The 60,948-nt window shown below is 34.2% G+C and overlaps 2 protein-coding genes across 2 annotated transcripts; both read left to right on the top strand.

Annotated features, from left to right (window-relative positions):
* Window positions 1-56,202: 56,202 nt before the first annotated feature.
* On the top strand, window positions 56,203-57,092 carry LOC131046815 (probable leucine-rich repeat receptor-like protein kinase At1g35710). Its single transcript, XM_057980602.2, has one exon. It carries the CDS (start codon window positions 56,203-56,205, stop codon window positions 57,076-57,078), a length of 876 nt encoding a protein of 291 aa, XP_057836585.2. The 3' UTR covers window positions 57,079-57,092.
* Window positions 57,093-57,567: 475 nt separating this feature from the next.
* LOC131046805 (receptor-like protein EIX2) lies at window positions 57,568-59,082 on the top strand. The gene has a single exon (XM_057980590.2). The coding sequence runs from the start codon at window positions 57,568-57,570 to the stop codon at window positions 59,080-59,082; it is 1,515 nt and encodes a 504-aa protein (XP_057836573.2).
* Window positions 59,083-60,948: the final 1,866 nt, after the last annotated feature.

Consider the following 60,948-nt stretch of genomic DNA (forward strand, 5'->3'; position numbering starts at 1 on the left):
TCTTATTATCTATTCTTTTTAGAAATCTCCCTCTCTGTGAATATTAATTTCTTGAGAATCTCATCAAAAAAAATTTGTTTATCTCAACATAAGGCAAAATTGTTGGATATGATCATTGTGAAATCAAAATTTAAACATTTACCTATCTCTGAGGTAATTTAGTTCTCTGTTGTATTGCTGAAACAAATTTCTCTATTACCTTTCATTTTGTGATTAAATTCTTATTCTTATTTTTTATAATAACATTTATTTATATATATATAGATCCCTCTTAAATTATTAAATAAATTGGAATAAAACCACACACACACACACACACATATATATATTGCATTATTAAATTTATACAAAAAAATGATAATAAATAAATAAAATAAAGTAAGTTGTAAATTTATTTTTGCATGAAATAATTATCAGTCAACGCATAGGGGGAGGTGGAGTTAATGTAACCGTCGGGGAGTGTTACCCTCCACTACCCCTGCAGTCACTATTACGATAGTGGCCACAGGGGGAGTGGAGGGGCCCACGGTGTCCCCTCATGTCTGCGGGCTTGCACCTACAGGTCCGTAGGGGTGATGGGACCCATGGCCCCCACTCCCCATTGACATTTAAAACTAAATTTCAAACTTTTTTTTTTATAATTTAGATTTTTTTTTAATATTAATTCGCAAATTAGAAATTGTTAATATTTTCTTTAATTTAAATTTTAAGTTAGTAAAATTAAACTTAGAAAAATTTATAAATAATTGGGATCATTGTGTAGTAAATTTATAATTGTAAATTAAAGTATATCAAATTTTATAATTGGAATCTCTTAATCCATTTGAGATTTATTGGGTTACTTAGTTGGTAATTTTAGGTTCATTAAAGACAATTAATTCATATTATTATGATTTGATCCAAAATTGTCTAATGTCTAAACTAATTGCTATTTTTGAACAAGTGACTCTATAATTAATTATTCTCGTGGTAGAAATAAAACATTGCTTAATCTTGCATGTAAACTACATTATTCTTGCATCATGTGAATCACTCATACATTATTTGCATTTATTGATGAGCGAGTTACATTTCCATCATCTTCATGCAAGTTACACGTTTTAATTATCAATATGCGAGTTTCATAATTGTCATTATTGTGCAAGTTATATTTCAAGTTTGTAATATTAAATAGTTTAGTTGTAGAGGGATGGTATTTTTATCAAGTAGTACATGAATCCCATAGAAGTAGTTATTTCAATTAATTAAACTTTGCAATGTCTAATTGTGCACATTCATTTCATAAATGTTTCAAGCATGATGCTAATTCAAAAGTTTTCATAGCTTCTTAGTTAGAAAACTAAACAAAGGAAGTCAGAAAACCAAAACCTAGCAGCGTTTGGTATTTACGGTGCCTCTGGGTCACGCTTACGAGTAATGTCATCATGTTGAACTACTGCACTTAACACCTAATAAAGATGCATCAACAATGTCTGTGGCATCGTCTGTATAAAGCGTCGGGGAGTAATAAGGGACACTTGGAAGTTAAAATCCAAGGGGCGGGTAATCCCCCTTGGATCGATAATCTAATAAGATAATCCTTAAATGATTTTACATCCGCTGAGTTAAACCATAGTAAACCCCTTTAGGGTTGATTGAGTGAAACACTTTTATAAATTTGACTTAATCTCGAAAGAGTTATTGACAATTGACAATTGGGACAAGGGTGACACTTATGATAGGTATTAGGATCTAGTTGTTTTAGGCCACAAGCAATAGGCCACCTTGAGCCTTTTTCTTAAGTGCTACCATCGTGGGTAGCAACCACAGAGAAATTATCTGGGACATTGACCCTAGAAAGGATTGCGTACCCACCAAATAGTTTACATTAAACCATAGATTAGAAAATAGAACTACATACTTTACGCCTTGATCCCGTGCCAAAACAAGTATGTTGGCAGTCTAGGGACGGAGTTGCCCCTAGTACTTAGGCGTTCGTGGATGGTGTCTAGGTTTTGGTAAGAAGGATTACAAAGAATCCTAATTTGAAAGATAAGTGTAATAAGAGAAAAAAAAAGTAACTCAATGCATACTCAGAAGGAATCCCATATGGATTCGCTTGACTTCCCAAGGCTTTAAGCCAAATTTCAAGACGGAATTCAATCTTGTATTATGTTATTTTGATTTCTCCTAAGGACGGCGACCTCGGTGCACTCCTATTAGAGGAGTATAGTACTTAGTGAGTAACTCAGGACCCAAATGGTCCTGATGAGTCTAAGTCTCTGACCAGAGCACCTCCTATCCCAATTGGATAAATGCCTACCCCGTATGGGTAGATGCCTATCCCATATTGGATAGATGAAACCTTCTATTCCGTATGGACAAATGCCTAACCCGTATGGTTAGATGCTCATCTCAGATGGATGAATGCCTAATCCAAATGGATGGATGCCCAGAGTATGTGATTGAATCAAACACAAATGATTAAATTAAATATGAAAAAAAAAAAGGTCAAAATTTTGTTGGGTTAAGTATAGTGGGTTATTACAGATACAAGCAAAATGTTATATTATTATGTTATTCTATTCAAGGTTTTGGATTAATTTTGATAATGTTACTAATATTCTTGTCACAGACGGATGTTCAGGGAAAGGCACCTACAGTAGGTGAGAACATCGATACAGAGGTGGACTCACTATTATGCGATGATGACATCGCATATTCCACAAACCCTACTGAAATGATAAGATAGATGCAAAAAATATTAATAAAGAAATTCTTAAATTGTTATTCATAGTCCCTCAAACTTATGAGATACAAGAGAGGGTGAAACAATTGATAAAGAGAGCACAAAACTTGCAAGTAAGTAGTCATGGAATCTATAATTATAACATAAGTTCATTCATGGTTTATATTTAATACTCTTTTATGTCATGAACTAAAATATGTACGTGTTGGTTTTACATGAATTTTGGCATCCTCATGAAGCTAGTGGCCATGATCAAGGTACTCCAAGTAGTTCAAGCAATGACCATGTTTTGTGCGTACACCAACTCATATTTTTATATGTTTGTGTCCTTCCGTTAATGTGTTATTTTTCTTATATTTAATGTATTGTATATTTAATGTATTAATATTTAGGTGTTTTTTATGTTCCTATGCATTCACCACCTCATCCGACCTCATCATCAACACCTATATTGCCGACTGCAATGTCAGCAACACACAAAATGTAGTCATTGAACACTACACCTACCCATGCAATAGGACATGCACCTGGAGATGTAGAGGCCACTAGTGGTGATATTTTAGCAACATTTCTGGGATCTTCCCATATTACTAGTATGGGAGCATTTCCAATCACATTTGCGGTGATCAATGATCTTGTTCCCATAAAGATAGAGAAGGTTCTAGGTACTTTGAAATAATTATTATATATAGTCCAATTGTAATTTACTTATTGATCACTTGTTTTGGACTAATGATCCCATGATTTTTTGGCAAGAGATGATGTTTTTTATAAACATCTAAATGATATTACATTGGAGATCTTAGGGCCCACCATACGTACATGATGGAATGCCCAAAATCAACAATTAAAAGATGAACTCATAAACTGTTTGGTTGTGTTGTTTAGAAATGACACATTCAACAAAACCAAGGTCCTTCAAAAAGTTGTCACATATCTAAAGTATGTGAGGGACCAATATAGGAAACATTTAGAGAAGAACAAAAAGTATGAGCATCCCCCCATGATTCCATAGAGGGAGTGGAAGGACCTGGTTTCAAATGGAAAGGAAAAAGCTAAAAAGAGAAAAGGACATACATCACCAGGTGAAGGAAGGTATGTGATCCTATTAACAATATAATTATGTACTAATTACTCTTTATATTTGAATAATCTAACATATTTCAATTTTTCATAGGCTACCCGACACATTGAGGGCAACTAAGGCAAGACTAGAAAAGCACGAGCAACACAAACTTGGCTCTAGTGGTTATATGAAAGTTGCCACACGAATTGTAAATATCAATAAATGAAATATCACATTAAAATAATAAATTGCAAATAATTTTTTTAATCAAATAATAGAGGAAAAATTCATGATATTAAGCAAAAATGCAAGGCTCTTAATTCAATAGAGCACCCACAGAAGATGACATGAAAATTTCCTTCCAGAAAGGCTATGGAGCCATGACTAAACGCCTAAGAGAATTGAGTAGGCAAACACAAGATTCTGATGCATCCGTTGTTGGCATTCTACACTCTTATGAGAATAGTGATGTTGTCATTGATGGCAACCATCTGGCAACCTTCTAGCACTCATCTGGTAAAGCCACCGATAGTTACCGACATCGGCATAGACCTACATACACCGATAGACACTTCACCGGCTGCGGCAACAATGCATACTGGCACCCCAGCCGACAGGGAATAAACTTTTGCTTATTGTATTTAAATATAATTATCTTTTGTAAAGCTGACATGGCATATTGTAAAAGACTCATATATATATATATGAGATCTTATAGGTCATTTTGTGAAAATAAAAAGTTAGTATGTATGGAGAAAATATATGGATGATATTTTGTAAAAAGAGATATAGTTGACAGTGAAGGTTTTGGTTATATAATGAGCTTAAACCGCTACTGAACTTGACATAGTCAATGCTGATTTGAAGAAGTATACTGTATTGGATTTCATAATCCACTTTTGTAGTCAATGTGACTCTTATTGAGCAGTGAGCTCTAGGAAGTTGGCCTTCCTGCATGTGCAGGCCCCTCATTGTAAGTAATATTTATTCATTGGCCAGTGAGTGAATATTGTGGGTCACAAATCCCACTGAGGTTTTTCCCACACTAGGTTTCCTTGTTAAACATCTTGTGTTATGGTGTGTTTTCTATGTTGTCTTTATTATTCTTGTTTACTGCAATAATTCTTATTTACCGATACACAGTTTTGAGATGCAAAATTATTAATAAGGTTAAATATTCTCCTAACCGGTTAGATACTGATTCACTCCCCCCCCTCTCAGTATCTTTGGGACTGTCATTAATCCTAACAATTGGTATCAGAGCTTGGACCTCTATTTTCAAAAGCCTTGCAGGTTGAGGAAGGTTCTAACACCGATATAGATGGAGAACTTAAGAAAACAATTGGAAGGAGCTCTTGTAGACTATGATGCAGAGAAGTTGAAGAATATCAAACTTGAAGATGATCTAAGGACTACATAGGAATTCATTCAAGGACTTTAGGAAAATCTTACTATAGCTCAAAATAAAAGAGAAAAACTTCATGAGAAGATGCAGAGTGATGATGATGAAAAGGAAACTCTTAATGAACTTGTGAACAAGTTGAGACAAGAAAACACTACTATGAAGAATGGAATGCAAGATATAACTATGAGGTTTTGTAAAGACATTGAAGACATGAATAAGAATGAAGATGACTTGACTAGGAGACTCAATGATGCCGGAAATGAAAATCTAAGACTCAGTCATTGAAAACAGATTTGATTCACATGCAACATGACAAAATTGAACTCATAAGACAAAAGGGAATTCTGGAAAATGAGTTGGCTATTGCAAATCAACACAAAGAGAAATTCAAGAAAATCTCAGAAGAATTTGATGGTATGCTGAAAAGTTAGAAACCTAGTGGAGATACTAATGGACTTGGATTTGAAGTTGAAGAAAGTTCTGGTACTGCAAACAATCAGGATCACAGCAAACAGGTAAGACAACCTAGTGCTTATAAATTTAATGTCAAATGCTTTAACTGTAATAAGTATGGTCATAGAGAAAATCAATGTAGATCTAGAAACAATCAGAACATTAATGCACCCACCAGTCAATGTTCCAAATCCAACAAACTTGGTCATAATTCTGAAAACTGCAGAATGAATGTGAGATGTTATGTTTGCGGAATATTTGGGCAATTATCTAATCAATGCAGAACACAAACCGGCATAGGATATGGAAAGGCTATTTAGAAGAATAATGTGACTTGTTATGCTTGTAACAAGGTTGGACATATTGCAAAATTTTGTAGAAGCAAGACTTCACCGACAAATAAAAAAGACCTAGTTTGAAAGGCAAAGAAAAGGTAGACGAGGTAAAGCAAGAATTTCCAAAACAATGGATTAGAAAGAGAGATCAAAATGTTGATGAGACTATTTTTTCATCGGTAGAATAGAGTATTACTCCACCAGTAGGAGATTCTTCATCCAACTGAGAAGTAACCCTTTGGGGGTATTACAACAAATTTAATATCATGCAAATTACCCTCAGTTGATGGTGAGAAGATAGATTTCTTCTTTACCGGAAGTTGTGTTAAGTTTTGTTGGTGTAAATAAATATTCATTATGGATATTATTACACTTTACTTAAGTTAACTTAGGATAATGCATCTCTTCATAGTTTGGATTTGAGACACTTAGGGAAGTGTACACATAGGGATAGAGCTTGTAGCAGAGATTCCACCTTTTGTGGTCTTATTTTGTTGTTACACTCCACATTCGGTGGGTCATCCACCTCTTGTGGAATATTATATTATTTCTCCTACCTACCCCTAGTAATTCTTACCTACCCTTGTTTCTCATTGAGCCACATGTCATGATTGTGTGCTCATACATCCATATGGGCTTACCTATATAAAAAGACCTATATTCATTGTATTGGCAAATCTAGTTGATCATTTTTCATATTGATGAGAATACAGTTTGTTCTTGTCATTCTTTTGTTTCTATTTTAATACTTTTCATTGTGCCCTTGATCTTGGCAAAATCTCAAATGGTATCAGAGCCATTGGGACTTCATTGATTGGTTTTTGGAGACATCGTGGAAGGCTTCTATTTTTGGATCTAAGGGACTGCATTTTTTGGAGGAATCTTAGAGCGTTTTCGACCTTACCATTGTGTCCGAGAGGCCGTTTCCATAAAAATCGAGTATAAATTTGACCTATTTTGGCAAAAATCAATTTTTGGGTGTGGAGGAAATTTTCTGCCCAATTTGGGCGGTATGGTACGAAATTTTTGGATTTTTATTCTGAAAATTATTTTCCAGTTTGAAATTTTTTTTGAAAAAAAAAAAACATTTTGAAAATTATTTTTGGGATCCGTACCTTCTACCCAGTCAGCAGCGCACAGTTAGCGTCTACCCAGCAACACCCAGTCAGCGCCTAGTCAGCATTTTCTTTGGAAATTTTTAGACCCCTCTCCGTTGAGCAGTTTGGATTTTTGGGTCAACTTTGGAGGCCCATAACTTGCTCAATTTTGCTCTTTTTTGGGTGCAATTTTTTTTTATTTGGGATATTTTTTCATGCTCTTCGCAATGGTGTGGTTATTTTCTAGTTTTGGTGCACACGTGTTTCAGAATTTTTAGATTCTCTTAGATGTATCTGTCCAATCCTCAATTTTGCAACTTCAAAGGCCTTGTTTGAGCTCATACGACCTCCTTTTCAGGTGCCTTTTTTTTTGAAAGTGCATGTTTTTTCATCTACTTTTGTAATCTATGATCAGATATCAGATATTTTAAGTAAAAGTTGTACTTTCAGATATTGGTCTTATTTGGCCTCTTTGGTACTTGTAAATTGCTTGGATCTTAGTTTAGATCTCTTGCATTATTAGTTTGAGTCTCTTTTGGCCTTATTGAGGTATTTGTAAAACTGAAATCAGAAGTCCACTTTGCCATTTTTTGCAAGTGGCCCATTGTACATGCACTAAGTATAAAGTGTCAAATCATCACTTTTGGGGGGGTTCTTTGATTGAGTGAATTTGGGGGGGTGTCTTGTGTGATTGTGCCTTTCTTTCCTTGTGCTCTTTCATTTTTTTTGCAATGAGTTCTCATAAATTTCCACCTTTAACTCCACATAATTATGCATCACGAAAAATTAAAGTATGGAGCAAATTAATGGAAAATGGTCTCATGCATTACATAGATGGAACAATAGTAGCACCACTTGATCCTAAGGCTGATCCTAATGCTCAATTAGAATGGCTCACTAAGAATTGCATGGCTCTTGGAACTTTGCGCAAGTATGTATCAGATGATCTCATCTTTCATATTGAGAAGTGTACTACAATAAAAGATGCTTGTGATATGTTTCAAAAATTGTATGGTCAAGTTGATGAAATCAGAGGTTATAAGATTGACAATGAGCTCACCAACTTGGATCCCAAGAGTTATGATACAATCCAAGATTATGTCACCAAAGAAAATGAGCTAAGAGCAAAGCTTAAGGATTGCGGAATTGACAAAAAGGATGCTCAATTGATATTCAACTTGTTGGACAAGCTTGCACCAAAATATGTAGCATTTGTGTCTAGCTTCCAAACTCTTCGTTTGACAGTGGGGAGTTCCTATGTTATGCCTTCATTTGAAGCTTTCATAGAAATGTTGATATTGGAACAATCTAAGTTGTTGAACATGGGGCTTCTCAAGTCTTCAAAGTCCAAGGATTTGGTGGTTAATCAAGGGAATCAAGGAGGTCAAGGCAAATATTCCAACAACAAGAAGAAGCACTCTATGTCAAAGCCACAACAGGAAAAAGAACAATCATCCTCTCCATCACAAGGCGATTTTTCATCCTCTTCCAAGAAGGGGACACCACCTAAGAAGGATAAACCAACTTGTGCATATTGTAAGAAGTATGGTCATGATGAGCATCGATGCCACACAAAACAAGTTGATGAGTTAACTAATCTTCTTAAGAAAAATAACATCAACTTGCCATCTGCCTACACAAAGAAGGATTCATCTCCTTCCTCTTCCACACATTCTAAGGGAAAAGGGCAAGCATTTGTGGCTACAATAGGTTCTTCACAGCAATGGATACTTGACTCGAGTGCCTCATATCACATGGGTTCTACAAAGGAGCAGTTTTCTTCATTGGAACCATCTAAGGTACCTCACATTTACATAGGTGATGATACACAAGTAGAGGTTGAAGGGAAAGGTTCAGTTGACATGGATGATGGAACTTTTGAGAATGTTCTCTATGTTCCTAACTTGTCTACCAACCTTCTCTCTATCTACCAAAGCACTCACTATGGGAATGGGAAAAAGGTTGAGTTTACACCAGATTCAGTTGTGGTAAAGGAACTTGATGATGATGCCTTGGTAGCAATGGGACAAGTCAATGAAAACTCAAGGCTTTATTCATTCTCCCACTTTGTGCCAAGTTCACCTTCTAGGGCCTTGCTTACTCATTCAAATTCCAAAAGTAAGCTATGGCTTGAGCGGTTTGGTCACCTCGACTACCGCTATCTTCAGCAGCTCAACACTAAAGACATGGTCATAGGTCTACCTCAAATCAGTTTTTCAGAGGGTGTATGTTTAGGGTGTTCCATGGGAAAGCATCTCAAGGAGAAGTTTGATAAGGGGAAAGCTTGGAGAGCTTTGGAAGTTCTTCAACTTGTTCACAGCGATGTAGCAGATCCATTTACAGTGCCTTCATTTAGCAAGGCCCACTATGTCCTCACCTTCATTGATGACTACTCTCGCTTCACTTGGGTCTACTTTCTCATTCATAAGAGTGAAGTATTTGACAGATTTCAGGACTTCAAGACTCATGTGGAGAAGCAATCTGGGAAAGTGGTCAAGATTCTTCGTATAGATAATGGAAGGGAATATGTGAACAAGAGACTTGAGGATTTTTGTACATTTGAGGGGATTGATCTTCAAGATTCTGTAGCATACACTCCACAGTAGAACGGAGTTGCAAAACGCAAGAATAGAACTCTCAAAGAAATGGTCAGTTGTATGATTCATGCACATTCTCTTGATCCCACCTTTTGGGCTGAGGCTATTAGTTGTGCCACACACATACAAAATCAGGTTCCTCACAAAGCCTTGCAAGGTATTACTCCTTTTGAAGCTTGGGCTGGTAGGAAATTGATTGTGAGACATTTCAGAGTCTTTGGGTGTCCAACATGGGCTCGCATACCTCTGCAGAATTGCAAGGCATTGGAACCACATAGTTGACCTTGCATATTTGTTGGATATCCTAAGGGTGTTAGGGCATATAGATTGATGGATCCTGAGACACATGAGGTGTTCATTGAGAGTGTTCACTTTGAGGAAAGCTCTCCTAGCTTAGCCTCTCTACCTCCTCCACCTTACTCCATTGTGGATAGTGATGTTAGACATTCAGATGATGAGACTCCTTCAACTCTGACTCACAAGGTTACACCTCCACAGGGTCCACTTGCCGTTGAGGAGCCTTGTTCTCCACCTCCACCTAGACCTCATTGGGCTCGACAGACACTTGAGTCTGTAGATTCTCTTGTTGGGGATCCTTCAGATACATGGAGAACTCGATCACAACATCAGGATCTTCCACATGCATTCATTGCTACCGCTTCTAATCCACAAAAATTTTGGAGTGGGACCAAGCTATGGAGGAAGAGTATAGTTCCTTGACAAGGAACAACACATGGGATTTAGTCCATCTCCCTAAGGGGAGAAAGATGGTTCGATGTAAGTGGATCTATCAGACCAAGTTTGCAGTGGATGGTAGTGTGGATAAGTACAAGGCTTGACTTGTTGTGAAAGGTTTCTCCCAAGTAGCAGGTGTTGACTATACTGAGACCTTTGCGCCTGTAGCCAAGATGAACTCCATTCGCTTGACACTTGCTATTGATGCAGCTCATGGTTGGGTTGTACATCAGATGGATGTGAAGAGTTCTTTTCTTCATGGTGATCTTGATGAGGAGATTTATATGGAGTAGCCATAGGGTTTCATCCAAGATACTTCCTTGGTTTGCAGACTAAGGAAATCTCTCTATGGCCTTAAGTAGGCCCCCGAGGCTTGGTATGCCAAGATGGATTCCTTTCTTCACTCTGCGGGGTTCACCAAGTGTCATTCTGATCCAAATGTCTACATTTTGCGATAGGATGACTCTCACTTGATATTTGTGCTCTATGTTGATGACTTGATCATTACAGGGAGTACCGCATCCCTCATTAGCAGGGTCAAATCTGCTTTGCATGATAGATTTGCTATGACTGACTTGGGTCTTTTGCACTACTTTTGGTTACAGTTTTCACCCTAGTTTAGGCCCCATTTGTTGGCAGAGCAAGAAGCAACATGCTATTTCTCTCTCTTCGACTGAGGCTGAGTATCGAGGTGCTGTTAATGTAGCAACTGAGCCCATTTGGCTCCAGCAGATTCTCATAGAGTTTGGGTTCACTACTCCACGGTCGACAGTTCTACATTCCGACAATCAGAGTGCTATTGCAATCTCAAAGAACCCGGTCCAGCACCAGTGGAGCAAACACATCGAGATTCATATGCACTATATCCGAGAGCTCATTCAGGAGCAGGTCATTAATTTGTAGTATTGTCCTACAGCGGAGCAGGTTGCTGACATATTCACCAAACCTTTCACTGAGAGTAAGTTCCAGCAGTTGCGAGCTCTCTTGGGGGTGCAGGATGTGTCATTAGGGGGGGTCAGCTAACTTCTCCTTCCTCTCTTATGGGGGGGACTTTTTCTTCTTTGAGGTTTTGTCCATCTTCTTTGAGAGTCTTTTGTACATTCATCTCTCTTTTGGAGGGGAGTTTTTTCCCACTGGGTTTTCTCCTTTTCTCCATTTGTGAGAGATTGCTTGGCATAGTTTTGCTTGCATTTGCATATTGTACATGGGTACCTATCATGGCCTAGTAGTCGAGACCCATCTTGCATTGTTGACTTGAGTCTTCATTCCCCTAAGTTGCACTTAAGGGGGGGTGTTGGTGTAAATAAATATGCATTATGGATATTATTACACTTTACTTAAGTTAACTTAGGATAATGCATCTCTTTGTAGTTTGGATTTGAGACACTTAGGGAAGTGTGCACATAGGGATAGAGCTTGTAGGAGAAATTCCACCTTTTATGGTCTTGTTTTGTTGTTACACTCCACATTCGGTGGGTCATCCACCTCTTGTGAAATATTATATTATTTCTCCTACCTATCCCTAGTATTTCTTACCTACCCTTGTTTCTCATTGAGCCACATGTCATGATTGTGTGCTCATACATCCATATGGCCTTGCCTACATAAGTAGGCCTATATTCATTGTATTGGTGAATCTAGTTGATCATTTTTCATATTGATGAGAATATAGTTTGTTCTTGTCATTCTTTTGTCTCTATTTTAATACTTTTCATTGTGCCCTTGATCTTGGCAAAATCTCACAAGTTTTCACTTAACCAGCGAGCATTTAATGCGGTTGTTGAAATAAATTTCATTATAAATCATCAGTTTTTCCTCATTTTTGATTTACCGACCATTCAAATTAGCAGAGAGCGCAAAATTTGAGTGAAGGCATTTAAGACAAAGGTATGAAGCAATTTCTTTCAAGCATTCAGACATTATCAAGCAGCTTAAGGTATTTTTCCATGGCTTCTTCTTCTGCTCCTGAATTTATTGCAAACCCTACTATCATGGAAAATGTAAAATGCCCTAGGCCCATATTCAAAATTATTCCCGAAGTAGCTAAGTAAGATGATTCCATAGGTGCATTTTCAAAGATTCCTAAAGGTGTAGATTATGCTGAAGACCCTAGGATATATATTCAATGAAACACTGAAGAATTAGGATCTGAAGAATTGTTAAAAATGTTTAGAACCATAATTTGTGATGAAAATGGCACTGTCAAACCTGAGCACAAGATTGTGAAAACTTTAGGTTTTGTGGAAATTTTGAATATCCCTGAATTTCTAGAAGAAGTAGTGAGAATTGTCCTAAGTAGGGCACATGGAGAATTTCTATGGTTGGACTCTGCCTGCAAATTTATCCGACAAGCAATTAGGGCAGTAATAAGTTTACCCTCAATTGACAGCAGATGAAACAAAACAAAGAAGGTTCCTAATAACAAATTCATGACCCTAACCAGAGCAACATCTGATAGTAGATCTTTAAGAGTAAATGGCATCAAAGAAATCAATGTGAGATTCATAAGTATGATACTTGGTTACAAGACTACACATGCAAACAGACTTAATTTAGTTTCTAGTGTTTGCATTAATAGTGCCTATGAAATGGTGAACAACAATGCAAAAATAGATGTGTGTGAATGGCTGAAGGATGAAATCATAGACAATTTGAAAAAGATCAAAGGTGATAAGAAAGGAACATTTCATTTTGGTAATCTCTTAGTATGCCTAACGTTGTATTTCATAAAGGAAATCCCCGGTATAGGACAAAAAGACTTTGGATATGACATACCAGTAGGAAAACAATTATAGGAAGCTTTTACCAGCATGGGTACTGCAAAGGATAGCAACATCACTAAATACTTTAAAAATTTCCAAGCCAAAATGAAAACTAGAGAGAGACTACCACAAAGTGTAGTGGATAAATATGACAAAGAAATCTATTTTGTAATTAAGAAGGATGAGACATGGATGGAAGTTGTACTTCGTAAGACTATATGGGTAACTGAAATGGGCTATAAGGTAGATCTCAACATAATTGAGACTTATGCAAAAGCTTTGCAAGAGAAGCAACAAAAGAAGTTTTTGGTAGTGCTAAAACAATTGAAAGTAATGTGAAAACAATGAAGAAAAGGAAGAAAAGAGAGAAATATATAAGAGATGCATCAAAATAGGTTAAGGAAATCAAATAAAATGTTATGAATATTACTGGTATAACAACTAGTGAGCTGGAAGGACTACAACCGGAGGCACACATTTCACCAGTTGGTACATCTTCTGACAGTGAGATACCAGCTGAGTTCAAAAAAGTTGAAAGGAAGAGAAAACCTTCACCGGTACCCTCTCCTCCACCCAAAAGAACAAGAACCTTAAGGAAGAAACAACAGGCAGTAAGGCAACCGGCTAAGAAACTAAGTCCCAAGAGGAAACAAAAACCAGTTATACCTCCATTGGATAATTTGATGAATGAAATAACTGTTGATGGTAATCTGGCAAATGTGAACAAATTGTATAACACATTCAATGATTCAAAAAAGGAAAGCATTGAAAATAGTATAATTTACATCTGCATATATACAAGAAAGTTTTAATTGAAGTTGTGGATGACTTGCCTAGTGAACTATACATGAGATTAGATGCAAAGATGATTGCAGTAATGGAACTGGACAAGAAACTAAAGGTTGAAAAGCTTCTAGTTGTACATCTGATTAAATCAAAAGAGGAGATTGATGACCTAATTTGTGAAGCTAACATATCAGTTTTTGCTAGTGGTCATGGGCAAGTGAGTTTGATGGCAGGTAGAGTTAATGAGATTGCAGAAGAAACTGCTGATAAATGGGATATCTTTTTTATGGAAAAAGAAAAACAAGAAGAATTGAACAAGCCGAAGAAAACATTCAAAGTATATCAGAAGGATAAAGACAAAGGGAAATGTAAACTTAGTGGAATACCGAACATCAAGATACCTGACAACTTACCACCACCTTTGGAAACTGCACCGGTACATACTGATGATCCACCGGCTACTGATAGTGTAGGTATAACACATAATGACACTAATCCTAAATTTGAAATACTATTCACCATGAATGTGGATACTCATGAAGTGAACATTGTTGTGGACAAGGATAGTACAGAGGCTAAGGATGATATTGCTAACAGTGGAAAAATTGTTGAGCAATCGACAGAGACTGTTGAGGTTGAGATCCAAACCGAGAAAACTAAGAAAAAATTACAAACTGAACAACCATTGGATACTGGGAAGAATACTAAAGGTATAGATACTAACACAGAGAAACCTACTGAGATAGAGATACTGGCAATTGAGCACACAAAAAAATTGATAGAGAAACCTACAGAGGCAAAGCTACACATTGAAGTAATCACTGAGATACCTAAGAAATCAAAAAAACCTTTATTGGTTGAAATGCAAACTTAGACTGATCCACTGGAGGATAATATAAGAAAAATGATTACAAATGTTGGAAGCACATAGGTAATTAAGGCAGTTGGTCAGACATTAGGTAGTTCATTAAGTGAATTTAGGCCTACTAATGTAACTAAGGTACTCCTGGACTCTATCAAGAAGATAATTGACTGTAATGCATTGGCTTACAAAGAAATTGATGACATAATACCAATTCTTAAGTTGATTGCACCGAAATGTAATATAGATCATGTAAAGGATTCTTTAGGTAAGTTGGACACATTATCTAAATTTATTGCTGGAAATGTAATAATGGTTGATAAGGTGAATGAGGACACCTTCAAAGAGAAAGTTTAAAAGGAGAAGGAAAAGTTCTTTGAGGACACAATAAAGAAGTGTATAGAACATATAAATACACTTTTACCGGCAGTAAATACTACAATTTTGGAATATAAAGAGCTATACAGAGAAAACATGTAAACCACATCTTTTGACACAAGACAAGGAGATAGATGACATAGATGATAACTTAAATGGTTCATCCAAACCTATATCAGTTATTGAGTAGGAAATAGCAGGTTTTGAGGAGAAATTGGAGAAGTTTGAGAAAGAAAAGGCAAGGATCAAGGCTACTAGTAGAGAACTTAAATATAAACTTGGTCCTAAATTGGACAATCTTATCTCTCTGAGAAATGAAATCTCTAAGGCATTACTTCAAGGAGAAAGATCACTGGAAGAGCACATGCATCATCTTACTGACACGATCCAATAGACTGAGGCAACCTTAAAAGACAACAAAAGGTTTATGCAAAGTCTTAATTTGGTCTTAGCAGATATCTTTTAGATTGTAACCAACTAGTTACAAACATTGAGGTGAAATTTTTGCACTCGTTTGACAAGTTTTGAGAACCTTTGTCATTGATGTCAAAGGGGGAGTAGTGGACAGAGAAAAATGATTAATAAGGGATCATTTTCTCAGGGGGAGCATATCTTTTTGGTAACTTTTGGGACTTCAGAAGAGATCATCTACTCAGGGGGAGCATATCTTCTTGGTAAGTTTTTGGACTTTAGTTTTGGAACAGTTTTTGGATTTTTCTCATGAGTGTTGCCATCGATGCCAAAGGGGGAAATTTTTGGCATTCTACACTCTTATGAGAATAGTGGTGTTGTCATTGATGGCAACCATCTGGCAACCTTCTGGTAGTTACCGGCACCGGCATAGACATACACCGGCAAACACTTCATTGGCAATGACAACAATGCATACCAGCACCCTAGCCGACAGGGAATAAACTTTTGTTTATTGTATTTAAATATAATTATCTTTTGTAAAGTTGACATGGCATATTGTAAAAGACTCATATATATGTATGAGATCTTATAGGTCATTTTGTGAAAAGAAAAAGGTAGTATGTATGGAGAAAATATATGGATGATATTTTGTAAAAAGAGATAGTTGACAGCAAAGGTTTTGGTTACCGGTACTGAACTTGGCATAGTTGATGTTGATTTGAAGAAGTACATTGTATTGGATTTCATAATCCACTTTTGTAGTCAGTGTGACTCTTATTGAGCAGTGAGCTATAGGTAGTTGGCCTTCCTGCATATGCAGGCCCCTTATTGTAAGTAATATTTATTCATTGGCCAGTAAGTGAATATTGTGGGTCACAAATCCCACTGAGGTTTTTCCCACACTGGGTTTCCTCGTTAAACATCTTATGTTATGGTGTGTTTTCTATGCTGTATTTATTGTTCCTGATTACTACATTAATTCTTATTTACCGATACACTATTTTGAGATGCAAAATTCTTAATAAGGTTAAATATTCTCCTAACCAGTTAGATACTGATTCACCCCCCCCCCCCCCGCCTCTTAGTACCTTTGGGACTGTCATTAATCCTAACATCCGTCACATAGGTAAATAAGATAAATGAAAATTATTTAAAATTGAATTATTGAGCAATAATCTATTCGATGTTAATTTCCAATATAAAGTGACTATATTTGTTTTAAATAAGCAAGCAATGATAACAATACACATGGCATTGGAATGCAACCTGCTAAGGGTGGAACACAACTTGCACATGATGAAGGTTGTGGTGTGCATCCCGGTACTGGAGGTATTCATGTGCAATGCAACTTTTTTAATGTAATTATTAATATAATTAAACATCTTTAATTGAAATTGGTGTAGTAATTAATGTAACCTTTTTTATTTTTACTTTAGAACATGTAGAGTGTGGTGAACAAGTGAAGCATGATTAGGGTAGAAAACATCAGGAACGTGATGTGCCCCCATTAGGTAAACATGACCACTATTAGTCCTTTAAACGAATTTAATTGCAATTGGTGTATTGATTAATGTAACCTTTCGTGTGTGTTTCAGCTCTAGAGGATTTAAAGGGTGTTCAACATGTTGAGGATGAGGCTAGACAAAATGATCAAGAAGATGATGTGGCCCCATCAGGTAAACAGAACCCATGTAATGTTCTTTTAATTAATGAAATACTTGTAACAATAATAAAAAATCTTATGAATTTAACCCATTTCTTTGTTATTGCAGTGGAGCCCCCCTTGCCTAGGCGTCCTTGTCATGAGTACAAAACTGGGCATGCATCAAGATCATGAGAAGATGGTATAATAACTAAAGAGGGGGAAAATGATGAAGAAAATGATGCTCCACTTAGTGTTTACTTAGCTTCAAAAATAAATAAATAAATAAATGATTGTAATCATATTATTTGTTAATGAATGTTGATGAATGTTACATGTTAATGAATGTTAATGAATGTTATGTGATAATGAATGAGTGTTATATTTTATTAATGGATGAAAGAATGAATGAATTATATATGTTAACAGGGAATTTAGAGTGATACTAGCGGGGGGGGAAGGGCCAAATGAGATTCCACCTTCATGTGGTTGGCCCTATTCATTAGAGAATATTAAACTATTCTTGAAACAAAGAGAAGCTCAATCAGGTAACACAATTTTCAATATTTCAGTTTATGCTCCACTGTTAATCTTATTGAATAATATGTATTGAATCTTAATTGTAGGGTCCAATAGAGCCAAATCATATTCCATATTTGCAATGCTTTATATTCCCTGATGGCAATTTTTTTTTTAAAATATAGCCTGTTCGTCAGAATTCTGACAAACATGCCCAACATAGGCCCCAATGAGATTTTGTCACAGATACAACACTCTCATCGGAGCTTCCTTGCATTTGTTGTTGGAATTCTAACAAAAAAGGACACTATGTATCAACAAGAATGTTGTACCTATGATGAAACATTTCATTGCAGGTACACCATTCCCATCGGAGCTTCCTTGCATTGTTCGTCAGAATTCCAACAAAAAAGGGCACTATGCTCTAACAGGAATGTTGTACCTACGATGATAAACCCAGTGTATGGTTCATCGGAAGATTGGAGACTTCATCAGAATTCCAACAAATTACATCACCACATTATGTGTCAACTTCTAATAAAGAATGCATCAAAATTCTAATGAACATTTGTCCATCAAATAACCCCATGAAATTTGAGTGACAAATATCTTTTCATCATTTTGTCGGATATACAAAAAATAATATGTTATAATTACGATGATATTTTGTTGGAATTACGATGATAGCTCATCAAAAAATGACCCCAAATGTGTTAGTGCGAGAGAGGTTTTTTTAGGCAGCAACAACACAACCCCATAGGTTCAAATGGCTCGCCCATAAGTGCCACAGTCTCTAAGTTATGCGACATCAACGTTTGACCATTTTTTCCACTTTGAGTGCTCAAGGGAAAGCATCCCTACGAGGTGGCTCAGAATGATCAGATGTCTTGGAGAGAAAGAAAAGGTCACACCTAGCATAAACCTAACCAATCAGACATGCTTGCACTGACGATTCATTCTCATGATAAGCAGAACAAAAGATGCACCATTTTGCCAAATCTCATTGACAATTTTTGACAGTTTTTAATGCGATAGAAAAAATCTCACCATAAGAAAATAAAATCAAGTTGTCCAAAATTGAGAGAATCTTTTTTAGGCAGAAACAATACAACCCCATACCTGTTTCAAATGGCTTGTCCATAAGTGCCATGGTCTCCGAGTTACGCAACGTGAAAGTTTGACCCTTTTTTCCACTTTGAGCACTCAAGGGAAAGTGTCGCTACGAGGTGGCTCGGAATGATACAACACCTTGGAGAGAAAGACATGGCCACACCTAACATAAAACCGGCCACCCAGATGCACTTGTGCTGACAGTTCATTCCCACAATGAGCTAAATGAAAGATGCACTATTTTGCCACCTCTCACTAACGATTTTTGACAGTTTTTGATGCGACAGAAAAATTCTAACCACAAGAAAATGGAATCAAGTTGGCTGAAACCAAGAGAGGACTTTTTAGGAAGCTACAACATGACCCCATAGGTTTGAATATATCATCCATAAGTATCATGGTCTCCAAGTTATGTGACGTCTAAGTTTGACCATTTTTTCCACTTTGAGCGATCAAGGGAAAGCGTAGCTACGAGGTGGCTTAGAATGATCGCACGTCTTGGGGAGAAAAACAAGGGCACATATAGCATCAAACCAACCACCTAGATGTACTCACACTAATGGTTCATTCCCATGATGAGCAAAATGAAAGATGCACTATTTTGCCACCTCTCACTGATGGTTTTTAATGGTTTTTGATGTGACAAAAAAAAACTCACCACAAGAAAACAGAATCGAGTTGTTCAAAACCAAGAGAGGATTTTTTAGATAGAGACAACACAACCTCATAGGTTTGACTGACTTGTCCATAAGTGCCATGATCTCCGACGTATGTAACATCAAAGTTTGACTATTTTTCCACTTTGAGCACTCAAGGGAAATCGTCGCTACGAGGTGGCTCGAAATGATCAGACATCTTGGGGAGAAAGACAAGGGCATACCTTCCGGATGCACTCGCGCTGACAATTCATTCCCACGATGAGCAAAATGAAAAATGCACTATTTTGCCACCTCTCACTAATGGTTTTTATGGTTTTTGATGTGAAAGTTTCACCACAAGAAAATGGAATCAATTTGTCCAAAACTGAGAGAGAATTTTTTAGACAATGAAAACATGACCCTGTAGGTTCAAACGACTTGTCTATAAGTGCCACAGTCTACGAGTTACATGATATCAAAGTTTGACTATTTTTTCCACTTTGAGTGATCAATGGAAAGCGTTGCTACGAGGTGGCTCAGAATGATCAAACACCTTGGAGAGAGAGACAAGGCAAAACCTAGCATAAATCAGGCCACCTAGATGCACTCGCATTGACGATTTGTTCCCACAACAAGAAGATCGAAAGATACACTATTTTGCCACCTCTCACTAACTGTTTTTTATGCGACAGGAAAAATATCACCACAAGAAAATGGAATCAATTTGTCCAAAACTGAGAGAGGATTTTTTAGGTAGAAACAACACAACCTTGTTGGTTCAAATGACTCAACCATAAGTGCCATGGTCTCCAATGTACGTGACGTCAAAGTTTGACCATTTTTTCCACTTTGAGTGCTCAAGGGAAAGCATTTCTATGAGGTGGCTCAGAAGGATTGGACATCTTGGGGAGAGAGACAAAAGGCACACCTAGCATAAACCCAACCACCTGGATGTACTCACACTGATGGTTCATTCCCACGATGAGTAGAATGAAAGATGCACTATTTTTCCACCTCTCACTAACAGTTTTTTACGGTTTTTGACGAAAGAAGAGATAATTGGTTTGATTTGATGTTAAAATGATTTCTTCAAATAGTTTTTTAGAGGTGATTTGGATTAATAGGTGTGTCTCTTACCCTAAGGCTGACTTGTTATGGAATAAAATTTAAATGAAAACCTTACCTAAGTCGACTCATCCTTAGATAAATTTCAAATCTATTTTGGGCGCTCAAATATTGTCTTAATTGATTCTTGAAATGATGAAATTTGCTCCGTAATATCAACTCCCATAGTTATCTTGTTTGATCTCAACTCATGAAGTAATAAAACTTCTCTCTCCTTGTTCAATACATGAAAACTGCACTTTGAAGCATGAGTTTATGAAATAATAACTTGACTCTAATCTCTTCATGCATGAAGTACTCTCCTTATCTCAAACATATGAAGTAACAATTTCATTCCTCCTTAGAAACCCTTGAAGTGAATGATTTCTCTCCTCTTAGGTCAAACATGAAGTAAAGAATTTCATTTGAAGCTTGCAACTCTTAAAGTTATCAACTTCACTCATAAACATTGATTCATGAAGCAAGAAACTTCTCTCAACTTTTTTGATACCTGAAATATGCATTTCACTCCTAGTTGCTTGAAGCTGAAGTTCACTCCTAAACTCTTAGACTTGAAGTTCTCTCCAAAGGTGAATTCATGAAGTAAAACTTTGAAATCCAAGACATACTTAGAGGTGAGGCAAATTATGAAAGAGCTAAAGATTAATTCATTGCACATTCAAATGTTCAAACTCATGCAACTTACTTTTATCAATCCTCGAAAGGAATCAAGGTAAATTCACTCAATCAAAATACACAATATGAGCATTACCGTTGTCGATACTTGGATACATGGGTATACACAATATGAGCAACCTATTTTAAAAGTATACGCCATATGAGCTACATGTAATGAACAAATTGGACCACATTTCAAGACATATACATAATGAACAAGTTTGATCACATTTCAATAGCAAATAACTAAGTTTCAAGAAAATATCAAAATGAACAATAATCATGTACATATCCAAAAAAATGGCATAGATGGCAAATCAATAATAGTTACAAAAATGTAGCATGTGTCATGTCTATCAAAGTCGATATATACATACACAAATGTTGAATATATAAAAAAAATTGGTCCTTCAATGACCACAACTACAACTATATGTTTCTATCGGTATCTATGACCATGATAGATAATCAAAATCGAGCCTCTTTGAAGCAGTACATGGCTCTGCAGGTGGATGCACAAGGACAATTCAAATATCGAATCAGATATATTTTCTCAATATAACATCAAAATAGCTAATACTAAACTCTAAATTGTTTGAAGTGGAAATCTTGATTACCTCATCTCTATCTTCTGCAATTGGGTTAGGCTGAGCGTCCATGGGAAGTCTTGAAGGGGGTTGTAACTAGTAAAACAACATTAATACAAGCTGATAACATATATGTCAAATAAAACATAATAACTACAAATTAATAGACTAAAAAACTAAAGCATACCAAAGCCTCAGATGGATGTGCTATGGTCGTAGGAGGCAAAGTCACAAATGAATCAGTTATGATCATTTCCTATATACATGGTAAGTGATCCAAAAGGAGTTAACAAGAGGGTTTTAACTCCATTGTGCACTTAGTGAAAAGGAGTTGATCTAAGATAGACATACCTTTTCCCTTTGTCGTATTGGATCCCATATTATATGTGTAGGACTTCTAATGAAATGGAATGGTAGAACATTAGTAGGAAGTTTGGAAGGGGGCTGTAATAGGTTAAAGACAAATATACAAGTTAATAACCCAAAGTTGTTGACAAACTAGATATAACAAATATTTTTAACATGTGTAGAAAAAATGCATGCTGAAGACTTGTATAGTTCTCCTATAACCTTAGCAAGCCTAGTCGAAACTGATGCAGATATTACCATTTCTTGTATGAAAAATGATATCATATGATATAGACATAAAAGGATTTAGTTATTTTGAACAAGAAAGAATGCAATCCAAAGTGAATATGAAGATATCACCTCTTCCCTTTGTTGAAACTTACCAACATCAGGTGGATTCATTAATTTTTTAAACCCCATATATTTTTGTATATAGAACAAATAAATTAAGTGCATTTATCAATATCTATATATACATGTTTAAACATAATACATTTCAACAAATGAATTTAAATTGTACTTAATTACCTCATGTCATTTGGGTGTCCGGTAGGATATCTTTTTCTACCTCAGAGTGCTAGAGGATGGCTTTCTTACACGAGATGTCCTCAAGGCAGGTGGGGTAAACTAAAACAAAAATTTAACATAAGGGAAAATAGCATGTATTTAATATATCACTTAAGTAAAAAATATATAAATCTAAATGGTACCACATAGCTATCGTGGCCAAAGTCAATGGCCGAAAGTGTGATATCATCAAGTTGGGACACCTCAGCCCCTGATAAGCCCTAAAAACACCAATTAATGATACATATATATTAACAAAAGATAATTTAAAACTAATGTATTATTATATTTTTAACAAATTTACAAATCTTTACCTCCGGTGGTGAAACTACTCGTGATCGTGGAGTCGAATGAAAAGTATGTGGTGTACTCCCACCACCTATTGCACCCTACAATGCATTTTATTTATATGTCACTTTAAATTGTCCCAAAAATAAAAATTCATTTCTTTTTATAAGATTTAGTCACTTAATTGATAACATGTCATAATTAGAATTAAACGCACCTGTGTCTAATAGCGAGGGAACAACATATTGATCAAGTTGTCGATGAGGGCCACATCCTCTATAGTGGAAGCATCACATATATTTATGCAATATGTATATGAATGAGATGTCAAACCATCCTCATCTGTGTCAGTATCTACACCGGAACATACACCCTGGCAGGTGGTGCACATATGTTGAATGGGATGGCTCGTGCCAAATGATGCATGAGATGATGTTGATGAAGGAGGTGTTGCTAATGAAGGAGGTACTGCTGATGAAGGAGGTGTCGTAGGTGTCGGTACATCCTCTGCTCTGGCCAACTGTGTGCCATGTTGAACAATGACATCAATCAATGATGCAGCTACTTGAAGAGTCTATAATTCCATAGACTCTTTCAAGGATATGGGGACAGTGAGATGAACCATGGGTTTAGGAGATGTACACCTCCTATGTTTTGGTTATACCACCCTATGGGCCCCAAGCTTATCCTGCACAAAGCCTCTCCCTTTACCCTTAAATTATCAGATGTCAAAGTAATTCAGCTTCTCACCGAGGATAAACTCACAATACAACTTTCTCAAAAAATATAGAGGCACCTCCTAATTGCTACAAGGTGGTTGGTCAAAGACCATATACCACCTATCCCAAAAATATTCTTTCATCCTAGCATGAACACACCAATGTATAGGAAACCAAGTCATATTTAGTTCTAGGTTGTTACTGGTAAGAGCATCGGTGAAACGAGCACATATGTTAGCTTTAAGTATGCCCTTTTTTTCACTTTCTCTTCATGAACCCCATTTTGTAACCTCTCTAGATACCTCGTTTTCATTATTGGCCATTGTTTCTAGCATTGTGGGGAGGGTTGAGTGGTGCTCAAGCCTAGAGTACCTCAACCTATTCACCAATATAGAAATGTGGGCACTATTTTGTGTAAGGCGATTGATTAGATCCTCTTGCATGGCATCTACACGAACTAATGGAGGACATGGATGGTTTCAGGGTGGCGGTGGTTGTTGAGGAGTAGCATTTTGAGGATTTTGTGGTTGTGGAGCAATGTCTTGAGAGTTTTCTTGTTGCTCATGTGCAATGTGTACAGGGTTTTCTTGTGTTTCTTGTGAATGAGGAGGTCTTTGTTGTCTATTTCATTTTTGGGGATTGCTTGAAGAATCTGACATCAAATTAATAAAAACAAAACTTAAATCAATTAAAAAACCCTACTTCAATTAAAATACAAACAAAAATAATTAAACCAATCAAATCTTACATGTTCGACGGGGTGCCATTGTTGAAAATTGCTCTTAATGCTGGAAAAATCCAAAGTGATTCCAAACACGTGCGGGTTCTATGGTTTTTTGACTTCCTTTTGCTACTATTCCATGGGTTTTGGCGTTGAAAATGGCCAAAACCTGTGGGCTACCAAAAATTATAATGTTCCTCAAAACCCGTACAGGTTTTGAGAAACTTTTGAGTTTTTATTAAAAAACATAATGTTCCTCAAAACTCGTATGGGTTTTGAGAAACTTTTTGTTTTTTTATTGTTTTTGGCTAGGCTTGCTGTTACCAAGCCTGACACATTTTTGAATTTTTAGAACCTGCATGGGTTATGAAAAATTTGGTTTGTTTTTTACATGTGGCCACTTTTCTATTCACCATCTTGGTGCACTTACCCTTAAGTGGATTGATTGAAGAGATAACTCAATTGATTGACTAAATGACTCAATTGATTAGCTAGTTGAGTGGATTGATTGAGGAGAAGACTAAATTGATTAGGGAGATGACTAATTTGATTGATTAGTCAGAAAAGGTGATTTGGAGTGAAAAGGGGAGATTGGAGAGTTAACTAATTAGATCAATCAGTTATTATTGGAGTTGAGGAAAAATCAACTCTACAACTCCCAAAGATCACCTGTATGCAAACCTGTCATAGAAGGAGACAAGCAAAAAAGATATGGAGGTCAGAATTTAGAGATCCTAAAAACAAGAGTCATATTGATTGTGCAACAAGAATGCAATTCAATAATTACAGCTGTTATGAAGATACAAAGAGAGAATCCTTATTAGAGGATACTCGAAACCCTAAAGGTGAAAACCCTAAAGAATTATAAGAATCCTAAGTTTAGCTTAAGCGTAGAGTATAATAGACTAATAATTAAATAAATAATTATTAACTAATAAAAGATAACTCTAACACCCCCCCTTAAGATGAACTTAGGGAGTAGCTAAAAAATAACCAAGGACTAAAAACACATGTAAAAAATGCTAGAAAGCAACAATGGGTCCCAACAACTAGGCCTGATTAGGTACCCAAGTACAATAAAAATATCTGTAAAGTGGAGAAAAAGGAGAAAACCTTGTGGGAACAAAAATCCTCTCCATGAAGATATGAAAGCTCAAGTGAAGGACTAAGAAGCCTCCAAAGAAGAGTGTTCTAGAAGATAGGAACAAAAAGAATAGAATGAAGAACACTAAAGCATGAAATAGCTGCAAACATTGTCGAAGAGTAACTGCTGATCTAAAGAACCTCCATTCAAATAGAACATGACCAGGTAGAGAAGATTGTAATGTGCATGAGTGCCCTCTCATGACACCACTCAAATTAGATGGCAAACAAAGACAAACAACTGAACTCGAAGATACAGATGGAATGAAACACCAAAGCCTGAAGAGCCGATCAATGGAACCAAGGAAACATTAGAACAACAGTACAAACCTTCCCATAATGTTGAAAAGGGAGAGGGATGGGTACACTAAAAACAATGGCCAACAAGAACTGCATGACAAAGAACCAAGAACATCGAAGGTGCAAAGAAAGTACATAGCGTCATGGAAGGAACACTCACTTGACACACATCATGAGGCTAATATCATGGAAGGAACGCTCACTTGAAAAAGGTAGATGGCAAACAAGGCAAACATCAACCCCCCCATGACACTTTATAAGTAGTGCATGAACAATAAGGCACAAGATGTGCAAGATCCCAAGTATACAATGCATGATGGCACTTTATCTCAGTGTGTTTGCATAAATAAAATTCTACAATGATCAGAAGAGACAAAAGATTGGAAACAGAAAGAATAGCCAAAGACAAGACATCCTACTTAAAGAAAGAGATCTCAGGACCTGAAACATCCAAGGTATTCACTAGAGTAATGAAAAACAAAAAACTTAATAAAATATATCTGGAGCAGAATCTATAAAGAAAAATCATATGAATGGAAAAAACATAGAACAATCTTTCCAACGATATAAAGTTTTCAAAAGACAGAGTTTGGATGCTCAAGTTATGTCTCCCGGAGTGCAAAAAACAACTTCTGTCTTTGACAGCAAAAACACCATCCAAAAAGAAAAATCAAAAATTCAAACCTCCCGATCTAGATAGAGCTCGGAAAGATCTTTCTGATGATATAAGGTTTGTCAAAAAATGCCTCCATATGACCAAGTTACGACCAAAAGACAAAAAAAACCCTCTTTTAGGGCATAAAGAGGGTTTAAAAAAAAAAAATTGATGAAATTTTTTTGATGCATTTGCAGGTACAGTCATACATATTTTTGTGCCTCAAAAAATGTGCCAATAAAAATCATGGCCCAGATGCCCTTGTCACCGAAATAGGTCGAATTATATATCAAGATTCATGGAATCGGCCTCCTGAATCCAACCATCAGGTCCTTTTGGCACCAAAATGTACCAAAAAATCAGCTACCCCAAGAAATGGAAAAAAAGCAACTGCACAAACTCCCGAATACACAAATCTGAAGAACAAGGCCCAAAATCTCTCATGAAGAGAACAGGGGCATGCAGATGCGGAGCTCTGATACCATATTGGAGTTGAGGAAAAATCAACTCTGTAGCTCCCCAAGATCACCTGCATGTAAACCTGTCATAGAAGGAGAGAAGCAAAAAAGCTATGGAGGCCAGAATTCAGAGATCCAGAAAATAGGAGTCATATTGATTGTGCAACAAGAATGCAATTCAATAATTACAGTTATGAAAATACAAAGAGAAACCTTATAAGAGGATACTCTAAACCCTAAAGGTGAAAACCCTAAAGAATTATAAGATTCCTAAGTTTAGCTTAAGTGTAGAGTATAATAGACTAATAATTAAATGAATAATTATTAGCTAATAAAAGATAACTCTAATAGTTATGATTTTCAACAAGTGCTATAGGATTTTAAATTTGAAATTCAAATTTCATTCTGATTTGGATTTGAATTTTGATTTTTGAATGATGAAATGCACATGAAATTTATTAAAATGCGACAAAATTAAAATTTTGGTGAAATGAGAATTTGGGAGAAATGGAATTAATTGAAATTTGAATTTGTGGATTTGGAAGAATAAGTTAATTAATTAAATAATTTAAATAAAATTATTTGATCATTAGAAATGGAATTGATTAAATAATAAAGATTATTTAATTAAGAAAATAATCATAATTAAATAGATAATATTTAATTAAGAAAATAATTGTAATTAAATAAATAATATTTAATTAATATTTGAGAGAGCATTTAAGTGATTAATGATTAAGGAGGTGGAAATTGAATAATTAGTAAGATGCAAATGATGATTAAATTAATTCAGAAGAATACAAATATTTAGATTAATTAAATAATTAAATAATTATTTAACTAGTAGGATGAATAATTAACAATGATTGGTGAGACATTTTTAGGTGTCTACAGGACCTAGGAAGAAAATTTGAGTAGAAAGATATGAGTGATATTCGATCCATGAATCATAAAATAAAAAATAAAAAACATAAAGAGAAATCATATTTCCAATGGTGAAAATCATTTTCATGGGACGTTGAATAAGAACCATAATGAAAATATAGCAAATAGGTATCATGTGTAAATTGATTGTTTACATACTTTACAATGGGAGCAAGTTGTTTCTTTTTTTTTTTCACTATAATCTATCAAATCCATGTCTCCATGCTATCATCTCCCATTATCAACCCTATGTAACACTCATATTGATAAGTAATTTAATCTTAATAAGGATTGAGGTATGATTTTGCTACATGCTTTAATAAAAAATTGATATAATATATCCTTCTACAAAAAAATCTTTACTTATCTTGTTATCACTTATGTCATACATTGTATCTATCTAGTCAAACATCCTAAACAACATTTACAAAGTAGCATGTTTTCTTATGAAGCATAGTCCTTAGAGTTCAAATCCTTCATAATTAATATCCACTATAAATAATCCTTTAACCCATCCATCTTCCTATCCATTATTGACAATCCCTTAATTTGTTGATCTATTTTTCTATCCACTATCAATAATCCCTTAATCCATCCATCGAGTTCATTAAGCCACTTATCCTAAATCATCCTATCTCACATCCTTGTTGAACTAGACTTGGTGCTCCCTTCTCATTGATTATCATATGAAGACAATACTCCCATTCAAAATCAACACAATTCCATAATCCAATTTAAATTCAATGCAATTCTAAAGCATTTAGTCCACCACAAGAAATCCTTGTCCATAAATATTACAAAAAAAGTCTAGCTAATCATCCCAAGAAGTTCCACATAATATTAAAGTAGTTAATTCATTTCAAGTATTCCTTATCCATGCATTTTTCCAAGAACTTTAGCGAAACATCCTAAAAATCATCCAATAGTTTCAATCACAACATTGTAGTAAAATGTTAATCAACTTCATCGAATCAACCATTATCATCAAGTTACATCAATCCTAATCCTCATGTTGTTCTCGACATATATCATTCCTACATCAAAAAAATGATCCTCGCATTGTTCTTGAGATATATTGTTCCCACATATAAATGTTATCATCATCAACATCAATCCACCATCAATTTTCATCTTGATTAGGGACAACCTGATGTTTTTCTTCCTATCATTTATGCATGCTTTCTTTCTTTTCTTTGTTTTTTATTGGGATGTTTTAGATGAAGAAGAAGATCTTAATCTGCAAGATAATATCTATAAACTAGTTATTGAAGAAATTGAATAAGAAGTAGATGACGAAGATGGAGCTACTTTAGACAACCTTGCTACTACATAAGCATACCAAGCCTGTTCACAATGTGTCTCAAAACCACATAAGCATACTACCTACATCTCTGTCAACCAAGAGTAGCTACAACCCTTTTGAGGAAACATTTCAAAGTGCTAGATCATGTTTCAATGCATCTTCTAGTATAAAGAAGGATTTGATACCAAAGGATAAAGATGACACGATGATGATGAAACAGAAACAATGGCAGAGGCTATCGACCGAATGGCTATGGATTCTTGTAAGGATAAATATGACACAGTGACAATGAAACCAAAATAATGGTGGAGGCTGTCATCCGAATGGCTATGGCTTCTTGCTATTATTCCCTAAAATCAAAGATAAATAAGCATATACTCAAGGATACATAAGCACATGCTAGTCTGATTTCTGATATCTCTAATGGAAGAGAGAGCATACTCGCTATCGTAGATGCTATAGACTCAAAGCACTTAGAACCTACGAACACTCTAGACTATCTAAACATGATCCCCACAATGATTCTGTAAGGGCTTATTTATAGCAGATAAGTGACCAAAATAGATAGTAAAAGGGAATCTGACTTAGTATACTGAGTAAACTGGTTATCAAAAAAGGAGGTATATCGGCCATAAAAAACTGAGATTGACTGTCCTTGTACAAATATTCCCTTTCATCAAAAGTCCTTTAGTCTCTATAGACATTATATTCATCATTACTTGTTGATGATGAGCTAGATGTTGGTGAAGGTAGTGGTGGTGTCACTTCTCCATGATCAAATACTTGTCCCCAGTTTAATGGTTTCTATTTGGCAAAAAATTGAAATTTATGTTGTATGTTCTAGTGTTGGCAATCATTTTCATATATTAATTGTGTAGAAAAGAAGGATTCCCATTTTAGTCTTGTCTTAACAATAATCCTTGTGACAATCTCCCTTATAAGTTTATATTGGGGATCTGGATTTACATGGTCTGGTCCAGCATATGTAGAGAAAGCTAATATTTCTTGTGTTATTGGTGCAGAACAACTAACCAACCATGTAAAAAAGGGTCTTCTGATGAAGTCTAACAATGACAAATATTGGTGTTTTGTTTTAATTCTCGGAATTGAGAATTCTCCATGAGTTTCACTGGTTATAACTGGTTCAAAAATACACCCTAAATGTGATAGTGTGTCTAATCCAGATATTTCTTGTTAGTACCTTTTAGGAGCATGATTCTTTGGACTATCTTATTTATTATCCAAAAATAAACATCAAATTCCTTATTAATTAAGAATCTTGGATTAGAAGGATTAGCTGGATTTTGTATGAATACTCTAGGTACATTTGTGTTGAGATAACCATCGATAACGTTTTCTTTCCCTGGGATATATTGGTCTTGATAATTAAATTGATTTAAATATTCTTTCCATCTAACATATTTGCCTCGACCATCCTTTCTACCATGGTTTTTTTCTTTTAATGTCAGGAATCTGGTGCAATCAGTTCTGATTATGAATTTCTTTAAATGCATCAGTTTCAAGGCAAATTTCTTCAAATTTTTAATGATCCCATAGATCTCGTTATCAGAAGAAATACATTTTCTAACTTCTACTGGGAAAACACCACTAGCATATTCTATAGTAAATTCATTTCCATCCTTAAAAAAACAAAGGTGACCACCCCATGCATATTTTGAAGCATCCAGGTATACAAAATAAATTCTTCAGTTGTCGAAACATGTAATATAGATAGATTTTGGATCTTCTGTTGTATCTTCTTAACTACTTCATCATGGCTTGGTACCCATTGTGGTTTCTTCTTTGTGAGAAGTTGTTGTAATGGTTCTCTATCAAAACCTACACCTAGATAGAAATTATTGACATAATTTAACATTCCTAAAAAACCCTTGCAACTCTTTAGTATTAAGAGGAGGCTAGAATTCAAGGAACTTATTTTTAATATGAGGTTGAACCTCAAGCTTTCCAACATTAATAATCATTCCTAACAATTTACAAGAGTCTGAGCACCATTGAGTTTTAGAAAGGGACAAGACAATCCTTGAATTTAAAGCTAGCTTATAAAAGACTTTTAGCCGAGACTTATGCTCATCAAAGTCTTTACTAAAAATAAGAATATCATCTATATATACACATAAGAAATATTCACAGGCACAAGATTTTTACCCATCCTTTCCCAGAAATAAGAAGGAGCATTCATTAAACCAAGAGGCATCAATGTCCATTCATAATGTCCAAAAGAGAAGCTGAATGCAGTCTTATATTGTTCTTCTTTCTTCACTCTGATCTGGTAGAAACCTGATTTGCAATCAAATTGAGAGAAAACTTTTACATTAGCAACCTTTTCTAAAAAATAATTCTTATCCGGAATTGGATAAGGGAAGCGAATTGTGATTGCATTTAATGGCCTATAATTTATAACCATTCTTTTCTTTTTCCTTCTTTTTTCAAACTCTTTACAAACCATAAATGCATAATAGTTAAAACCATATTGAGAGTGCACAATATACTTCCCTGTTTTGAGTTCTTCGATTGCTTCTTTCATATCTAGATAGTAATGAGCTGGAATTGGTATATTTTTTCCACTTTTGATCTTAGAATTAGGTTTTATTTTGATCTCCATCTTTAGCATCTCCTTGTCCCAAAACTTTTGAGAATCTTCTGAGTAGACATCTTTAATAATAGGAGCTTCAATTCTGGTAGAGGTTCAACTGTCTGGATCCTTCTTATGGCTGGATATTTTTCAGATGCATATATAAGTCTTCGAGTACTTATTTTTTCACCATTCAAAGTAAACATCACACCCTTCTTGGTGAAACCATAAGGTGTATATCTGTCAATAAAATTTCCTGCTAATAGCACATCTATAGGCATCTGTTTCATGGCAAAGAAGTCACATTTACATTTCTTTCCTTCCAATTCTACTACTTATTGATGACTATACTTGTCATATCTGAATTCATTCCTTTGAACATCACAAGCAGTGTATGCAGTTTTCTAAGTCAGTTGCTCCTAATTGTTAAGAACTTGTTCTTTACAAAAGGATATAGATGCTCCAGTATCAATCTAAGCATCATATTGCTTGCCATTTATTATCACACTTATGTACTGAGAAAAGTTTCATGTAAGGAGATGTACTAAATATTGTAGCTCTCATTGTGGCTTGGGTTCTGGTAGGACAGACATAACCATTCGAACATTTACAGGATCTTCTATAAATGGAGGGAATTGTTTATTTTCATCTTCGTATTCTTCTTGGATGCGAGAAATGAATTGATTATGGTTTATACCAGAGTAGGATGTACTAGGGACATCTAATTTTTCTTCAATAATCACAGATGGACAAAATTGAATATCACAGTCAGTCATTCTGAGACATGGTTGTTCTTGAGAGAATTGAGAAATGGCTCATATAATAGGATCCTCAGACATAGATTTTTTATTCAATTTTATTTCTTCTCTTTCAGTATGCAGGGTTGACTGTTGGAATGGTGGCTAGTATGTCATAATAGGAGGCCTTGGCTGATGTTGTTGAAAAGGTAAATTACATCCGTTGTTGCACCCTCTTCTTGATATCCCCTTCTTTTTGCCTGTTTTTTCTAGTTGATCAATACAATGGGGAATTCATTAGGCTCTGCATCTTCTAGTTTCTTTTTAGTTTCTTGTAGTATAGTAGCAAGGTTGTCTAAAGAAGCTTCATCATCTTCATCTACTTCTTCTTTGATTTCTTCAATAACAGGTTCATAGATACTATCTTGTAGATAAAGATCTTCTTCATCATCATCCTTTCTCTCACATGGTTTATACATTGGCTAGACCTGAAACACTTAAATGGTATAAATAACAAGAAGCATCCTATTATAAGAATGGAAGATGGCAACCCATTAGAGGCAATTTCAAGATAGAACATGGTATTGTTTGTCTCTTTCAGTATGCCTACCAACCAAGTACTTCAGAAGAAAAGGAGCCATCTAATGAGTTCAAGCATAGAAATTGCATTTCAAGGTTTTGTGAACACTTGCAGAAAAATGTAGATGATATTTGTACAGATATTTTAGCTCTAAAGAATTCAGTGACAATATTACATAATAATATGCAGAAAATAGGAAACATTGTTGTGGAAAACCATGAAAATCTGAAAAATACAAAAACATCTCTACAACAATTAAAGTTACAGTTTGATCGAATTCTAAACAATTTCGACAAGTCAGGTGATGATATGAAAACTATAATCACTCATGTGCAACATTCTAAGATTATAAATGAAACAATGATCAATATATTTGATGACATAGATCATTCTTTGAATGATTTAATAGTCTCTTTAGATTGGTTGATAAATCAAGAGAAAAAACTAGAAAAAACTACTCTTGTAAATCCAAATCTATTGCAAATTAAGGAAAAAAGAGCCAAAAAATCTACTGATAGATTGATGATGATGATGAGAACAAGTTGCATCATAAATCCTTGGTATTTAGACATAGATCAAGATGAAAATCCTCACCAAACAATAGAAGCTTGGACCAATACATTTCTGATAATAAGAACTATTTCAGAAATTGATCAAGCACCTACTTGTAAATTTGCTACCAATTATTTGTGGGGTATTGTTAGGGATTGCTAGACCAACAAATCTAATGCAAAAAAGGATGCAAAATTCTATCAAAATGTCATAACCCAAGTAGTTGTTGATCCCCAAACAAGGCAAACTGCCCATAGGCAAGAACATCTTGATCCTCTCAAATGCCTAATGGATGAAATGGTTAATGAATTTTGTCCTGAAGCTGTCAACCAGAAAAAAGGAATTATAAAAAGCATGCTACAGATGAAATGTTGTGATCTGAATGATTTCAAAGAATACTCAAATTATTTCAGACAACTTCTATATCAATTAAGGGATGAAAAGAAGATTGACATGGCAAAAACAAAATATCTTGAAGGACTGGCATACAATCTTTCTGATAGAGCGATGGGATATCTTAACCTACGCAATCTTACTCTATAGGATTGTCCTATTACTGATTTGATTCAATTTCCTAAAGATCAAATATTGAAATTTATAGATGATTGTAAATATCAACAGAAATTTACAAAAGTTGAGGCGCAAAGGATTGCCCCTACTTTCATTGATTCCTATGGATGTAACCCCTTTACAAAATCGCAGTGCAAAACATGGATGATAGATTTTTCAAACATTTAAAACAAATTTCACATGCATTTGAGTCTTTTACAAGATTTCTTATTATGATATATGAGATTGAGATTATTAAGGGTAACTAGAAATATCTCTGGGTTCAGAGGGATGAACAGGCCCTAGTCCTCGATGTATTACCACAGACACATGGGCCAAATTGTGGATTACCTATTGTGATAGGATATTTGAACTTCGAATCACTTTCTTCATGAATCCCCCTTTTACAATCACACCACAACCTCTTATATAAAGAGACACCCGAAATGTCCATGCCAACAAAATCTCCGTTTATCTTTTTTTTTATAAAAAACTAAATCTCAACTAGATTATTATTATGGCCTACAAATAGTGCTCCATATTTTCCTACAAGAATTTGACATTTTGAGTGGGTTTTTTTGGGGGGAGGGACTTTGAAGTTTGTCGCGCAGTTAGGTTAAATTTGAGTTGATTATGCACTTTGATCTGTTGTAATGCCTTTTGGGAAGAACTTTCTGTTTCGCCTACTGAATTTGAAATAAATTGTGTGTGGCAGGTTACATTTGAGCTCAGTTGCAAATGAATAATGTATTATGATGGCTATTACTTAAACATTATGCACAAAAATTATTCCTAGATGTTTCTTTTGATCTTCTTCATTGTTTTCATGAAGAATTTGTCATTCTGGATCGTGTATTTTTTTATTTTTTTAATTTGAGGGAACTTAAAAGCAACTGATACACATTAGGTTAACTTTGAGCCACTCTCAATTTGAATTATGTGTTTTAACATAATGTACTACCTTTGTCCTGGGGTCCTAATTTTTAATTTAATAGTTGAGAGATTTATACATCCATGCAAGTTACAACAATTTACAATTTCCTTTTCCCCACATAAATTCTAGTGAAATATTGGGGCTCATTCCTTGCAATTGGATGTGGCTCATCTCTAATACTATGAAATTGTGGCTCCACCTTGGAACTAGATGACAATGACTCCTTTGCTTCAAATTCAACTAAATTTACAATGATGTCATCCAGACCATTGTCTCCTTCTTTTGTTGCACCTTTCTTTACTTGTCTCTTATAATAAACAACCTTGTCTTTTCATTTTGTAAAAATGAGCGTTATCTCATCCAAGTCTATTGTCTCCCAAACACTTATGGCGTCCACATTTGTGCAAAATAAAATGTATTGGATAAAAATAAATTTCTAAGCATCAAGTAGCTAAATAAGATTAAAAAAAAATTGTAACTAAACCATAATTGTAACTTCGAAGCAATAATTGTAAGTTATAAATGAAGACTCCATTTTTTTCTCCTTGGTGCTTGGATAGTTCCCCTCATATAGATACTAGTGAATAAAAGAGTTTTCCCTTACCTGTATTTTTGTAATCCCCCAATAAGTAGATCCATTGCCTCCCTATTAGATGTCTTACTCCTCCACAACCCTTTCAATAATAACTTGGGGTTGAGATAGTACCTTGTTCATGAATGGTTTGGTGGAGTTGATCGTTCCACCTTCAATCCAGTGATCTCCAAAGTGCATTCAACTTTGGTACTATTTCCCTTTAGTAATTTTGGATGGCCTCCTTGGCTTTGTGGTTTTCACTCCCTACACCTACATAATGCTCACCAAAGGTTTTAACACTTGTAAACAAATTCAAGTACAATAAAAAAGAAATACTTAAAAAAAAGAAATTAAAGGATTCAATTTTAAATTTGAAATGAAGTTTGGAGTTACATTGTTGATCTTTATAGCTATTTTAAAAGAAAAGACATCATCAAGAATTGTTTTTATGACCCTTTCTATATTAGCCTTCATCGAATATAATAAATCTAGACATGCTTGACTTAAAAACATTTACTTCAAAGATGTTAACGAACTACACTTGCTTTGCAAGGTGAGTAAATTAGTTGTTGATTGTATCACTCTTGCACAAGCTCTTTCTCATTGGTGTGATCTTCATCAAGCTAAGAAATCAAGGGTGATTGCTGATGTATTTGGTGGGGTTCTGAGCTTCTTTCATCACTATTCTTGCCCAACCAATTTTTCTTATGTTCTCTATGAGAAGGTCAAGAAATGGTTAGCACAATAGGTTGAAAAAGTTATAAATGCTTCTTTTGATGCAATCTCTTTTCCATCACATATTCTATTTCATTACAACTTGCCCCGCATTTTCAATGCCCACCTCTAATACAATCTCCTCCAACATTATTCACATTAATCACTAAGTTGTTTCTGGATTTGATTGTGTGTTTCTTTTTTGCATCAATGTTTCTGATCGCACTATGTGATCACTTTACTTTTGCATCTCTTGACACTCTCATACATCCCGATGATGGATCACAAAGTGTGATTTTAAACATTGATGCAAAAAAGACACACAACCAAATCCATAAATAGCTTGGTGATTAACTAATTGATTGTGGATATCTGATAAAATTAATTATTCATATTTTTTTTGCATTCTTTAGATTATTAGAGGCATCAATGGACCTCAAAAACACCATCTCACCTTTCAAAGATGCTAGAATGTGAACGAGAGTGTAGTGCCTTCCATTTGTCCACCCATTCGAAGGTATGATGCATCCAAATTTGCATCGTTGCTTCTTTTGTTCTTCCAAAATTGTTTTTACTTCTTTTGGAGAGGGTGTCTCTTACCCTTTCCATGCAATTGTCAATAGTATTACCAAATGCTTCCAACATGGCTTTTTGCCACATTCAAGGGAGGATTATTATAGAACCATAAATTAATAAAAGCCATATATCCTTCCTTGTGCATACCTTGTACTGTACCCTAATTTAGGATGCTCCTAAATCTTACCATAAAATCACAAGTTCAACAAAAATAAGGAATATAGTACATTTAAAATGTTAACCTACAAATTAACAATTTCCTTTCGAACATAAATGTTGATTTAAACCTTGCAATAATCTTAGTTAACATTTGAAATGCAATTCATAAGACCAATTATTTCCATAAGGGTTAGGGTTCCAACAACATAGAAGTGCATATATAATCAATTGCATTAATCAACATCTATAACGTCCCCTAATTTACTTACATGTAATATTCTATAATAAATTATGTGATAACTATTTGAACTTTAGAGACCAAAAAGCATTTACAATCCTATCTCCATAACCAACCATAATAGGGATTGAAGAGGAAAGCATGATAGGCCACCTAGAATGTTTGTCGCAACTAAGCCCAAGGGTGTGATATAACACCCTTTGGCCCACAAGTGGCATGAATTATTGTCAATCCAAAATGGGATGGGATACTTAGAAGGGGAATTGTATCTGCTCTCGCAATTGAGGGTCCATAATAGGGGGCTCCAAACATTTTCCACAACTAAATCCAAGGGTGTGATATAACACCTCTTGGCCCACAAGTGGCAAGAACTCTTATCAATCCAACATAGGGTGGTCTACTTAGAAGGGGAACCCGTATCTTCTCTCCCAATTGTGATTCCTCGCTAATCCATACATGATTTCATGTAGGAGACTAAATTGATTAAATAAATAATTATAAGATTCTAGATATTATCAACTAGCTTAAACTACATTAGAGATCATATGTTGAACAATATCATCAATTTCATACCACAAGTTTTGATAGATCACAAGATGGTTTCTTTCTAAATGGGGGTTGCTTATATAAAATATGATCTTCTTTGATTAATAACAAATATTCAACTAATCTCACTAGCAATATATGTTGAATGCTATATATATAATATGTGTTCCTGCTGTGTGCAATGTATATAATCATATATCCAAATTTTCTCTGTTCGATTTCCTTCCTTGTATTTCTCTCTACATCTTCTCTAAATTCTTCACATTCATATGATTCTCATCATTTTTTTTTCATGTATTTCTGCTCAAATCTTCTTGTAAGACTGCCTTGAATTAACTTGTAAATCTGCACTTCTTTGAATGATATTCACCTTCCCTTTCCTTATTCCATTCTCATTCCATCCCGCTCTCCATGAATAAAAAACTCCTTTTTATATTCCTCATGAAGGGATGAAAAGTCACCATTTTTCAAAAAGGACACAATCCCCTCAATGACATGTTCCTTCCTTGATGAAAATTGCTACTCTTCCCTAACCACTACTTAGTTTATTTAATTAATATGTTATTACCCATCTTTATCTTAGTTGGTCCTTCTGAGTTAATCCAAGTTGGCCTCCTTTGCAATTATATATTATTTTTATTTTATTGTCTTTTTTGGTCAGCCCTTTTGAATTAATCCAGGTCGACCTTGTAATGTCCCCATTTTTCCAGTGATCACTTAGTTGCATAGTTTTGACTATTATCCATCTCCACAGGAAATTACATAGGCTAGGGTATGATTGGCTTTACCAAGAGGAATCTATACTTTGTCACTTTTTCTCCTTGGTGTAGGACGAAAACCCTTCCACCTATCAACATATTGATCTTCATTGGAGGCTCTTTTCAGGTCATTGGGGGGAAATTTCAAAGCAAATTTGAGAAATTCAGCTTCACAGGGGAATAAATTTCAAATCTGAGCAGAGAGGTCACAATTTTCAACAACTTTGTAACCCCAATCAATAGATTGTACCTTCCCCAAGCTAGTCGTACCACCAAATCTTGCCTGGAGTTTTCAATAAAATAAAATAAGGGGCTTAACAATAATATTTATGTTCAAAATTTATTGTTAGCAGCAAATAAGAAGAATCCCAATGTTTATTTGGTGAAACTGGTTTATACTGGAGCTATAGGAGCAAATCAGTGGGCAGAAAGCACACCAAATTGGAGTCTCTCCTGGGGAAAGTCCAGGAATTGCATTGGAATCAAGATTTATTCACAAATTTGTTTTAGATAATTATTCAGTAGGTGAATAAAGCTTATTGGTTTCAGCTGGAAGTGCTTCACTCAATCTTTCCACCTATTCAGGCCACTAAATCACCTCCAATTCCCAACACTGGACTCCTGGTAGGCCATTATTGGTTTGGGTTGTTAAAAATAATCATTTATTTTCATTTGTTCTTTGCTGATAAATAAAATCAGAAGTCTTAAATTCATTTTCAGTCAATTATTTTATGTATTGCATTTGTTATTCATTTGCATTGTCAAATCCCAAAGCATAAACTTAAAAAAACTCAAAAAAAAAATCCTTCAAAGCCTCAAGGCATTAATACACTGGTCAAAGATTAATATTGAAACAAACAAATCAGAATTGAATCATCTCCTAGTCAGCATCTTTCAGACCTCCCATGCAATTATATTTTATTTTTATATTGTTATCCTTTTGATTGGCCCTAGTCACCTCAGTTTTGTCTCTACGACCCTATTTAATTGGTTGCAATTCCATTTATTGATGGTGTTCTAAATTATGGATTCAGATTATAACTGCTAGTGCATTACCTACAGTATTGTAGACCTTTTACAACAAAATTTATAACAACAAACTTGTATAGAGATGTATGCAGCTCAAAAAGGTATTTCTATCCGAAATGATGCTTCATGGTAGACCAGTTATGAAAAGAAAGATAACAAAAAGAAGTACAAAAGAAAAGATAAGAAGATATGGAAATCCAAAAAGAGTTTATATTCAAAAGAGGACAGTGATTCATCTGAAGAGTGATATTGAATCTCTGAGTGATGAGATCCTATTCATGGCTATGGAAGAAACTCACACAGAAAATCAGGAAGATGAAAGTGATTTTGGGGAAGAAGATCTTGAAGTGGATTTAGAGAAAGAATTGATAAGTGCTCTCAATGAGATAAAATATCTTAAGAAGAAAAAATTGAGTTTCAAGGTGCAGCTCAAAGAAGAAAGTCAAGGAAAATCTGTGAAATTACAAGCTCTTGACGATGCAGAAAAAACAAATTAATGACCTGAGAATTCAGATTGAGGAAGCCAAGAGTCTGAAGAGGAGTTAAGAAGTCAGATTAAGTTGAATGAAGAAAAATGTGATAAATTGGAAGTTGAAATTTTCTTTCTCAGAAAGTTAGAGAAATCATCTATGCTACTGAACCAAGAAGAGATAAATCAAAAAGGTTTGCTTTCACTAGACAACTTGTTAGCTTCTCAAAGATTCTCCTCAGACAAGGGTGGAGTTGGCCTTGAAGAAGGTCAAAGATCAAAGGTAGAACAACAGACTCTCAATGGTGAGAGCTCAAGGAATTCATCATCAAAAGTAAGAAATAATGCTTTAAAGAGGCCTCCTATCTAAAGGCAAGGACATATGAACAGGTTCAATAATTCCTTTTTCCATGGTTATTGTTTTTCTTGCAACTATTTTCGACACAAAGCCATCAATTGTACAGATTTTACAAGGAATGATTTCAGTTTTAGGAGTAAGAATTATTTTATTCCTCCTTGGAATTACAATGTAATATGCTATAAATGCAATAATCCTGGTCAAACTGCAAAATTTTGCAAAAATGTAGATTTTTCTAGACATAGCAAGAAGGATGAGAACATGGAAAAGGCAAAGGAGGTTGCTAAGGTTTGGAAGAAGAAAGAGAAGGAAATGCCAATGGAATCTCTGATTATGCAAACAACCCCCCATGGAGAAAATGAAAAAGATAAATGGTATACTGACAATGGTTGTTCTAGGCATATGACTAGAGACAAGAGCAAGTTTCTTACTCTCATAAGAACAAATAGAGGTAAGGTAAGATTCGGTGGTAATTTTTCAGCAAAAATCAAAGGTACAGGTACACTTTATTTGAAAGATGGTGTGACAAAAAATGAGAATTCTCTATATGTAGATGGTCTAAAGCAAAATTGATTAAACGTGAGCCAGTTGTGTGATCAAGAGCATAGTTTGAGTTTTAATTCAGATTGTTGTGAAGTTATAAAGGATGGTAAACTAATTGCAAATGCAAGTAGGGATGCTAAAAATTTATATACTATTGATGATATCAAAAAGGAGAAGCTTGAAGTGTTTCCACTCCATCATTGAGTTTCCTGATTGGACTCGGGGAGGAGTTATTTCATTGTCATATTCTTTCAACCCCCAATACAATTATGCATGATGGTTTCAATTTTTGCAGGTTGGTTTTGTCATTGATGTCAAGGGGGAGAAGTAAGTTTTGGGGAGCAATATCTTAGGGGGAGCAGTAAGGGAAAAAAAAATTTGAGGTGGCAGTTGCAAATTGGATTGCCATCAATGACAAAGGGGGAGTTTGTTGGAATTTTTGTAATTGATGTGAAGATTAATTTTGAATTTTATTTGAACTACTTGTCTTCTTGAGTGTTTGAGCTACTTCAGGAGCTTGAGGAGATTGAGGAGCTTGAGCTACCTGGGTGTTTTGTTCAGTTGTGTGTATTTTCTTTAGCTTGTTGTATGCCTATCAACAACTTAGTTAGCTTTATGCCACTTCAGCTTTTTATGCCATGTAGTACCCCTACCCTAATCAGATTCTAATCTCGGTTTGACCTTGGTTAGTTTATCATGTTATAATGTTATAGTCAGATGTTTTGATTATTGTGTGTACCTGTTAATGTGGTTTTCGCATCAATTCGTATTTAAGTTTATTAGTTCTCTTGATTTGTGTTATTAATCCTGGGTTAACACTTTTATTAAATATATATATGTATGCATGTATGACTCTTGGTTGCAGGAGATTGCAGGTATAGTACCGCATAGGTACGAGGTTCGTCTCCACCTGGTTTTGCAGGTTTGAGTGTTCCTCTTTGGTTCTTAGAATTTGGATTAGGTGGTCGTAAGACCCTCATTTGATCATAGTCATGCTCAAGTGAGCGTTGTCAGTCGTCCGTCAGTATCCCCTTGGGTGGGTATGCAGGTCATCTGTCTGCTTGGATTTCTTGGGTTGCGTGTTTTGTGTGTGGTTAAATTGAGTATTTAATCCTTAGTATTTAATTTGATTTAATGTGTGTTTATGCATTAGTATTTTGGAGACTAAATTAAATAGGTTCCTTTTATGCGATTTATCATTAATTAGAATTGCTCAATGGAAGTTGGTAGCAAGTTCAATTAAATGGTTAATTTTAAATGAAAAATATTTTTAGTTATGCTTTTTGAAAGCAAAGATTTAAATTTAATTGAAATAGAAATGATTTAATTTCTTTGACATTTTGAAATAGAAAAGGTTAATTTCAAGTATTTAAGAAAATCAATTTTAATTTGAAAAGCAAGTTTAATATATATTTTGATATAGTTGGAAAGAATGATTTTTGGGGATTAATTTTAAATGAAAGTATTTTAAGTCAAAAAAAAAGAAAAAAAATTTGGTCAACAATCTCCCATTTAACCTAGGTTTTGGAAAAATATTGGGAGGATGATTTTGGAGAGTGTTTTTTTTTTATGGAAAAATTTGGGGCATTTGGTGGAAGGATTTTGGGGTATTTTGTAGGTGGAGCTCATCTTCAACACCTCTAGGATAGCATTCAAGGTTGGCATTTTGGTTAACCCTTTGTTTTTGTTGAAATTTGTCTGAATTTAAGGAGATTCTTGTGTGTGTGGCTACCTTTTCCTTTTAGAAAACTCTTTCATTTTGGTTATGAAGTGAGAAATTAATTTAGCATTGACCCCTTTTGTTTCATGGATGCAAATCCATTTCTTCAAATTGGGAAAGAAATGATGTTTTAAAATTGATTGAATCCATTCTCTGTTTTGTCTCAGAAAATTTCTGAGTCTTTTTTTTATTTGGGGGTTTTGTTTGAAATTATCAAAATGCATTTGTATGTATAAATCCTTTTTTTTAATTTATGGAAAAATGTCCCAGAGGTTATTCCTAGAAAAATTTCTAGGTATTGGGTCCTTGTTTAAAATTCTTATCTGGGTCTATGAATACCTAGAGATTGGGTAATGTTTGTTTAGTTTTTATATAAAAAAAAATTAAATTAAAAAAATGTTTTTAACTGCGGTTTTATTAATTTTTGGGGATTTGGGGGAGGGTACCACGACCTCCACCCATGGCTAGGGAGAGTCGTGGCTTCCCCAAGCCATGGGAGGGCCATGGTGTGGAGACCATGGCATGGCCTCCACACAGTCGTGGTTGTGGGGAGACCATGTCATGGTCCCCACAGTCCCCTCCCCAAAGGAAAGGGAACCATGTGGTTCCCACGTGGTGGGGCTCGTGGGTATCCCAAGGGGGGGCCTTAAAAAAAATTATTTAGTTTATTTTTTTTGTTATTTGTTAAAAAAAAAATTTAATTTTAATTTTGTTAAAAGTTTTTTTTATATAGTTTAAATTTATTTATTATAATTAATTATTATTTAATATATATTTTTATTAATGGGGATTAATATATATATATATAAAGTAATACTTAATTTGTTAATTATATTATTGATTTTAATTTTTTTTATATTTTATTGATCGCGGATTAATAAATATGTATTAATTAATATTTAATTTTGGTATTTTTCTATATGTACGCAAGGAAATAATTTGTTAATTTAGGAAATGGTTATCTATATTTAGTTTCTTTAAATATATATTTCCTTGATCTGAAAAGTGTAACTTGGTTCTGGAAAAGATGAATTTGGAGAAATTATTTTCGAACCAGTATGAGAATGATGTTTTATTTGAAGAATAAATATCATTTTTAGTTGTTAATGTTTATTTAATTATATTCATGTGAATTTGGTTTAAAAACTCATAATGATGTATTTATGTTATGTTTTGATGCAAACGAACTTAGTGAGTTAGAAAACCATGAACGACCAATACCTAGGCGAGGTAGACAAAATTGCAATCTATTTAGATCTATTAGAAAACTGGAATCAATTGTTGTGTGTAACCAATATGCAAGAGGATTGTCCTTTTTTTATCTATGCCTAAGCATGTTTAATTTTATGTATTCGCATTTGCTTAAGAAATGGCAAGTCCTTGATTTTGATTGTTGGATAATGTCGTATGTTGATTTGGGGTACTTGCTTTTGTCCTTGATCTCGAGTTTTGACTATTGTCTTGTGATGGGTTGTAACCGGTCATGTCCTTTATGTGGGTGCTGAATGTGGATTCATGGTTGACCATAGTTGGTTAGGTCTCTAGTTAGAATACCGTCAGTCAGTGCACCTCGTATGAAGTCTTGTTTGACCAAGTGGGTGTTCCTTCCATTTTGAACTCCATTTGCTTGACCTTGTGTATTCCTAGGTTTTAGGAGTTGTTGGTTTATGGTCTAGTGTCATATGGGAAAGTGGCTTTCGATTGGGGGTCGCACCCAAAGTGGTTGCTAGGTAACCCATTTAAAGTGTGTCTAAATAAGTGATAACCTAATAGCATATTAGAGAGTTAGTTAATGAATCACTAATTAAGTTAATTGTGCCTCACGTATGGGATGATTGCTAGTACAAACTCAACATTCAGTGAGAAGGCCTGAAATGGCAAACCATCATCCTTATCTTCATGAAGGATGTGTGGGTCCACATGGGGCTTGGATGGGATGAAGGTTTGGAATAGGTTGCTAGGGTAACCCAGTGGATGGGTCAGAACCTATGAAGACTTGCCATGGTAACCATACCAAGTTATGTTATGACACTTGTCCCTTATGTTCACTAGTGTGTTGTTGTGTTGTCTTGATAGGAGTACTGTTGTGGAGTCGTCTTGTTTCTTATGCCCTTGTGAGAACCTGATATTCATGTTAGACCATGGGTTGCGAAGATTTAGTTTCATGGATGCTCCAGTTGATCTTTTGTAATTGCTTCTTATTATGTTTAGTTGGATCCTTTCCTATTCAGGGATCATTCATGTATTTATTTGACCAATGTGGTCATATGTATTATTGTTTATGTTCACCTTGATGGAAGGATTGTAAATTATGTGACCTTATGTATTATTCTCTATTATTTAATTACTAGAGGGGTCTTGCAGTTGAGCAAACCCGGAGATGTAGCCCATTAGGGGTGAACTCTGATATCAATTTGGTATTATGTGATGCTTATGTTCTTATGTTTCCTTTTTAGTTTAGCATGTATGGATGGAATTATGCTAGAATGTATAAAGTGGATTAGATGAAATTAATCTTAAATGCATGTGTCTAGTCATCTTATTAAATGCAATAATTTGGATCATGAAAGATTGTAGATTAGAATAATGGAATATATTCAGTTATTGATAGCGCAATTAAGTATGCATGGAAAGAACTCATTAGTTTATAATGAAATTAAAGTACGCTATGAAATTAGATGCATGACTTATGTTTTGATGAAAAGTTTGAACATAATGGTTGGTTAAATTTTATTGGATGAACTTAATCATGTCACATATACTTTTTACCTCAATGGATGAATGTTATCATGTGATCTATATTTCTATCTTACCGAAAGAAATTATCATTTGTTTAAGTATTATCTTGTCATTAAGTTAATCAGCTTAATTGGATTAATTAGCATGAGTTGAGTTAAATGTTGAATTAAGTAATCATGTTTGAAAACTCTTTAGATATTATTTGAATCTTCCGTTGTATATTCTGAACTTATGATATCCCATTATATCATTGTGTTGTTTTTAAGTTAAATAAATAAAACATTTGCACTCTATTCTTGTGTTTTGGCTTAATCCCTTCGAGGTTTCCTAGTGGGGCATTACATGCCACATCATTTTGGTGGGACCAAACTGTTCTTTAAGTCATCATTTTATGATGGATATTTTTTAAGTATGGTTGAGCATTAAATTTCTATCTCTATCGAATTATTTCTTATGCCACATCATCATTTTTTTGTGACTCGATTCTTAGTGATTTATTTTTTTGGAGACCCCATTTAATATAGCATAGTATATTTGGTCATCATATTTATTTAGCAGAGATTATATGGTGAGGTTTTTTTTAAAAGAGCAAAATTTTTAAAAAAACGTCTTCTCTCTATGTTTCGAGATGTATCTTTGAAAGGTGTCGAAATTTTTATGAGTAGTTTACAGATTTCTTCTAAGTTGGACATGAGTCATGGTGAAGGTGATATTCTTGCTGAATATCCATTAATGCTCTGTGTTGTCATTTTCTTCTGTGGCTACTAGCTGGAATTCATGGGAAATTTTTTCATTGATGTCAAGTGGTTTATGTCAATCTTGTGCCATTCAAGCTTGAGGATTGCTCAAAGTAATATTGGATTGATTTTGAAGTGCCTTTCAAGCTACTGTTTATTCATTAAATTTCCTCAATTTTGGTTTAGCTACTTGACCTGCTTAACGTGCTTGAGTTGTATGTTAATGTTGGGAATGGATAAGTATTTCTGGTTAATTTATGTCACTTTAAGAAGTTTTTGTTTGGGGTAATTTTGTGTCTCTTTCAGTGAGAGTTGAGCAGTTTTCACAAGAATCATTTTTCTTGATGAATTTGTACGAATTACAAGTTACTAATTTTTTATTTTTTTAAATCTGTAATTGGTCGAAGCTTGAATATCTTTGAATTATTATTATTATGTTTGATTAGATTGACCCAAGACCTTCCCCATCCTATGGAAGGCCAAGAGTCACAGCTTAGAATTCCACTTCAGATGTCCCTATTGGGAATTGAACTTGGGTCTCCACAGTGAGAACCCAGTGTTTTAACCAATTAAGCTCAACCCTTTGGACTACACTTTACTAATTTATTACACTGAAGTTGACCTATTTTTATGAGTTGATATTTATCTAAAATTTGTATCGGAGTGGGTACCTTTTGGTTAGGCTTAAAATCTTGAAGGTTGATTTTGTTCAAATTAAAAAATGAGTGCTTTAGAAGGATTAGCAATGAATAAATCTCCTCTATTTGATGGATCAAACTATTTCTTTTGGTGTGTCAGAATGCAAGCTTACTTGATGTCTTTGGGTTTTGATGTCTAGACTTTTATTTCAACTGGCTATACACCTCCTCAGAATATCCATTACAAGTTACTAATTTATTCCACTGAAGTTCACTTGTTTTTCTCATTTGATATTTATCTAAAATTGGTATCTGAGTAGGTACCTTCTGGTTAGGATTGAAAGCTTGAAGTTTGATTATGTTGGAATTCAAAAATGAGTGCTTTAGAAGGATTAGCAATGAATAGAGCTCCTCTATTCAATGGATCAAACTATGCCTTTTGGCATGTCAAAATGCGAGCTTACTTGATGTCGCTCGGTTTTGATGTCTAGAATTTTGTTTCAGCTGGCGATATTCTTGTTGAATATCCATTAATTCTCTATGTTGACATTTCCTTCCATGGTTGCTAGCTGGACTTCGTGGGAAATTTTGTCATTGATGTCAAGTAGTTTTTGTCAAGCTTGTGCCATTCAAGCTTGAGGATTATGCAAAGTAATATTGGACTGAGTTTGGAGTGATTTTTGAGCTACTATTTATTCAAATTAAATTTCCTCAATTTTGGTTGAGCTACTTGACATGCTTAAACTATATGTGAATGTTGGGAACAGATAGGTATATTCTAGTTAATTTATGTGACTTTAAGAACTTTGTGTTTGGGGTAATTTTGTATGACTCTTTTAGTGAGAGTGTTGAGCATTTTTTACAGGAATCATTTTTCTTGATGAATTTGTAAGCATTACAAGTTACTAATTTATTACACTGAAGTTGACCTATTTTTTTGAGTTGATATTTATTTCAAATTGGTATCATAGCAGTTAGTTTTTGGTTAGGCTTGAAAGATTGAATATTGATTCTATTGGAATTTAATTAATTTTGAAGTTTATTTTGAATTTTATTTGAGCTCCTTGATTTATGTCTTCTAGAAAGCATACAAAAAGATGAAGGAAAAGCACATACAACTGAAGCAAACACCCAAGCAGCTCAAGCTGGTCATGTTGGTCAAGCTCCTTAAGCTCTACATTCTCTTCCTCTTGGGTAATCCAAGGAAATGACAACCAAATTGTTGCAAATGGTCTTGATTTGAGTTGGTGACATTATAGTCCTCCCCACCCAAAGAATGCTTTCCCTCAAGCATTTGAAGACTAGGATGCTTAAAAATCCCCTCTTCTTCCCATGTTGCATCCTCCAAAGACAAGTTTTTCCATTTGATAAGATATTAAAAAATTATCTTATTCCTCAACCTTTTCTTCCTTACTTGCAAAATTGTTTCTAGAATAATTATCAATTAACCCTCTTCATCCATGGGAGGCAATTCTATAGAATGTGTCATATGCTATCCAAGTGCCTTTTTCAGACATGACACATGGAATACATTGTGAATCTTGCTTGTAGATTGCAACTCCATCTCATATGCTACTTCTCCTCACTCATCTTAGAGGAAGATTGTCTATAAGGTTGAAGATGCACAAATACCAAGTCTCCCACCAATCTCAACTCGATGGTGATCAACATATTTCTTCTATTATTCCCGTGCAATCTGAATATTCTCCTTCAATGCTTTGACAATGTATTGATTTTCTTTAGCCCATTCAAGAGCTTTTGGAGCTCTAGAATCGGAAGAAAAAAAATCCACAAATGTAGAAGCCTTATAGCCATACAATTATTTGAAAGGGGTCATGCTAATGCTCATGTGATATGTAGTGTTATAACAAAATTCTGCCAAATGTAACCATTTTGCCCATTCTTTTTTCCATCTTCAAACGTAGTTCCTTAAATAACCTTCAAGTCACTTGTTTATAATTATAGTTTGACCATCCATTTGAGGGTGATAACTAGTGCTATGATCATGTTCTATTCCAACCAACTTCATCAATTCTTTCCAAAAAGTCTTGATGAATATGTGGTCCCTATCACTTACAAATCCTCTTTGGCACTCCACGAGTTTGAAAATTTTCTCAAAAAATAGACCAGCAACATGTGGTGCTTTAAATGTGAAAGGCATAGGCATAAAATGATAATATTTAGTAATTATGTGCACCACAACAAAAATATAGTCCTTACCATTCACCTTAGGCAGCCCCATAATAAAATCCATCAATATTTGTTCCCATTTCTGATTGGGAATAGGAAGTGGTTGTGCCAACCTTGCTGGAAAAAAAACTTGAGGATTTCTTCTTTGGCATTCTATACATTCCCTTACATGTTTAAGAACATCATCCTTCATACCTTTCCATGAAATTATTTCACGAATATACCTATATGTCTTCAGATAACTAGGATTACCAGCAAGTTGGTTATTATGAACAGTGGTAAGAATCTTATGTTTAAACTTACTTTCAAGAACCAAATAGATTCTATCCTTGTAATAGATGATATCATTCAGAACTTTATACTTATCATCATCAATTTTATCATCTAGAATATCACAAGCATGCTGATTTTTTGCATATTTTGCTAATATGTGATCCTTCAAAGAGGCTGAAATTTCTGAAAGTGAACAAAATGTAGGATTTCTAGACAATGCATCAACAACCACATTATTTTTTCCTTTTACAAATTCAATGTCAAAATTATACCCTTGTAACTTACCCAACACTATTGTCTTTGATTCAAACATTTTTTCTCCATGAAATATTTGAGGCTATTATATTAGTCTTCACGTTAAATTTGTTGCCTACAAGATATTGATAAAATTTCTCAAGTGTGTGCATGATTTCCAACATCTCCTTATAATATGTAGAGAACCTTCTTTCAACTTCATTCAATTTATGACTCTCATAAGCAATGGAATGCTTGTCTTGCATCAAAACAACCCCAATACCATACCAGATGCATCACATTCAAGTACAAAAGGTTTAGAGAAATCTGGTAAAGCCAAAATAGGACAGGTACTCATTACCTTCTTGAGATGACTCATGATCCCTTGAGATTCATCCATCCAAACAAAAGCATCCTTCTTGATCAAATTTGTCAAAGTAGTAGTTTATGAAGAAAAGCCCTTCACAAACCGTTTATAGTATGTACATAGACCAATGAAGCCCCTCAATTGTGACATGTTCTTCAATGGTAGCTTGAATATTCACCCTATGTGCCTTCACTCCACCATTCCCAATGACATTATCTAATATATAATAGCTTGGTCATGTCAAACTCACACTTAGAATCTTTTGCAAAAAGGGAATTAGCTGCCAAAATATTCAATACCTCATCAAGGTACAAAAGATGCTCCTTCCACATCTTGCTATATACTAGGTGATGCTAAAGAAATGGAGATTGTTAGAAGTCAAAATGAATTCATTTAAATAACATGTCCAGCCATAAACAAAATGAACTCAAACAATTTCAATAACAAATCAAAGAAGATTAGCAAATAAGTTACTTAGGAAAATAAGCAACTAAATGAACATAATACTTCCCCATCATGCTCCCATGCTATTTATTCTTCCTTTTCTTCTTCTCTAAAATCCTGCCGCTATGAATGTTGCTCTTAGCTTGAGCACCAACGCAAGGATGGAAAATGAATATTGGGAGATGGTTGCTGATAGTGAAGTCTTGAATGAAGTATTGGATGTCAAATACAATTGGACAACTAGTGAAAGAGCTAAGACATGATACTGATCCATCGTTCAAAAGAATTCAAATCTTACACAAAATAAAAATGCATATGGATAATTCTAGTGACCTCCCAACAATGAAGGAAAAGGTTCTATTTATAGAATAAAAGAGGCAATGGAGGGTTGAGATTGATTTGGCTTAAGAAGGGCTAGGATTGCTTGAAGATTCCAGGATCCTCAATCCATGTTCTCTTCTTCAAGAAATCACATGTTGAGAAGTGTCAACAAGGGAAGACTTGAGAGAAAATGGAAAAAGCCTTAAAGGCTTGAGAAGACATGAAGTAATCCATTAATGGCTAAGTTGATGGGTTTGAGCTTAAACCAGGGTTGGAGGAATGTGCAAGAGTTAAAGCGGGGTTTAGGATGGTCAAAGCCCATGTGGGTTTTCTTGTAAAAGGGAGAAAGCATTGAAGACTTTGTAAGAGCCTTAATGGTTGCGAAGTGACTCATTCTTAATCCCATGATTTAAGAATGTGAAAATAATTAGGGGGTGATTAGGCTAATGATAGAGAGTTTAGAAAGGATTAAGGGGAAGGTTAGAGTGTAACTTGCATTTTCTAGAAAATGTAAGTGGGTGAGGGGATTTAAATCAAAAAAGATAATTATTCAATTAAATTTATGTGTGGGATGATAAAGGGATTTAAATAAATATTAATTTATGTAATTGTAAGAAGGGGGATAAAGGCATTTAAAAGAATATTAATTTATTTAAATGTGAGAAAGGGGAATTTTAGGATAAGATGAATTCATTAAACAAATATGTTTTATTTATTTAATTAATAGTCATAACATGGCTTAATGAATTAAATTGAATAATTTATTTAATTAATAGAACATAGCTAGGGTGAATTAATTAAATATTAATTTAATTAATAGTTGAATGATGGTTAAATAACCAAATAAATACCAAATATCTATTTAATTAAGTGGACATAAATGGGTGTCTACACTAGGATGTCATCAAAGAAAACTAACGCAAATTTCCGCAATTGCTTGTTGAATACACAGTTCATACAAGACTAAACTATAGTTGAAGCATTCGATAATCCAAATGGAATTACCAAATACTCAAGATGTCCAATGGCATCTGAATGTTGTTTTGTGCACATCTTGCTCCCAATCTCATATTTGTGGGTATCCTAATCAAAGGTGTATTTTGGAGAAGTAGACCACTCCATGTAGTTCATCCAACAACTCATCAATACACAGAATAAGATACTTGTTCTTGATGGTCTTCTTATTAAGTGCACGATAATTTGTGCACATCCTCATAGTACCATTCTTCTTCCTCACCAAGACAACCGAAGAAGTGAAAGGACTAGAATTGGGTCGTATATGTCCTGCATCCAACAACTCTGGACTAGTTTTCTTAATCTTATCCCTGAACTGTTGGCAATTAATACTCATTGGATTCATTTGGTTGTCATTGATGGAAACAAGACTCGATGGAATCATTTACCGGCATTATGAGGCATTTACTGGCAATTACCGACTTTGGAGCATTCAGGGCTACACCTACAAAGGCACCGACACCGACACCGACACCAACATCAATACTTCAAGGAAGTTGACATCAAGGAAGATTTATTTAGTAAATCATTTTTTAATTATTCTCGATGCCAACATTGTATATTTTTTTTGTAATGCATTGTAAGCCAACATAAGGCATATTATTTGTAATGGGTATATAGGTCAATCTGCTAGGTCATTTTGTAATAGAGACATGATATGGATATAGGAATATATAGTAGAACTGCATAATGTGAAGTATATGTATGTAGATCATTTGTATGTGAATGTTATATCATGCAATGATCTATAGATATTTTGGAAATCATTCTTGGAGGAGAAGAGATATCGGTAGTAGTGTTCAGGGTTTATGAACCAGTACATAGCAGAGCTAGAACTGGAACTCTATTTGGCATAGCAGATGCATTTCTGAGTTCATTTTTTAGTGTTTTACTTTAGCAGAAACTTGTAGTCAGTGAGACTCTCTAGTGATGAGCAGTATGCTCTAGGCAATGTGCCTTCCTGCATGTGTAGCCCCCCATTATATGTAATATCCTTTCATACGACCAGTGAACTAATATTGTGGGTCACAAATCCCACTGTGGTTTTTCCTCTTTGAGGTTCTCCACATATAAATTATGTGTGTTATGGTGTTCATTTATGCGGATGGTTTATTTTCTTCATGTTATATGTTTATTTGTTTAAACTGGTTTATATGTGTATGGTATAAAAGGATAAAATCTTATCATATTGGCAGAACACTGATTCACACCCCCCCCCCCTCTTAGTGTTCTTAGATCCCAACATGAATTGCTTGGGATGACGGTCAGGATTTTTAACAGTTGTCTTGCTATCCACAAGTTTAATGACATGCTCAAAACTATGATATGGAGGTAAACCATGTGGTAAATTTGAAAACAAAAAATTGTGCTTGTGCAACAAGCCCTGTATGTCAACATGATATCCTTGTCGTCCTGTATTTGTGGACTTATCTGTAATAAAACATTGCACTACCCACTAGTATCTGAATGCCGAAAAATAATCTCCATCCTCTTAGTGAAAACAACTCTAGGCACATTTGAAGATAAGCCCCTCAATACTACCTTTTTACCATTTGGTGTAAAACCCAATTGCATAGCTTGGAAGTTTGTCAAATATGGATTTATAGTATGCAACCACTGAACACCCAACATAACATTGGTCTCCTCAATATCAATCACATAAAATTCCTCAGTAAGGGTGTAATTACCCAATGCCTTGCTCAATTGTGGAACAAGATTTGCACAATGCAATGTGCCATTCAATGTTCTCACATGAAAACCTTCATGCTCCTCCACTTTTAGATCCATCTTCTTCACATAGGATGCATCAATGAAGTTGTGGGTAGGCCCACTATTAATTAATACAACACCCAGCACAATACTGTGATGTCCTCATATTGTTAAATAGTAATAATCTGTATCTGAATATGCTTATGTATTAATTATTTAATTATGAGTTATTTGTTCATTCAAATTAAATATTTAAATTAACTACTTAATGATGAACTGATTATTATATGATAATAATATTCCTTAACATACCAATGAAATCATAAATAAATAAAAATAAATTAAATCCAAGAATATAAATACACTATTAACAATAATTATTTAAGAAAGAACTCCTAAAGTAATAAACATTAAAAAAAATATGTATATACTATTCATTCTTGCTACTACTGTTAGTATTTAAGAAGATAGGATTGTTGGACTAATCACCAATGTTCCCCTTCAGATTTAGGAGATGGACTAACTACCTCCTATGGATCCGTTTATCTCTAACATTTGTATTGGGCATTAACAAGTCGATCTTTTCGCACAACAAAAACTGTGCTCCAACACTTAGTATATCCTATTTTGGGTTGTCTTGGACTATTGTAATGTAATTTCTTTGTTTATATTCTTGGTAGGATGTTAGCTATCTTATTTTGTGTAATTTTTCTTTATAGTGTTTCAATAAAAAGCTTCACAAACCCATATATGCTACCCGATTTTTTTCACAACTAAACAAGTTGAATGAAATAAAAAAAAAATGCAATCATCAATAAAAAAGATGTATTGTCACTCTTAAATTCAAAACTTTATATTATAAATTTTTAATAAAATTTTAAAAAGTCCAACAAATATGTATAGCAAAAGGGAAGAGGGGCTTGAACTTTTGTAGTTGACATAGTGTTGTGTTTATGATTTTAAATATAAAAATAATAATATTTAAAAATAAAAATATATATCATTTACAAGTTTCTCATATTTGAGTTATGTGTAATTTAGGATCATTTTATTTAATGATTATTAGGCACTTATTAATTTATTTAAAGAGTTTCTTTTTCAATTGGTTAATTTAAAAAGGCATGTTAATTTAGAGGAATTTTATTAACTTATTAACATATGTTAATTGGTTAACTTATTAACATATCTTTTCAATTCCCTCATTTTTTTAAAGGTTGTAATGAAATAAATTTATTTATTTTTAAATATGATATTAAGATCTAATTTTCAAAATGATTTGTTATAAGATTATTGTATAGATCTAAATTCTTTGAAAAAATATTGTTTATAAATTTTTATTTTAAATTAAAACAATAAGCATCAATTAAATTAAATGATAATTTCCAATTAATTTTAATGTCTAAAAATAAGAAAAATGAATTATTTTGTTTAATTATATAATAGATTATTTAATTAAACAAGCTAAATAAAGACTTACAATTTCTTATTAAAATCATCTTTTATAATTAAGCTTAAAAATTATTAGCCTTTATTTTATTAGAAATGCATAATCTTTTAAAAGTCATTAAGTCTTGCACAAAGTCTAGTCAATAGAAAGTGATGTCTTTATGATATTTATTAGTGATGTCTACTCAATAGAATTTTGTTGAACACTTTGGAAAGAAATATTTTTTAAAGATTAACAATATAATTGTTTCCTTTATTTTCTTGGGTGCATGCTAGTTGTCTTAGTTTTTTAATTTTTCTTTGCATTGTTTCAAATCCATTATATGCTACCCCATTATTTGTACAAGTAAACAAGTTGAATGAAATAAGAAAAATACAATTTTATTGTGTTTGAGTTAGGTCTAATTTAGGATCATCTTATTATAGGCATATGAATTTATTTGAAGAGTTCCTTTCTCAATTGATCAAAATGAATCCATAAATTAATTAAATAATTAAAATTAAAAAGTTAGAATTAGAATGTAATTTTTAATTTTGATGTTTAATTAATTTTGAGGCTTTGTCCATTTTATGTTCAAGACCATGGTTGGTTGTGGCCACTTCAACATGGTGATTAGTCTGCATTAGATAGGTAACATATTGTTATTAAAAATTACAAAAAATAATCTCAAAATACATGATTTACAGTTTTATTATGCTTTAGTAAGGACTAATCATGACCATTATACTTTTCAAGCACCTATAAATAATTTAAAATGCAAGACAACATATAAAAAAACTATTTTTATTATTTTTTATAATCCAGTGCCTCATTTCCCTCCACAAACTGGAACAATTATTTTTTATCTTCCTAATGTAATATTTCCACCCGGCATGTCTGGCAAATTATTTTTTTTTGTTGAAGAAATCAGAATCTCATAATTAGGTAGTCTAAAATATTATTTTTCATGGAAAGAGATGAGAATATCACCGACGCCTCCAAACGAATTTCTCGCGCCTTTGTTGACACATGTTATTGTCTTCTCATTATTTCCACTCATCACATAACACCTCTTCTTCGATATAATCATTTGCCCTCTCATTCTTACTCATTACCCTGCTAAACTGCAACTCCATCCACCCAAATTCTCAATCTCTCATGGCCAAACTACTTTTGCTTTCTGTTATCACACTATTTCTTCTCCGCTTTTGCTGCGGATGTATTGAGAGGGAAGCCCATGCTCTTCTTATCTTCAAAGCCGGCCTAACTGACTCTGCGGGTTTACTAAGTGCGTGGGGGAAAGGAAGAGATTGCTGCCTCTGGGATGGCATTTCTTGTGATAACACCACTCATCACGTAGTGGGTGTTAACATTACAGGATTCTCTCACTCACCTGAAATGGAGGGCATCATATCTGAGAGCTTGTGCACCCTCACTTTTGTTGCAACCGTAAACCTATCTGGAATTGGCTTTACAGGTACTATTCCTCACTGCTTCACAAAACTCTCTTCTCTCGCACTACTAGATTTATCTAATAATAGCTTGAGTGGGGATATTCCTCCTTTCTCTAATTCTTCTTCTTTAACCTACCTAGATCTTTCTTGGAATCTCCTCACAGGTAGCATACCTCCCTGCTTTACAAAACTCCCTTCTCTCGCACAACTATACTTATCTCATAATAGCTTGAGTGGGAATATTCCTCCTTCTATGTCTAATCTCTCTTCATTAACTATCCTACATCTTTGGCATAATGGACTCACAGGAAGCATTCCCTCCTCTCTCTCTGATCTCTCTTCTCTGACTAGCCTAGATCTTTCTTATAATAAACTCACAGGAAGCATTCCCTCCCCTCTCTCTAATATCTTTTCTCTAAGTAGCCTAGATTTTTCTTTTAATAAACTCACAGGAAGTATTCCTTCCTCTTTCTCTTATCTCTCCTCTTTAACTATCCTATATCTTTCTAATAATCAACTCACTGGAAGCATTCCATCATCTCTTTCTAATCTCTCTTCTCTAACTACGCTACATCTCTAGGAGAATCAACTCACAGGAAGCATTCCCTCCCCTCTCTCTAACCTCTCTTCTTTGACTAGCCTAGCTCTTTCTTATAATCGACTCACGGGAAACATTCCCTCCTCTCTCTCTTATCTCTCTTCTCTAACTTATCTATTTCTTGATGAGAATCACTTGATTGGTTGTATCCCAAATTCCTTGGGCAATCTCTCTTTACTGAAGGTGATGTTTCTTTCAGACAACCAACTGAATGGAACTCTTCCCCCCTCCTTTTCAAGGCTCTCCTCCCTTACTTACCTTAGTGCTGATGGGAATTCATTCAGCTAGGATATTGCTTCCTCAACACTACCCTCCACGCTTGAATATCTCTCTCTCTCACTAAATAGCCATCAGATAATTTCAGAGGTTTTCTTTCATAACCTTAGCAAATTATCGGATTTGTCCTTATCCAATTGTGTACTTAACACCAGTATCACATGGATTCCCTCATTTCAGTTAACACGGTTACAAATGACATTATGCAAGGTGGTGGATGGTCAAATCCCCTCATGGATCTCAACTCAATTCTCACTTGAAGAGTTGAAAATAACTGATAGCAATCTTGTTGGAGAAATTCCCTCTTGGTTACAGGATATGAGACTACGCTCCATCAATCTCACAAGAAATCATTTGCAAGGTTATCTTTTTCTCAATTCTTCAGCTTGGAAGGCAATAGAGGTTGTAGACATGTCTAACAATGCATTGTCTGGACAGATACCACCAATTTGGCCATCTCATATACAATGGTTGTTGCTCAATGATAATTGGCTAACGGGAAATATTCCCCCAAGCATACAGGTTAACTCTTTATTGCAAGTGTTAAATTTAGCAAATAATCATTTGAATGGAAAAATCCCTTCAAGCATAGCCAACTTTTCCTCACTTCAAATTTTGAATTTGGGGAATAATAATTTGGGAGGTATGATACCATCTGAGTTTGGTGAGCTAAGTCAACTACAATCACTAGTGCTAAAGAATAACCAGCTGAGTGGGGCATTCTCTCCTTCAATATCAAACTGCACAAAATTACTTTTTCTAGATATTGGGCAAAACCTATTGAAAGGCCAAATTCCAAAGTCAATAGGAAACCTTTTACATTTGCAAGAGTTAGCGATGAGAAAAAATAATTTTGAAGGTAGCATTCCTACAGAAATTGGGCAGCTGAAGCACCTCCAAATCTTGGACCTTTCTTCAAATCATCTATCTGGGTCTATACCACAGAATATTTTTAATTTGCAAGCAATGTTGATAGAATCAAAAGAGGGATTTATCATGGTTCAAAAGTATCCATTTCTTAGTAAAAATTATCCAAGTTTTGATGTAGTGATGACAATCATGTATGAAGATGGATTAAATATGAACTCTAAAGGTAGAGATGAGCACTATCCATATATTTTCTCCACCATGGAATCAATTGATCTCTCCAATAATCAATTGAGTGGTAATATTCCTTCTGAATTAGGAAAGTTGAAAGGCCTGATGCTTCTCAACCTATCCATGAATAATCTCAATGGAACAATTCCAAATAGTATTGTGCAAATGAGTCGGCTAGAATCATTAGACCTTTCTACAAATCATTTTTCTGGACAAATTCCATGGGGGCTTGGATCTTTGAGCTACTTGCAAGTCCTAAACTTATCAAATAACAATCTTTCAGGTAGAATACCACAAGGAGGACACATGACAACATTTGCAAATTCTTCATATGAAGGAAATCCAAGTTTATGGGGATGTCCACTTCGAAAGAACTGCTCTTGGCCAGATTTTGCTCCTGCTCCTCCTTCCATTTATGCACCTTCCAATGAAGAAGAAGAGATTGAGGAAAGTTTGTGGTATTGGATTGGAGTGGGACTGTCATATGGTGTTGGTTTCGGAGTTGTGCTGCTATCTATTGTACTAAGAAAGAAGTGGGGAGAAAAATACTTTGATGGGGTTGATATGGTGTTGAAATATTTATTTCCATGGCTCCATAATTTGACAATATAAAAGGTTTGTGCGGGTAAGCTCTTAGATTTTTTTTTTTTTTTTAATTTAATTATTTTTTAAATTTATTTTTTAGGTTTGAAAATTCATTTAATTTATTATTTGTGTTGGGAATATTAATAATTTTAAATTAGTTATTTGTATGTTTTGCAGATCTTGGAGTATTTAATTGGAAGCTTTTTAAAGGTGCATTAATATTTTTGAGATAGATTGTACAAATTCATTGTGCTCATTAATATTACCATATATTTTTTTATGGTGGTTAGTCAACTATGTGTATAGTTTTTATTTCAAATGTAGTATAAAATAAAATTTGAAGTATTTTTAACCTCTAATTTGTATTAATTTATTATCTTTATTTAAATCTTTTGTGTTTTTATAAATATATGATATTATAAAATAAACATATTTTGTGTAGTAAAAGATAAAATCTCTATTTTAAATTTAATAGATTTACATTCAAGTTGGGATAAATTATTTTTTATAATTAATATTATTTTATTTTCAAGCCAAATTCTTATAAAATAGTGTTAGCGTGCAAAAATAAATAATATATTTTAAAAATGAAATATATGATAATCATTTGAAAGATCAAAATTTTAACATATGACATATTAAATGTTAGAACACAAGAATTACATGGAAAATTCACGATGGGCAAAACTTCTTTTATTGTGTGTCCTTATCCTTTAATAGGCTTTATCTGCATTCCAAATCATTTCTTATTCTTTCTTTCTGGGGGAGCAAAAGTGATCAGACTGTCTTAAACAAGTAGACGGCCTATTGACTGCAACTGCCTTGGTAGACGGCCTGCTAAAAAAGTAAACTTGAAAATTTAAATGTTGAAAAATTCTTAACTGGAAATAGATCATACTTTATCGTCATTCAGGTAAGATGTTTTAATAGAGAATTAACATTTTTTCAGTGTCAAAATAAGGATATTGATAAACGTATGTATAAAAGTAAATCCAAAAATTTAAATGAAAATTTTTTTATCATATTTTATTTGTCATTCAAATGAGACATTTCAGTAGACAATAATAAATTTTCATAGTGTAAAAGTAAAAATATTATTCAACATCTATGTATTCAAGTAAATCTAAAAAATTTAAATGTTAGAAAAAAAAAAATTTGAATTCAAATTAGATCATATTTTCATGATTCAAATAAAACATTTCAATAGACAGTAACATTTTTCTAGTGTCAAAATATGATATTGTTTATCTTTACATAGCTTTGTATTCACAAATATGCTAAGTTGATTCAACATTATAATTATAGGATATCACTATACCTTATTTTGGGTTAAAGTTTTGTGTGTATTATTTTACTATATGATTTGATTATTTTGATGCATTTATTAATTTAAAATTTAGTCTATTAAAGTAATATGTTTAAATATCTTGTTTAGAATCTTGTTTGTTTTTTATACTTGAATAGTTTATTCATCTTCAATAAAATTGTAAACCTGTAATTCTAATATAAAGTTCAAAATTTCATATTTTAAATCTAACAATCCTTTGATTTAATGATTACTCGTTCATGGAAATGACAAATTTTAATTTCATATATCTTGTGTGTCTATTTTAAAATGCCATCGTAAGACATTTTATAGAATGTTTTGACAAACATTGAAAACACTCTTCTCATTATTTGCATATGTATCATTCAATCATATCATAAATCAATGAAAAACTAATTTTCTTCTATCAATTGCCATTCATTATCAAACTAACACTTCAAGGCATATTCTAGTACAAAATATCAATTTGCTTACATAAGAAAGATTAATACTCGATATAGTGATATTCATTTTCCTATTGGTGTAAGGACTTGTGTTTGGAAAGTAAAATTCTACAATTCATGAAG

Source organism: Cryptomeria japonica, chromosome 8, assembly GCF_030272615.1.
Source record: "Cryptomeria japonica chromosome 8, Sugi_1.0, whole genome shotgun sequence".
In the NCBI taxonomy this organism is placed as follows: domain Eukaryota; kingdom Viridiplantae; phylum Streptophyta; class Pinopsida; order Cupressales; family Cupressaceae; genus Cryptomeria; species Cryptomeria japonica.

What these genes read in the sequence shown, in the direction of transcription:
- LOC131046815 (XM_057980602.2), top strand. Translation starts at nt 56,203, where the DNA reads ATGGCCAAACTACTTTTGCTTTCTGTTATCACACTATTTCTTCTCCGC.
- LOC131046805 (XM_057980590.2), top strand. Translation starts at nt 57,568, where the DNA reads ATGACATTATGCAAGGTGGTGGATGGTCAAATCCCCTCATGGATCTCA.